Source organism: Panthera uncia, chromosome C2 (genome assembly GCF_023721935.1).
Source record: "Panthera uncia isolate 11264 chromosome C2, Puncia_PCG_1.0, whole genome shotgun sequence".
Lineage (NCBI taxonomy): Eukaryota > Metazoa > Chordata > Mammalia > Carnivora > Felidae > Panthera > Panthera uncia.
The window spans coordinates 41,108,958-41,181,046 of record NC_064810.1 but is presented as its reverse complement, the minus strand read 5'-3'; positions in this window follow the sequence as shown (position 1 = coordinate 41,181,046).

The window sequence follows — 72,089 nt, the reverse complement described above, 5'->3', positions numbered from 1 at the left end:
CGTTTCATACTTTACACATTGATATTTCCATACAAATATATGGAAGATAATTGTGGACAAGAATAAGTATAATTAAATAGTAGTCTGATGAGGAGGAACAATATGCTGAGTATCACAAACCTAATAGATATGAGTTCTACGGCCAAAGGGAATGAATTAACAGATAAGAGGCTAAAGTTATGGTTATCATCAACTGAACATATATAAACTATTGATAGATATTTCTTAACAATTCTGAAATGTTTACATTTTGATACAATGCTGAAATCTCTTGGGGTGCCTGGGTGACTCGGTTAAGTGGCTGACTTCGGCTCAGGTCATGATCTCGCGGTTTGTGAGTTCGAGCCCTGCGTCTGGCTCTGTGCTGACAGCTCAGAGCCTGGAGCCTGCTTCAGATTCTGTATCTCCCTCTCTCTCTGCCCCTTCCCTGCTTGTGCTCTGTCTCTCTCTGTCTCTCAAAAATAAATAACATTAAAACTGAAAAATTTTTTTGAAAAATGCATATAAAATTACTAATTTTGAAAAATGCATATAAAATTACTAATTTTTAAGTTTTAAGGTTTTTCAATATATTATACCTTAAGCAATTTTATTAGAGAAAAACTTGCTATGTCCCTTTAAGACAAATTTGGATTTTACAAGGTATATTCACAATTGTATGGAGACATAGATCTGCATAGTCAAATTCATCACTGTAAAAATTAGCATTTGAGTGGAAAAATCACATTTCTTCCTCATTAATTAATACTTACTGACTTAGTTACAGGCTTGGCTTTTACCCAAAACAACCTAGAACATAGTCATCTTTTGAGGATGATTTAAGAGCTTACAGGTTTTCTTAATTCTTTTTTTTAAATTTTATTTTATTTTATTTTGAGAGAGAGGGAGTGCACAAGTAGGGGAGAGGGGCAGAGGGAGAGTGAGAATCTCAAGCAGCCTCCATGTTCAGCACAGAGACTGATGCAGGGCTGGATCCCTCACTCCGTGAGGGCCGGGAGTGCCTGCTGACCGCTGGGGGGCACGCACACTAGTCAGACCACAGGCTGCACAGGCTCACGGTGCAGATGGGAGGGCACAGGCTGCACGGGACAGAAGGGCCCCACTCCAGCAGCCCTCACAGGACCTGACACACTGGGCTAGGGGCTCCCTCTCAGAGAAGGTCCTTCCCTCCCACCCTCTGAGGCTTGGCCCTGGGGAAAGAGGTCAGAGACCCAACTCAGGGAGATGGGGATGAGGGTAGGGCCTGGAGCACGAGGAGTCAGCAGAAGAGGACAGAAAGGGGGAAGGGGCCAGGGGGAAGGGCCACCCTCTGCCTGTAGCAGGGACACTACATGGCGGTAAGAGGAGAGCAAGGCAGGACGATGCTTAAGATCATGACCTGAGCTGAAATCAAGATCTGGATGCTTAACTGAACCACCCAGGTGCCCAGGTTTTCTGAACTGAACTATTGATATCATTGCATCTTTCATTCTACTAATGAAATTTGGTTTTCAATGTTCACAGTAGCTGTAATTGTCTGAGGGTATGAAATATTTTTACTGTTTCTGTTTACCCATCCTTTTACAATAGGTAGACATTTTTGTTATTAGTGTATGTTATTTTTATTTTATTTCAGTTCTAGAGTTAGCAATTCTATGTTAGCAATTCTATGATTTTTCAAATATAGCTTAGAGTAGCTAAATTTTTATAGTTGATTACATCTTAGTGTAGAATTTTTTCATCAGTGGTCCAGTATTTTAAAAACTTTTTTTTTTTTAGTTTATTACTTACATATCTAGTTATACCAAGGTTCTCTCACTACAAACAGTGACTAAATTCTATTTCTCCCTTGCAAATATTTCATATTGACTTCAATTTTTGCTCGTCTGGTAGAAGTAAAATTGTATCTCGGTCATTTTGCTTTCCCCTTGTTTCTATTGAATTTGAGATTTTTTGGCATGTTTATTGTATATTATTTTCTTCTTTTTTTTATGAAGGGCCTATTAAATTCATTTGCTCATTCCTTTGACTTTTTCTGCCTCTTTCTATAGATATTTAGAAGTTTTAACATATACAAATATACGATTCTGATTCCATTGTTTTATGTATTACAAATATTTTCTCATTTTTCAGATTTTTTTCATGTTTTATGGCATTCTTTGATTAACAGAAATTCATAGTTTTAATATATTCAAATTCGTAAGTCTTTCCCCTATAGTTTGTATTTTTTGTGTAGAAAATCTTCCTATACCCCAGAGTTTACAGCTGTATTGGTTAAAAAGATTAATGCTTCTGCATTTTTGTTTGTTTCATTTATTTACTTGGAGAGAGATAGAGAGACAGAGAGAGAGAGAGAGAGAGAGAGAGGGGCAGAGAGAGAATGACAAGTAGGCTCCAGGCTATCAGTGTGGAGCCCAATGCAAAGTTTGATCTCACTAACCATCAGATTGTGACCTGAGCCAAAATCAGGAGTCAGATGCTTAACCAACTGAGCCACCCAGCCACCCCAATGCTTTTGCTTTTTTATACTTGGAACCTTAATCTTTGAAGAACTTTACGGTGTGAGGTAGGAATACATTTTATTTTCTCTTCACTTTCTAATAAGTAATTACAGTGACCTTACTTCTAACAAAGACAATTTGGTATGGTATTTGTTTGGGGTAACACATCATCCTTTATATCATCCTTTTTTGGTTATGACTTATTATGTATATTGTCTCACATCTTAAGTCTTTTTGTATCTATACATTGCAAACATGTTTCAGGTAATGAACATATTTCTGATTTACCATCTACAGTCTTAAATCCTGTATTTTAATTGAAGTTGTAACTTATTTATATTTTCCATAATTACTGAACTATTCATGCCTACTATTTTATGCTATGCTTTTATTTTGCACTACATTTTGTATACCGTTTCCTTCTTTGCCTTCTTTTGGATTAATTGTGTTATTTTTTTATTTCAAGATCTTTCCTCTGATACTTTGGATATTGTATACCATATTTGTAATAATTTAGAAAGTACAGATTTTAATATGCATGATGCCTTTAGCAAAGTTTAAATGAATCTTATAATTTATCAGTTTCCTTTCTTTTCTTTAGAACAATACAGCCAAGATGACTTTCCTCCCAATGTGGAGACCCTTCTGTAATTGAGATATTGTCAAATATACCTAATATTTGCCTGCATTTGCCCAGAGCTTTACCAGTTTCTTTATCATTTTTTCTAACAACTTAGACCTTCTTTCTGGTCATTTTCCTTCTGTTTTAAGGACATTCTTTAGAATTTTGCTTATTGAGGGGTTATTGCTGCTAACTTTCTTGTTTTTTTTGTTTGTTTGTTTGTTTTTTGTCTGAAAATATGTCTATTTTATCCTCAATTTTGAAAGGAAGTTTCCATGAGAATGTATTTTAGGTGGATAGTAATTTGTTCTCAGAACACTCAAGATATAGTTTTCCCATCTTCTGTCTTCATTGCTTTTGACAAATCAGACTCATGTTGCTTCTTTTCAAATCATGTGTTCCCCCCCCCACCCGCCCCCCTGCCCCCAGCTACTTTCAAGATCTTCCTTTTGTGTTTGGTAATAAGTTATTTCATTCTCATGAATAGAGATGGAGATTTCTTTTTATTTATTCTAATCGAGATTCTTTGAACTCCCTGAATCTGAAGATTCGTGATTCATTTTGCATCAGTTCTGAAATTTTCCAGCCATTATATTTTCATTGACCTGTTGGTACCCTATTAACGTATTGTATGTAATTTAAAAATCAACCAGAAAGAAGAAAATTTTATAAAATGTGGATGGCAGAAACCATGTAGAATACAAAAGACTGGATAAAGCACAATAATTTTTAAAACAGCCAGAGTTATATTTATAAAATAGCTAAATCAAGTAGAAAGACACTAGTCTCTAATTTCAATAGATGTTCATGCAAGATGTGATGGCAGATGTTTTTTCTGTATCTGAGCTTCGTGGCACTAATTAGTTCAATATTTTATTGGATGAAACTGTATCCAAGATTTAGACTCCTTAAAAGATTGTTTCCTGAAAGCACCACTCAAACCGCACATATTCTTGTCTGTGTTTTATAGTTTTGAACATTTCTTTGCATATTTCATAAATTATAATATAAACTTTCCCAATATCACTGCACAGCCATTCCATGATATCTCAGTCTGGTCCAAAATTGGATTTAAAATGGTATGCAGACATTTGGAAAAAAAAAAAAGAGTGGAGCATATTTTCATTTTGTATGCATTATTATTGCATAGAAAACACTCACCGCCCCTCCCCCACAAACCTGGTGGTTTTTTTTTTCCCTAAATAGGTTCTTAGTACAGTTACATCTGCAAAATCTGTGAATGTACATGCATTTTGTTATTCTCTTTCAGGACTCAAGATTTATATATATTTTAACTTTTTTAAAAAAAATCATTTACTTAATTCGTTCAGGTATTTTCTTTTTTTCTTTTCTTTCAAGTTTTTATTGAAATTCCACTTAGTTAACATGTAGTGTAATATTAGTTTCAGGAGTAGACTTTAGTGATTCATCACTTATATGTAACACCCAGTGCTCATCACAACAAGTGCCCTCCTTCATGCCCATTACCCATTTAGCCCATCCCCTGCCCAGCTCTTCTCCAGCAACCTTCTGTTTGTTCTCTATCATTAACAGTCTGTTTTATGATTTACCTCTCTCTGTTTTTCCCCCATGTACTCTCAACCACAGAGATTCTTAGCCAGAGACAACAAGCTGATGTTTACCAGGGAGGAGGTGGGTGGGAAAATGGGTGAAATAGATTAAGGGGATTAAGAGGTGCATTTGTTGGTGAATCACACAGGTGATGTATGGAAGTGTTGAATCACAATATTGTGTACCTGAAATTAATATTGCACTGTATGTTAACTGGAATTTAAGTAAAAACTTAAAAAAAAGCAGCCTAGTTATTCTGGAGAAGACCCCAAATATTTAAGAATTGGTAATATTTCCAACAATGGGTGTGGATGTAAAGATAAAAACAGAAAGAACAATTGAATATCATTTGAAAGACTATTCAGACCTCCCTATGCCCTTCTTGCCTCAGCTTGGTAAATGGTTGCCATGTCTATTCTCACCCTGGCAGAAATATGGGCTTTCATTCTCTGGATAGGTCTCTAGACCAAATAACTCTTATTGCTAATTAAGAAGCGTTACCAGCGTTTCATTTGTTTAACAACTATGCATTGTGCCAAAGACAAGTTGCACCAGGAGGAGTTTATTCAAGACTTCTGCAATAGGGGTCAATATTATTAAACAATAGGGAATATAGATTGAACTCAACTCCCTGGAAATGGCAGGAAGGATAGATTTAATCACTGGAGAGTTTTAAGCACTGAGGCGAGCTAGTGGAAATATGATGGAGGACAGTCCGTGTGATTAGGCTATCAGTGTTTACTAATTGGTGGTTTGAAGAAGCTAGGCTCCTACCGTCCCACAGAGGTTTGGACACAGGGACCCTGATCATTATATTTAAAAGGGATATTTCACAGGTCCTTGTGAAAGATATTCTGGATGGTAAAACTGGCAGGAATCTGGAGGAAAAGAGGCAGAGAAGAAATTTACAATTGCAAGTTTTTTAAAGTGAACGCTCTAACGAAAGGGAGGTCAGAAGCCTATAGTCAGAGGTAATCTGTGTAAACTTGTTCAAGCTGAGGGGAATGAAGGGGTCATATTGTCAGTTGCACTGAATTAAGCCATGAACACAGTAACAGTAATGATGGAGCTGAAAATGAAGACCTGAATTCAAGTTGGCCAAGATCAGAGTTCAATAATCAATGAAGTAACTTTAATATTGAGAACTAAGTTGCCACAGGAATATGACACTTGGTTAATATATACATATTAATTGAAAAACAAAGCAAAAAGGTTTTAGAGAACCTTTCAAAGGTTCAAATTTCCTTAGAAAAGGTGAAACTAACCCCCAATTCTCATCAAATCCCTCTATTTCTAGTTCTGCTGAGATGCACCCTTGGGGTCTGTGCTCTTTCCAGTGTTTTTCACTCTCCGTGTGCAACAAAGGACATTTCCCATCACCTTCTATTCAGCAACTTTATTTCCTAGAACCCAGTTTTTATGTGCATGCAGTTAATTTTAATTAATCCCTGGAGGAATTCTGTATTTTATTGTGCATGGGCTACCAGGTAGCCACATTATTTGGTTAAAGTAACACCGAGATGTATGACTTGTATCAGTGTGATTGATCAATGTTTGCATTTTTCTGTTTTGGCATTGTCAGCATTCTCCCTGTCGGTGTGTATTAGCTGTATTTTGTTTGACTTAAATCGCTAATTTCAATCACTGGAAATAAATATTTCTGCCTTTGTTGGAAAAACATAAAATATTTAAAATAAGCCTTTCCTAAGTCATTTGCAAGGGAAAAATTGATCAAATACAAAACCATCAAGATCTTATTAAATTGCATTTACTTCAGTTATCTCTGTGTGTGTGTTTCTGGCAAAATAGAAAATTACTTGAGGAAAGTAAGTACAGACATCTAAAATGAGCTGTGCTCTGATATCCAGATGGAATAGATTTTACATTTTCTTAAGATGTACTACAAAATCTCTTGATGTTTGCTCCTCTCCAGTTATAGTTCTGACAGTATTCTATAATACTTAAAATTCTTACAAGGTTTTATTTAATATAGCAGTTGGAATTGCAGAAATTTTTTTTCTTCTACCATGTTTATGATACATTTAATTTCTTTTTTTTAAATGTTTATTTATTTTTGACAGAGACAGAGACAGAATGCGAGTGAGTTAGGGGCAGAGAGAGAGGGAGACACAGAATCCAAAGCAGGCTCCAGGCTATGAGCTGTCAGCACAGAGCCCGACGCGGGGCTCGAACTCATGAGATGTGAGATCATGACCTGAGCCACAGTCGGACGCTCAACAGACTGAGCCACCCAAGCACCCCACATTTAATTTCTAAAAATCCCTTTTTCTTGTTTTGAAAATGGGAATTCATTTAGAATCATTCCTACTATTTTCGAAACCAGTTCAAATAAGTATGGCATTACTTTTATTATGCTGGGAAAAAAGAAAATCTATACTTCCTTTTAAATTTTATTGCCTTTGTAGAAATGGACTGGGTAGGTGTGTTGTATTTTTATTCAATTTTTTAAGCCCTTGATATACACTAGTGCTGTAGGCAAAGGTATATGAAACTTCAAATGGCCAAAGAAATGGATAAAGCAATTATTTTTATTGATAAAGCAATTATTTTTATTTTTTTGAAATAATATTTCTTCCAAGTAAATAGCATGTTTTGTTTAAAATAACATAATTGGAATGAAAGATTCTTAATAGATTTAGTCTCCCTTGCTGTCGTTAAACTTGTCTTCCAAGGAAATATATTTTATTATTTTAGTCTTATATTAAATACTTGAGATTTTTTTAATAACCTCACTAAGCTCTCAAGGCAATTGATATAAATGCAGAGCTAATGTTTTAAAGGACAAAATGTGAAAAGACTACAAGGACTTGGTGTTCTTCAGGAGCCTCGGAAATTCATCACTCCTTGTGTGTCATGCATTTTATTGCCTCCAGGAAAGCAGGGACCTTGATTTGAAGGACATTCTCTGGCTCTTTAATAGGTGTTGACCATTCAAGGCATTAGATGAATTGAACAAATTTTCAATACTACTTTTCTCTTTACTTGACTCAATTATGATGAAACATTTCCTATCTTAGGGAGTCAAACTTTCTTAATGACATAATTTCAAAGATTTTTCTGGGTTATTATAATGTGATTGTTTTTCTCTAATACTATTGGTCTGCTGAAGTATGGGTGCTTGAGTTCCTGATACAAAAAATAAAATTGTAGAGCAGGTGCTCAAGGAGTAAACCAGCCTTGTTAGCATTCGGAAAGTTCATCTGCATAATGTAATAACAGAGATGATGCAGAGTCACATCTTAATTGCAGATGTTATTCTGAGGTTGAAAACTAGGTCAGTGTCATCTACCTTTACATCTTGTAGAAGTGAAGGGACTTTGCCTGAAATTTTAAGAAAGAAACTTTGTTGAGTGATTAAGAAATCAAGAAAATTGGCTCATAAAGTCTTCTTCAATCCAAATGGGATTTCTCACCATACTAATGTTGAATTACTATGACATGTTTTTTTTCTACCAATGTTGATGTGGCTTATTGCTTCAGTCACATGCAGGGTACGCAGTTTCTAAAACATGTTGATTTCATATTTTACCTAAGCTTCTGCTTATGGACTAAGATTCAGATTAGTTTTTGAACAAATATATAAGTAGTAAAACTGACATAACTGAATGAACCACGTTAACATTTTTTGAAGCTATGAAATTGTTAATTTTGATTATAATTATTAAATAGCATTCAAATAACTAAAAATAAAACCACCCACGTTTTAATTTATGTCAGTTTCAATACATGTTCCTGTCGATGTTATATTTTACGCAATTCTTTAAAAGGTCTTAATTTTAAAAAGTGTTTTAATTTTTTTATAATTTAAAGTATATGATACATTCCAGACTTCATTTGCATACCACTTCTTCACATTATTGAACATATTTGAATTTGCAGCCTTCAAAATTAGCATCTGTTTCTCATTAATCAACTTTCATTTCCTCAGGTGTTAGTGATGTAATTACAGTCAGGTGTACAAGACTTCTTTCATGTATTCTTATATGAATACCTCATATTATTATCACTTTTACTATTTGGCTCTAGTTGTATTTTCTCACATTTTCTATGTAAAATTTCTATAGGAATTCTTACTGCATTAGCATTGTTACCTACACTGCAATTTGCAACAATAAGTTGGTGTTTCATTTTTTTTAAATTTCTTTAAGTTAGCGTTGTATTATTTTGTTTTTATTTTTTAAAGATTTTTTTAAATGTTTATTTATTCTTGAGAGAGAGGGAGAGACAGACCACGAATGGGGGAGGGGCAGAGAGAGGCAGACACAGAATCTGTAGTAGGCTCCAGGCTTCAAGCTGTCAGCACAGAGCCCGATGCAGGCTCCAACCCACAAACCTGAGATCATGACCTGAGCCAAAGTTGGACACCTAAATGACTGAGCCACCCAGGAGCCCCTAAATTGGTGTTTTAAAAGAAAAAGTTATAACACACTCTTTAAGAAAAAAAATGTAATTTCCTTTATATTTTTGAGTTTGCAACACTCACCTCTGCTATATTTAACTCAGAGAAAAAATGTTTATAGTCTTTTACTTGATTTGATTTTTTTTTGTGGCTTTTAAGAGAACTGTTACACATCATTTTCTCAAAAGAAATTCATGTTGATTGATGTATTTTCTTTTTATCCATAGTATCTGTAGTTTCTTCCATCCATCCATCCATCCATCCATGTGCATGATCTTTCACAAGTGAAACTTGTTCAGAATGCCTCATTTGTGTACACTCTAATTCCTCAGCTTGTGTATTTAACAAGTTATAAATGATTCTTAGAAAGCAGATTTCCTTGGGGCGCCTGGGTGGCTCAGTCGGTTAAATGTCCGACTTCAGCTCAGGTCATGGTCTCATGGTTCGTGGGTTCTAGCCCCACGTCGGGCTCTGTGCTGACAGCTCATAGCCTGGAGCCTGCTTTGGATTCTGTGTCTCCCTCTCTCTCTGCCCCTAACTCACTCGCATTCTGTCTCTGGCTCTCTCAAAAATAAACAAATGTAAAAAAAAAAAAGAAAACAGATTTCCTTATTAACTGATTATCACTATATGTTTGTCCTGAAAAGTATTTTCAGGTGTATCCACACTCAATACACTAATCTCTTATGAGTCTAATTTTCTATAAGGATATTGCAATAGTACCAGTGTGGATTATTCCTTTTTTAGTCATCAGTATCTACTTCATCTTTTTTTTTTTTTTTTTGGAATATGACTTGGAGAATAAAAATTGGTTTACTATTTTGTGCTTTTGAAACATTTGCAGGTTTTTTTCCCCCAGAATCCGACATCATAGTTTTATGTTTTATGTGAGTGTAAAAAAGAGGCCAATGAATTTTTATAATTAGAAGAATATCTTTTTTCTTTTATTTGTTCAATTTTGTTTTTTCTTTTCTTTAATTTTTTTAAAGCAAGTGAGTTAAATAATTATTACAATATTATATGCTGTATTCATAAATATACATTATCAGATCATACTGATGATTTTCATGGTTGCTTATCTTAGTTATATGAGTATAATACATAGTTAAATTTAACAAGTTTTAGAAAAGCACAATTAAAAAAAATCTCCAACAATTCCAGTAGAAAATAATTATTGAGTAGTTGGTGTTGCCTTTCATTTTCAAATATATAGGGTTAACAGATCCTTATAACCATACTGACAGTACAATTTTCTATTTAGCTTTCTTCTTGATACTCTGATTTTCTACCTGATTATTGTATACTTATTATAATGTTTATATTATTATATACTGTGTTAGTAAAATTTTATCAAGAGGATGTATCATAAACCTTTTTTCAGCTTTACTAGAGATATTTTCTAAAGGCAAATACCAGTATTTTAAAATTGACTCACTGAGGGACACCTGGGTGGCTCAGTCAGTTAAGTGTCTGACTTTGGCTCAGGTCTTGATCTCGCGGTTTGTGGGTTCGAGCCTCACTTGAGGCTGTGTGCGGACAGCTCAGAGCCTGTAGCCTGCTTCAAGTTTTGTGCCTCCCTCTCTCTCTGCCCCTACCCTGCTCATGCTATTTCTCTCTCTCTCTCAAAAATAAATAAACATTAAACAAATAAAAAAAATAAAATTGACTCAGAGTCAAAAGTTAGACAATCTTAAGGCTTTAGTGTATTTCAAAATCTTACTTTAAAAGTAGTCAAATCAATTTATGCTGCTGCTTGCAGTCATTAGGTAATAAGTGTTTTAAAAGTCTTTTATAATCTGGGACCCTCGGGTGGTTCAGTCCGTTAAGCATCTGAATCTTGCTTTTGGCTCAGGTCATGATCTTGTGGTTTGTGGGACTGAGCCCCACATCAGGCTCTGCACAGAGAGCGTGGTTCCTGCTTGGGATTCTCTTTCTCTGTCCCTCGCTCTCTGGCTCTCCCACCCCACCCCCTGCTCCTCTCTCTCTCTCTCTCTCAGGAAAAAAAAAGAGTCTTTTGTAAACTGAAATCAGACAAGAATTTTAAAATATTTTTATACATTTATTTTTGCTCACATTTTAAATTACTTCTGTTTTTTCAGATTTGTATTTTTTATGTCTAAGTCCATATAAACTTAAGAATACTTTTCCCTAATTGCATTGTTCTTAGAACACAATATCTTTTGTATAATGCCATTTTGATAGTTATGGTTATATAAAGAAATTTTTGTATAGTTAATTTAATTCAATGCTTTTTCAATAGAGTCTTTCATATTTTTGTGTTAGAGAATAACTCAAACCTATGGGGTTCCTCTAGATTGCATGTCCAGTGACAGTGAGGGGTTTAGATGTTTTTTGTTTTGTTTTTTGTTTTTTGGTTTTTTTTTTGTTTGTTTTAGACAGTAGGCAATCGGGGGAGAGGGGCAGAGGGAGAGGCAGAGAATTTTAAGCAGGCTCCATGCTCAACGTGGAACCCTACCCAGGGCTTGATCCCACAACCCCAGGATCATGATTTAAGCCAAAATCAAGAGTCAGACGCTCAACTGACTGCGCCACCCATATGCCCCTTGATGTACTTATAAATACAATGGGAAGTGTTAAACGGGTGACATAACTGACTTAAAAATCACTAAAGCTTCAAGTTTAAAATAAAGTATATCAGCGGGGAGGTGAGTGGGGGGTGACTGAAATAGGTGAAGGGGATTAAGAGTACATTTACCATGATGAGCACTGATTAATGATGTATAGAGTTGTTGAATCACTGTGTTGTACTCCTGAAACTAACATAACACTATGTGTTAAGTATGTTAACTATAAAAAAGTTAATAAAAAAAATTCCACATTAAAAAAAAACACTAGAGCTGCTAAGTAAAGGAAGAATTTTAGGGTAGAAGTGTGTAGAGCAATTTGAAAATTATCATAATAGCCAAGTGAAAGTTAAAGAAATAATATGACTGGTAGGTCCCCAAATACTTATGCATTGGATGACGTGATAAGGGAAATGAAGGAATCAAAATTCCTCCTTGGTTTCTGGTTTGAACTGGTGACTGAATGTGGTATCGTTTTCCTAAATATGGAAGATGTAGAAAAACACTTAGAAAGTGTGCTAAGAATTACACTTTGTAGATGCTAAGTTTGAGATAACTTTTAAAAAGCCAAATCTTGGGGCGCCTGGGTGGCTCAGTCGGTTAAGTGTACGACTTCAGCTCAGGTCATGATCTCACGGTTAGTGGGTTCGAGCCCCGTGTCCGGCTCTGTGCTGACAGCTCAGAGCGTGGAGCCTGCTTCGGATTCTGTGACTCCCTCTCTCTCTGTTCCTCCTCTATTCTCACTCTGTCTCTCTCTCACTCTCTCAAAAATAAAGATTAAAAAAAAAAAATAAGCCAAATATTATCAGAATGTATTATACCTGTGAATATTGTTAACTTTTTCTCCATTCTTCCAATATTCATATTCCTTATGTACATTTGGAGCCTTAATTCATTCATCAAAATTAATACAATGATGTTAAATAATGTTAAATGCATGCATCTTGGTATATTATGGAGATAAATAATAAGAATGATGTAAGCTATTGATTTCAGAGAGATTAAAAAATATTACTTTACCCTAATGCTTAAAAAAATTCCTCTACTTCAAGTAAATCTTGTGGATTATATTTGTGACTAATTATTAGCATCCAATGAGATAATCATGTGATTTTTATTTTTTATTTAGAATGATCAGATAATTTTTCTTTTTAACTCAAAATTTAATGTTACCTATTAAATTCCTAATGAAAATCATCTTGGCATTTGGAATATAAGATCATTTATTATTACATGGATTTTTTTGGATTTTGTCATAAATTTTATAATAGATATTGATATATAGTAGTGTATTTGTATGTACAAACAGCAGGTTCCAGTAGATTCCATGAGATAATTTCAGAAACCTTCCCTGATTTTTATTATAGGAATTAATTTTTTTTCTTGAATACTTATAAAAATTAGACAAGTATAAAATTTATACTTTATACAAGTACAAAGTAACTTAAATCAGGAATGTCTTTTCTTAATACTTTGATATAATCAAAGTATTAAGTATCTCTGCCTACTGCTCATATTTTCTACTTTATTGACAAGAAAGTGAACGTTGCTAATTTTTATTTTTTCCATACAATTGCACTTTTTATTCAGGGTTTTTTAGAGCATAAAGTTTTATAGATTATGTTCTCACAATTTAAAAATGTTGAAAAAAATGTTGAGTGTATGTTTTATAAATTATTTTGAAGTTTGGTATAGTGATATCTATTTTAATTATGTTAAACAAAAGAACATGGGGCACGTGGGTGGCTCAGTCAATTAAGTGTCCGACTCTTGACTTTGGCTTGCGGTTGTGAAAGTGAGTATTTAAAATATATTATTTGCTTTTGTTCTTATGGTTTTTAATTCACTTTACTGGGTTATTTCATTTTACTTATTTTTTCAAATTCTGAAACTAAAATTAATTAATTTTAATTATTTAAGTTTATTTATTTATTTTGAGAAAGAGAGGCCATGTGCTAGCACAAGCTGGGGTGGGGCCGAGAGAGAGAGAGAGAGAGAGAGAGAGAGAGAATCCCAAGCAGGCTCTTCATTGTCAGTGCAGAGCCTGACATAGGGCTCGATTCACAGAATGGGATATCATAACCTGAGCCTAAATCAGGAGTCAGATGCTTAACTGACTGAGCCACCCAGGTGTCAAATTAATTTTAATTTTCAGTAATTATGGCGTGTTAATGCTATCATTTAACCTCTAAATATAACTTTGGCCAAAATTGATGGTGTGAGTCTTTACAGCTTATTATTTTCAGAGTACACTGATTTGAGCTTATAAATTTCATCATGATTCAATAATTTTAAGAAAAGTTATTTTGAAATTTTGAAATAATTATAAGTTTCTTGTTTGTACTTTTGTTTTTAATTTTTACTGTGAGCGTTGAATGTAGGGTTTCCAATATTTTATGATTTTTGTGTTTTTAGGACTGAAACATGACCTAATTTTATAAATATTTTTTCTAGATACTTTTCTATTTTTGCAAATAACATTTTACTAATTGCTTTTCTATCTAAGTCTTCTGTGTTCTTATTATCTTTCTGAATGTCATCTTATACCTTTATACTTAATTTTAACATTTTTCATTATTATTTTGCTCACCAATGTACCCTTAGATTTTTAATAATTTTTGCTGAATGGATCTTATTGTTTTTCTGTATTGAAAAACAAGTTTTCTTTTATTGCTTCACAGTTAATATAAGATTTACTTTACTTTCAATGTCTTCCTTCTTTTTTACCTTTTTAAATCACTCTATAAATGTTACTATGAATTTGAGAATTTTTATTTATTCAATGTTTTTAAACTATTATTTTTTTCAAGCCATTAATGTTCTTTTAACATTTTTTTTTTTTTTTGCAAATGCATCTAGTAAAAGTCACTTTGCCCTAGCTTCTGGGTCATTTAGAAATAGCCCTTGTTTTATAATGAATGCCCCCAATACAATTCTTTATGAATTTATTGACCTCAATTAGTACAGTTTTGAATTATAACATTCACAAAGGCATGGACTGTAACAATTGAAATGTCTCCATACTTTTAGTCACATAGATAGATATTTTTAGATCTTCTTAATTTTGCATTGATCATATCATTTTTATTTATTCATAGTTTTGTCTATCTTTAGGAACATACATTGATTCCCTCCCCTGTTCAAGCACTTCGATCAGTGTTGGAGTGTTTTTTTGTTTTGTTTTGTTTTGTTTTGTTTGTTTGTTTGTAACGTTTATTCATTTTTGAGAGACAGTAACCAGGGGAGGGAGACACAGAATCTGAAGCAGGCTCCAGGCTCTGAGCTGTCAGCACAGAGCCTGACGCCAGGCTTGAAGTCATGAAACGTGAGAATATGACCTGAGCTGAAGTTGGACGCTCAACCAACTCAGTCACCCAGGTGGCTCTGGAGTTTCAGTTTTTTAATAAACTTAAAATTTTATAATATTTTTAAATTTACAGAAAAATTGTGAAAATAGTACAGAGTTCTCATAGTCTATATCAGGCTTCCCCTACTATCAACATCTTACATTAGTATGGTATATTTGTTACAATTAACAAACCAGTATTGATGCATTGTCATTAGCTAAAGTCCATATTTTATTCAGATTTCCTTAGTTTTTACCTAATTTTCCTTTCTGTTTCACGATGTCACCCGGGATACTAGTGGTTTACATGTTGTCATTACGTCTTAGATGTCTCTTGGCTGTGAGAATTTCTTAGACGTTCTTTGATTTTCATGACATTGATAGTTTTGAGGAGTATTGATTAGAAATTTTATAAAATGCCCCTCTGTTGAGATTTATGTGAACTTTTCCTCAAGTTTTGATTGAAGTATAGGTTTTGGGGAGCAGGGCATTGAAGACAAAATGTCATTTTTATCATATTTTATGAAGGGTACATATTAACAGCATCACCTATAACTTATCCTTGTGAATTTGAACCTTTACCACTTAGCTAAGGTAGTGTTTGTTCGGTTGCTCTACGATAAAATTATCCATCACCCTGCACTCCAAATTTCCATACTGTATTCTTTTGAAAGATGTCCCTTTGGCAGAGTCCACATTTAAAACGTGGGGAGTTATGCTCCTCGAGCATGGAATGTCTACATAAGTTATTTGGAATGCTTCTGCATGTGTGATTTGTCTCTTCTCCCTTTATGTACTTGTTCGTCATTTACTTAAACATGTTCATATTTTTGTATTTTGTTGTTCACATCATTCCAACTTTGGCCATTGAGAGCATTTTCAGTTGGCTTCTGTGTCCATTCGACATATCCTCACCAATATGTGTGTGTTTTGAGAACTTCCTTATTTTATAGCACTATATATGTCTTGCCCTGGTCCTCAAATCAGCTGTTTCTCCAAGAAGCTCTGGTTCCTTTTATTGATCTAGACTTATTGTTGAGGGATTCAGTCCTCAGTTTTATGCATTTTCTGTGTAATGTTAATAATGTATGACCTGATTTGCTTTCCCTGATATTCTTTTGAGTTGGGACTTCTCCTGTCAATTCCAGGATACACAAATGTCTCCCAGGAACACAGAAGAAACACTCATAACTACAAGGTTATGAAAAACAGAGTGCCTGAAAATTCAAGGGGAGGCAAAAATTTGCAGCCCAAGTGATTTTTTTTCACAGATTCAATATAAAATATGTTGAGAAATGGGGTAATAAAAATATTCCTTTTACAATCAGTATAAAGAAAATAAGATTTTAGTTTAAGGGCATTGTAAAAGAGAGAAAGCCCTTGGATAAAGAAAAGAGAGTAACTAAGGGAGATTGATTTTCTAGAAGTTTGAACCCTTCCTGGTGTTCATAAAATTAGGGCTCCAAATCAGTTGATAACTTAATATTTTAATAAAGACTCCATAATGACAAATGTGAAAGAAGATACGTAAGATAAAATATATCCTAGAAAAATGAAATTAATTATGCAGAAGTATATTCTAAAGAAACAATTTAAGTATTCTTATAAGCTATCTAGAAGGAAACATGTTTCAGAAATATCCCATGGTAACATGGTTTAAAAAAAAGTTTACAAAATTTATTAGGCTGATAAATGCAAATACTATCAAAGTACAGTGAAGAGATACTATACTTAGCTTATATAGTTATACTGAAAAATGTATTTTCAGAATATTGATGTGTTTAGAGAATAATATATATACATATATATAATTTTATAGATAATGACAGTATTATTTGTATCATAATATTTCATGACAAATAAATGACATAACGGATTTAAATGCTGGGCCTACAGTAAACAATACATTTTAGCCATTATTATTATTATCATTTGTAGTATCAGAGGGAGCAAAATTAGTATTCACCAAAAAGCAGGTATTTCTGAACATTCCATCTAATAGAAAATGAAAAGTTTGGTTTTAAACCAAATATTTGTTGTTAGATTATAAGTGGTTCACTAGGGACCAACTTTGTGTGTGTGTGTGTGTGTGTGTGTGTGTGTGTGTGTTATAAGTGAAGGGATATATTGCTTCAATTTTTTACAGTGAGTTTTAATGTATTGCCTAAAATAATGGTGGAATCAATTACGCAGGGTAGATAATTGAAAGAATGCACAAGACTCCACTGAGTATACTAATGTGAAGCTTTAATAAAAATGAATAATATGGTAAAGAAGGAGAAGGAAAACCCAGGCACGCATCCGGGGCCCCAGAAACTTCCAGGTGCAGCTCCCCAGGTTCCTTCCTTGGTCACACAGGATGTACTTTGTCTCTGGATTGTGAACCATGGAGATATGTGTGAGAAATGTTGGTTTCAGGATAGCTTGGGCAAAAACTTCCAGCAGAGTCTTTTGTCCGTCTCTGGTTATGTAACCACACCAGCTGTAATAGGTTTAACTGGGTGTAAACTATCTCTCTGTAGAATCCTAAACAGTATAGATAAGTTAGACCCACCTGCTGCCAGAAGAGTTTCACAATTGAAGCAGCACACTATAAATCGGTAGCTAGCACAACTTGTCCTTTTCTTGTCCAAGGTCAGGAGTCCCTGGAGTGAAGCAAAGACAGTCCGAAATTCAACAGCATGATAACTCGATCACATGCAATGATTGTTCACAATTCCTTCTCTTCCTCTATGTGCATGCCTCTTTCTCCATCAGGAGGACTCCTTTCCCTTCAATCTGTTCTGAGCTGGGCTTTTGACTTCTTTAGGCCAATAAAATTTGGTGCCAGTCTCAATTAAGAGACCCAGTGGTTTCCACTTTTGCTTACTTGCTACTTTGAGCTTCCATGTTGAGATGTCCGGACTAACCTCTTGGAGAAAGAGGTCCTGGAGAATGAGAACATAGAGAGAGGCCCACATGGAGAAAAATGGAAGAACCCAGGCTGACAATTAACATTAAGGCTCTAAGCATGTGAATGAGGCCTGGAGCCCTCAATCTCCAATTGAGCCACAAGAGCCAATGACAGATGGGACAGAAAAAGTTGCCCCTGCTTGGCCCTGCCCTAATTCTTCACACACAAACCCGTGAGCAAGAAAATGATGATTGTTAAAGCTAATAAGTGTTGTGATGTTGAGGGAGGTTATTGAGAAGATGTAACTATTGGTTGACACTAGAGCTGGACCAGGGCTGTTGAAGGCTTCCCCTATCCTTGGAATCTGCTTACCTTCCCTACTCCCGGAAGCTGCTCCAAGGGTACAGCCTTGAGATGATGACAAGGTGATGAGACCAGCTGGGTGTGTGTGTGTGAATGAACCCAGGTAAGGCCCCTGTATAAACTTTTAAGATTTGGCAGGTGGACAAACCTATAAGCAAGTTCTTTGCCACCTATGAATCTGGAGTGGTCTGTCTCTTTCTTCTGTTTTTCTCTGCCCTCCAGGTATGATGGAGTCAGGGAGTTGGTTTCAGATGATACTCGAGAAGCTCCTGAGAGCTTGAAAATTAACAATTAGAGAGAGAGAATGAGCAGGGGTAGGGGGCAGAGGGAGAGAGAGAGAGAGAGAGAGAGAGAGAGAGAGAGAATCTTAAGGAGGCTCCATGCTGAATGTGGAGCTCAATTCCATGATCCTAAGATCATGACCTGAACCAAAATCAAGAATTGGATGCTTAACAGACTGGGCCACTGAGATGCCCTTGTCTGTCATATTTAAATATTAAATTAGTATTTCTACATGAAATTTGTTATTTAAATGAGCATTTTTGGTTTTCAGATGAAATGTTCATATTAAACATAAGGAGAATCTTGCCTTTAACGCTAGAAACATCTATAAATTCTTCAGAAAACAATCATGTGTATCATTACTCTTTTAAAAAGATTTTTTTACCTATTAATTTAGAAATTAGTTTCACTGATTTTTTCTCTAATTTTTATTTCTTTTCTTCTGCTTACTCTGTATTTACTTTGCTCCTTTTTTCTATTTTTCTAAGATGAAAACTTAGATTATTGATTTTACATCTTTCTTCTCTTCTAATATATTCATTCAATGCTATCAATTTCTAAGTACTGTTTTCACTACACCCCACAAATTTTGATTAAGTTGTATTTACATTTACACTTAGTTCAAAATATTTTTGAACTTCTCTTAAAATCTTTGACTCATGTGCCATTTAATAGTGTGTTGTTCAATCTTTATATATTTTGAGATTTTCCATCTCTTTTTCTATAGTTGATTTCTGGTTTAATTTCATTGTAGTCCAAGAGCAGACATTGTATGATTTTTATTTTTCTAAATCTGTTAAGGTATGTTTTATGGCCCAGAGTGTGGTCTAGGTCAGTGAATATTCCATGAGAGTTTGGGAAAAATGTGTATTCTGCCGTTGTTGGATGAGATAGTCTATAGATGTCAATTATATCAAGTTGACTGATGGTGGTGTTGAGTTGAACTGTGCCCTTACTGATTTTCTGTCTCCTGAATATGTCCATTTCTGATAGAAGGGTGTTGAAGTCTCCAACAATGCAGTCTCCAACTGCACCTCCTTGCAGTTCTAGTAGTTTTTGCCTCACATAGTTTGACACTGTCGTTAAGTGCTTACTTGTTAAGGATTGTTATGTCTTCTTGGGAATCAATCCTTTAATCATTATACCATACTCTACACTATCCCTGATGACGTCTGCTCTCTCTTAATTTAATACAGCCACTCCTTCTTTCTTTTAATTAGTGTCAACATGGCATCTTTTTCTCCACCCATTTACATTTAATCTGTATGTCTTTATATTTAAAGTGGGTTTCTTGTAGATAACTGATAGTTGGATCTTGTTTTTTTTTTTAATGTTTACTTATTTATTTTTAGAGAGAGAGAGAGAGAGAGAGAGAGAGAGAGAGAGCATGAGTGGGGAGGGGCAGAGAGAGAATCTTAAGCAGGCAAGGGGCTCTCAGATCATGACCCGAGCTGAAATCAAGAGTTGGACGCTTAAAAGACTGAGCCACCCAGGACCCCCTGGATCTTGTTTCTTTGACTCACTCTGACAATTTGTATCTCTCAATTGATGCATTTGGCCCATTGGTGTTTAAAGTGATTATTTTCTATAGTTGGGTTAATATCTACCATATTTGTATCTGTTTTCTATTTGTTGCCTTGTTCTTCAGTCCTATTTTTGTCTTTTCCTCTTTTTTCTGCCTTTATTTGTATTAAACATTATATGTGATTCCATTTTCTTTCTTTTCCCTTCTTTCTAGTTTTATTTTTAACTTCCAGAGTTTGTCTCATTGTTTGCAATGCATATTAACTATTAATCCAAGTCTATATTCAAATAACGCTATAGCACATTACAGGTAGGATGATTACCTTATTTTAAAAAAATCTTAGTTCCCCCATCCCTTCCTTTGTGGTTCATTTCACTTACATTTAAACATACTTAAACCTATATATATGCATACAATATGCATAAACGTATGTAATAAATATGTTGTTGGTATTATTATTTTAAACAAACTGTTCTTCGTTAGTTTAATTAAGAATATGGAATATTAGGGGCACCTGGATGGTTCAGTCGGTTGAGCGTCCAACTCAGTTTCAAGTTGGTCATGATCCCAGGGTCATGTGATCGAGCCCTGCATCAAGCTTCATGCTAAGTGTGGAGCCTGCTTAAGATTCTCTCCTTCTGCCCCCTCCCCTGCTTACACTCCCTCCTCTCTAAAAAAAAAATATATATATATATATATATATATATATGAAATACTAAAAAAAAATTTACCTTCATTTATTTCTTTTTCAATTCTCTTCCTTCCTGTTTGTAGATCTGAGTTTCTGACCTGTATCATTCTTTTCTCTAAAGAGCTTTTTTTAACATTCTTGTGAGGCAGGTCTACTGGCAGAAAATTCTTTCAATTTCTGTGTAGTTGAGAAAGTCTTTAATCCTCCTTCACTTTTCAAAGATAATTTCCCAGGACACAGAATTCTAGGTTGGTGGGGTTTTTTTCTCTAAAAACGTTAAATATTTCAGTCAACCTTCTTCTTTCTTGCATGGTTTCTGAGAAGCCAGATGCATTTATCTTTGACCCTCTATCAGTAAGTTTTCTTTTTCTTTTTGCTTCTTTCAAGATTTTTAATAAATATTTGATCTTCTGCAGTTTGCACAAGGCATGCCTACATGTAGTTTTCTTGGCACTTATCTTGCTGGAAGCTCTCTGAGCTACCTGGAACTGTGGCTGACATTAATTATGGGAGAAGAGAATTCCTCATTATTATTGTCCCGAATATTACTTCTGATTTTTTTTTCCTCCCTTACATCTCTTTCTGGAGATGTTTGACACTGTTGTTAAGTGCTTACTTGTTAAGGATTGTTATGTCTTCTTGGGAATCAATCCTTTAATCATTATACAAATTTGTCAGAGACCAAATATACAAATCATTATATATTCCATTTCATGTGTGTTCAGCCTTTTGCAGTCGTTCCACATCTTTGGACATTTTCTTCTGTTTCTTTCAGCCTGAGTTCTATTTGCATTTTCAGTTTGGGGGTTTCTATCAACATACACTAAAGCTCAGAGAGACTTTCTTTCTTTCTTTTTTTTTTTTTTTTTTCATTTCTTTTACAGGGTTTTGAGCTCCAGACTTCTTTTTTCTTTTTAATTTTTTTTAACGTTTATTTATTTTTGAGACAGAGAGAGACAGAGCATGAATGGGGGAGGGTCAGAGAGAGGGAGACACAGAATCTGAAACAGGCTCCAGGCTCTGAGCGGTCAGCACAGAGCCCGACGCGGGGCTCCAACTCACGGACCGTGAGATCATGACCTGAGCCGAAGTCGGCCGCTTAACGGACTGAGCCACCCAGGCTCCCCTCCAGACTTCTTTTTGAGTTTTCTTAGAATTTCTATTTCTCTGCCTTCATTGCATTCTGTCTCCTTTATCCATAAAGCCCTTACCATATTCATAATTATTTTAAATTGCCAGTCTTATAGTTCTCATATCCCTACCATGTCTGATTCTGATGCGTGCTCTGTCTCTTTACACTGTCTTTTTGCCTTTTAGTGTGCCTTGAAGTTTTTTCTTGGTGGCCAGACATGATATCCTGGGTAAAATGTCCTGTGGTAAACAGTCCTTAAGTAATGTGGTGGTAAGACGTGGAAGGAGGGAAAGGGGTCTCTAGTCCTACGATTAGTTTTTTAGTGATCCCATGCCTCTGAATGGTGAACTCATTATTTCCCCCTTTAAGTGGGACAGCATGGAATTTGGTGTTTTCCTTCCTCAGATCAGTTAGGCTCTGATAAAACTCCAATAGTTTTGTCTCCTTGAAGGTAGGCCTTATTAAAAACAGAATGCTCGAGGATACTTCAAAATGGTTCTTTTTCCCCCTCCCCCTAGCAGAAGCATGAGGGGATTTTTTTTTTTTTCCTCTGAAATTCACTGTGATTACCTGTTCCAAATTCTGGAGGTAAAACGTACAAAGATGTGAGGGCCCTCCTGTGATTGGATCTCCTTGGAGTTTTTAATCTCTCAAAATTCTCCTCACGAAACCTCCAGCAATTCATCAGTTATAGTTCATCTTTTGCTACCTCAGTATTGGTTCCTGTGGCGGTTTCTGTTTGGGAAGTTCTACTTTGACTGTGTTTCTCGACATCTGCCTTTCTGTCTCTCTGATTTTGGGGGAAGCGCCTTGCCCAGTCACTTCTCTCACAATTTAAGAAGAATTGTTGATTTTTTTTCAGTTGTTCAGCTTTTATTTGTTATTAGGATCGAGTGGCAACTTCCAACCTCCTTATAGACTAGAGATTGACGATTGCTGCATTAAAAAAAAACTGTTTAGATATAAAATCAATTGCATTTTGGAATTTTAAAACCATTAGTTTTATTAATTTTTTAATTATTTTTTAATCTTTACTTTTGAGAGAGAGAGAGAGAGAGAAAGTGGGGGAGGAGCAGAGAGAGAGGAAGACAGAGAATCTGAAGCAGGCTCCAGGCTCCAAGCTGTCAGCGCAGAGCCCGATGTGGGGCTGGAACTCAGGGACCGCAAGGTCATGATCTGAGCTGAAGTCGGAGGCTTAACTGACTGAGCCACCCAGTCTCCCCAAAAATATTAGTTTTAAATTGGAATTTACTTTTTACATTGCTATTTTATTTAAATCCCTCATTTCACACATTTATTCTCACTGACATATAATACTAATAAACTTTTCTTCCTTTTCAAAACTTCCAATGCATACATATCTACCTTTCACATACATTGTTTCTATACGGTACAAGGAAATCAGCACTATATTCTTAGTACATTTTCTATAGATAACTTAGGTGAGTTTTTAATGATCAACTAGCAGGCTTCTCAAATCAGAATAATTTATACTCTTCCATATATTTACTTACAAATACATAATAACATTTGTTCCTTATGAAATTGTAGCAAAGTAGAGTTCATTTAATAATGGCATCGTCATTCACAGACCCTTCCTGAGGGAAAGTTACACCTCCCGCCCTGATAGTTTGGTCTCTGACAAAAACATTGCTCAGTATAGGGCTCCAGCTGACCTATGATGGACATGTAGAAATAAATCTTTAGGTAACTTTAGCCACCTTAATGTAGTTTCCCTGCTAAGAATTGTGACTATGTACCAAAGATTAGTCTCACAAACTCGTTTAGACTATGTATGTCTATTTCATGTGTGAAGTTTATCAGACTCAAACCAGACTAAATCGCTTAAATCATTGTGTTTAGGTGTTGTTTTTTTTTTCATGAAACTACCAAAATTTCCATGGAAGAATATGAATTCCAAGTTACGAAGAACTTGCCACTTAAATGACTTCACAGTTAAAAGGGAAATGGCCAGATAAATCATTGTAGAGTAGATTAAAGAATTATTCCTTTGTTTTCATATGGGAAACATTTAAAAAGTTCTAGAAGGAAAAAAAATGTGGAAGTATTAAAAATTTCCAAGTGATATTGGCAATAAATCTGGATGAAGTGTCTTTCAAACACACACACACACACACACATACACACCACAAATAAACTCACCTGATAGTTTTAGAATTTTAATTCTATGTTTACCAATGAAAAGGTATTTCCAAAAGAGAATACAATTATATGTTATTTTAGATACTTTGAAAAAGGCATCACTTGGTTTATATCTGTTTTTTTTTGTTACCGAGACATTAAGATATGTTAAATTTTCACAAAATGTTAGCAGGCATACATGGCTTTGAAGTCTAGTTTTGGTTTGAAATGACTTAGTTTCCTGCTGCTCCTGATGTTTCCTTATGTATTGTTCCTGGATTCTTCCACTCATTCTACGATAAAAAAATGTTAAAGATACAACCATAAAAAATGTCCTTGCTTCTACAGTGTTAGTTTATGATGAGGTTATTTTGAGGCAAATAAAGTCTGATTTTAATCCAAAAAATGAAACTGCCAAGTCAATTCAAAGGCTCCATGACAACTGAAATTTTTGTCAGGCAATGATTTTTTTCCACTTTGTTCAATGCAAAAAAAAACCTAATAGCTGTTCTCCTGCAGCTGAAGAAGCAGTTATGGGGTTATTCTCATGTCCTAAAATATCTTTAAAGGTTCCACCTGTGGATGAAGTTTAAGTAGTGTGTAAAATAACACTAAAGAAGAGAAAATACATAATGTGGTTTATTTTCCTGGGCCATGAAGTGGGGAAACACACACTGTGCAAAAATAATACATACTAACATCTATTTTGTAAACAATCCAATAATCCATAGAGCCAGGGTTTTTGAATAGGAAGAGGCATATATGCCCACTGGGATGCTTAATTTGCATATCACTGGCCAAGGGCAGCACAGGTGCTAAGGGTGATTTCTGGAGGAAAGTATCACCTATGAAATGACAAAAATTCATTATGTGTGTCTACCTCCCTGCTCCCAGTAACTAAGCAATACTGTTACTTGGCTGATTTCCTAATAAACTACAGGTGGGCGGGTGTTGAGGTTGTGCCATTACAAATCATCATCTGTTAGATCAAAGTGCAGAGGGGAGAACGGCAGGTGTGCAGTATTAATAGCTACATTTATCTCCCCAGTCACTTAATAATTGCTTCTGGTGGCTTCCTTAGAGCAGAGCATTTCATGGACTCCAAAAGCATTTTGATGAAGCTTAATGTGTTCCATGCTGGCAGAGTTCTCATGTGCTAAGTGTAGGGTGTGTGTGTATTTCCTAATGAGGCACTGGTGCAGCAAACAGATATGGGGGAACCACTTGTAAATGAGTTATTCATGTTGCTCTTCCATGAGCAAATATTAGAATTTGCCTTTGCATGTTTAATGTGATTTTGAAAAAAAGAAAAAAGTGAATTCATTCATCCTATTTCAGAAATATCTTCCCAGATTTAACATTTGTTGGTATTTGTCAAGTGTTTTCTGTATGCTAGCCAGATACCGATCTAGGCTTCTATAGACATGTATTTCTGACAATAGTCCTTTTGTGTAGATTATTTTATAGTCATGATCAATATTACCACTGCTTACAATTGTAATCGAATATTGAAGAATGACATTGAAAATGTTTGCCTTTTCCTCCTTGAGAGATTTAAAAGTTCAACTTCAATTGTCTTACTAGATGAGGCAAGCCTTTCAGAGTTATAAGCAGATAGAAGATAGAGCACAGAGTTCAGTTTTGGAAGTTTGTAGTTTTCTAGTTCTATGTGCGATGATACAATCATGGCTGAATTTTCCAGTGCACACTCGGATTCTGATGTAAAACGTGGGCAATATTTGCCAGTGTGTGTTTCCATGTGTTTTTGTATTTTATACAACTAAGGAAAGGTCTGGGAGAAGAAAACAGGATGGGCGACGTTGTGAGATGTTACTCACGTGGTGTATAAAGCTGTGCACACGCTTGTACCCACGACTGCAGAAATCTCAATGAACCTGCAAAAATAATACGCTGCTCCTATATTGCTTTCCAGCCCTTTTCTTCCCACGTAGGCCAGGTGATCCATGTATTTATATTTCTGGACTTCTATGTGGTCGTTTCTCAGGTAATGGCTTTCTTGGCATAGGAAGCAGCACTGCGTCTTCTTCATTCTAGAGTCATTCTGCCTCCCAAGATGCAACTATTAAAACATGTGTGATTCAAAGTGGCAAATAACCAACATTTTACCTTTGGAGTTTCTAACATGTATTCACACAAATATGGAGACACCGTTCTTTTAGATTTGCTCCTATTGTTGCAGTAGTGAAATGTTTTATAAAAATTTATTAAAATGTATACAAATACAAAATCTTTTAGGAGTTAGAGAAACATCACTTTTTCTAGTTTTTACAAGTTTCTGAACATTTCAATGCAAATTTAGCAGTTTAATTTCAGTATAATTTTTAGAAAATAAATCATCATTGCTCTCATGTATTCAAGTGTGAAATTTTTACCCTGTAGTGCAGTGACCATTGATATATTTACTTGCATTAAAGAGTTTAATTCAACCTAAGACCTAAATGTAAGACAGGAAGCCATCAAAATCCTCGAGGAGAAAGCCAGCAAAAACCTGTTTGACCTCAGCTGCAGCAACTTCTTGTCTCTGGAGGCAAGGGAAACAAAAGCAAAGGTGAACTATTGGAGCCTCTTCAAAATAAAAAGCTTCTGCACAGTGAAGGAAACAATCAGCAAAACTAAAAGGCAACTGACGGAATGGGAGAAGATATTTCCAAATGACATATCAAATAAAGGGTTAGTATCCAAAATCTATAAAGAACTTATCAAACTCAAACCCCAAAAAACAAATAATCCAGTGAAGAAATGGACAAAAGACATGAATAGACACTTCTCCAAAGACACACCCAGATGGCCAACCGACACATGAAAAAATGCTCGACATCACTCATCATCAGGGAAATACAAATCAAAACCACAATGAGATACCACCTCACCCCTGTCAGAATGGCTAACATTAACAACTCAGGCAACAACAGATGTTGGCGAGGATGCGAAGAAAGGGGATCTCTTTTGCACTGTTGGTGGGAATACAAACTGGTGCAGCCACTCTGGAAAACATTATGGAGGTTTCTCAGAAAATTAAAAATAGAACTACCTTATGACCCAGCAATTGCACTACGAGGTATTTATCCAAGGGATACAGGTATGCTGCTTCAAAGGGGCACATGCACCACAATGTTTATAGCAGCACTATCAACAATAGCCAAAGTGTAGAAAGAGCCCAAATGTCCATCGATGGATGAATGGATAAAGAACATATGGTATATATATAAATATATACAATGGAGTATTACTCGGCAATCAAAAAGAACGAAATCTTACCATTTGCAGCTACATGGATAGAACTATAGGGTATTATAAGTGAAATTAGTCAGAGGAAGGCAAATATCATATGACTTCACTCATATAAGGACTTTAAGATACAAAATAGATAAACATAAAGGAAGGGAAGCAAAAATATTATAAAAACAGAGATGGGGACAAAACATAAGAGACTTAAATATAGAGAACAAACAGAGGGTTGCTGGAGGGGTTGTGGGAGGGGGGATGGGGTAAATGGATAAGGGACGTTAAGGAATCAACTCCTGAAATCATTGTTGCACTATATGCTAACTTGGGTGTAAATTAAAAAATAAATAATTTTTTTTAAAGTTTAATTCATCTTTATCTGTTTGCATATCTTCAAGCGTGTGCTTGTGCTTGCTTCCCAACTGTCCAAACCATTAAACCACATCTACATTCTAACGATATGTGCAAGATGATGGAGGCGGACTGCTGTCTGGTGAAATCAATGCTTGTAATTCCAGCAACTGCCATCAGAGGACGCTGATACCTGTTGCAGAGATTACTGGTCCTCACCCAACCCACACTTTCCATCCACAGTACTAGGATTGTAGCTGGAATCACTGCTAAAATACATTTTCCAAGCTCTCTTAAAGTTAAATGAGTTCCCATCACTAGACCTCATTCACTAGAGGAAGTGTTGTGAGTCATGTTTGAGACAAAGCTTTTAAGATGGACGTTTGCTTCCTCTATGTTCTTTCTTTTCTTTTGCTGGCTTAAGACATGGTGATAGCAGTTAGAAGGGAGCCATGAGGTTTGCAACCAGAAATAAACAACTTTAACTGCTACCTAGAAAGGAAAGAAATACCCACTACATTCCAGCAATATTTATTTCTAAGGTTACCTATTATTTGTATTACATTATTTAATATATGTTATATATTGTATTTATTATAGCATTTCCATTTAACTGAGTAATGCAAAGCCAACATATGAAACATGTACTAACATGATAAAGCCTTTCCCAAGGCAAACAGAGATTTAACAGATCCATTTATTAAGCCTAGTCCACAAATGGTGGGTGTTTGGAGCATTATTCTAAAAAGATTTTGAGATTCCTTAGGATTCGGGACTAAATACCGCTGTGATCACTCAGCAGAGTTGTCATGGCCAATGAATATGAAATGGTCACAAGTGTTTCATATATCTGCCATTCTGATTTAAATAAATTAGAGACTACCTTATCTATAAAATTAAAACATCATTAAATATTAATATGCAGCAATATGCAATATGGAACAGCTTTGTCTTTAGAGATTGGGAGGCATCAGATTTTTAAAAAATATTTGATGATCTCTGCAATAATGACACCCCTAGTAACTTCTCTGTCTGTACTACCATGCTTCCTTTCCTTCCCTCTTTTCCCCCAAACCAAAAGTTTGAAAATTTAGTAAGAGTTCTCCTTTCTTTCTGTATAGTTTTGGTAATTTTAAACTTAGAACTTTGTTTTTAAAGCAATCTCTCTGCCCAATGAGGGGTTCAAGCTCATAACCAAGAGTCACATGCTCTACCAACTGCCTAGAACTTTATTTTTAAACAAAACAAAACAAAAAAAAGGTGCCTTGGAACTTTTTTAAAATTTTATTTATTTATTTATTTATTTATAAAATTTTTTTTTAACGTTTATTCATTTTTGATAGAGAGAGACAGAGTATGAGCAGGGAAGGGGCAGAGAGAGAGGGAGATACAGAATCTGAAGCAGGCTCCGGGCTCTGAGCTGTCAGCACAGAGCCCGACACGGGGCTCAAACTCACAAACTGTGAGATCATGACCTGAGCCGAAGTCGGACGCTCAACCGACTGAGCCACCCAGGCACCCTAGAACTTTTTTTTTAAACAAAGTATTTACTTATGGACTCTGTGAAGGACTAATGCAACTCAATATACTTAATGTTCCTAATATTATAGTGTAGGCTTTGACGATGTGTGTACTAACGAGTATGTTATGAGAGAGAAAATGTATTGAGTCTGGCACATCATTCTCCAACCACACCCTGGAAGTCAGAGAATAACTTCATGTTTTAGTTTATAGAAGTGGACAGCTCTCAGTGGATCTTTAAGATGGCAGAGGTTTTGTGAAAAGAAGATCAAAGGGATAAGGGGGAAGGGGAAGAGAGAGTGGCTGGACCTGATGGAAGGGGAGATCTCTTCATGTGGTAAGGACACAGGAGTTTAGCAGCTTGTGTCGTGATTAGTACTGCACCTCCTCATGGCACCCAGATGAGAGGTGATGGGAGTTTGCAGAGCAGTAGCTACAGGTGCCCGTAGGATGTCTGGACGTGCAGTGCTGATTGATGGCTCTAGCCTCCAACACCCACCCACCGGTAGTTTATTAGGAAATCAGCCAAGTAACAGTATTGCTTAGTTACTGGGAGCAGGGAGGCAGACACATCTACATCTCTGTGCCCAAGCTATGCAGTTGCAAAGCTTGAGCTTCGTCCTCAATGGATCTTTCAGGCATGGGCAATGGGAATTGCAGGGCCGCTCATGCTGCACTGACTGATAAAGTTCCCTCCCTCATTTCTTTTAATACCACAAATCTTTATTTAAATTTCTGGGCTGCTCTAATAATAGAAAGGAGGAGGGGGAATAGGGTTCAAACATGCCTGATACAATAATTCTCACACCTTAAAGATTATTATTCTTATTATCTTTATAATAATTGAGAAAAATCAGTGTGGAGTGAATTTTTTTCCTGGAATATGTAAAAATGAAGGGCCTTTGAATGATCATTCAGTTTTATCCAGTCACTTTTGATGTATCGAAAGAGATCAGTGTGCAATACAAGAGCTCTGTATTGACCTCGCTTTGTTTTTAAATTATAGATAATTACTATATTCAATGATTTGGTTGTATAAGATATTACCATTAGGGGAAGTGGTGTGAAGGACATGAGAATTTTTATCATTGTGCAACTTTCTGGTAGGTCTAAAATTAGTTCAAAGTAAAATGTTGAAAATTAAAAGACGTGAGTACTCAGAAATCAGTCTTAGCCTGGAACCATTTGGTTTACAGCATCTTAAAAATCTCAAGGTCCTTATAGTCTTTATAGTAAGACATAGGAATATAATAAACTACTAAAATATAGGTTTGTTAAGATGAAACTGAGCTATCAAAAGCTCTTTTAGTTAAACTTCCATATTAGCACAAGCATTGTCATGAAAATTGTTTTAAAAGATAGTCTTTAGTAAAAAATTAACAAAGCGCTGTCAACAAAGATTCCAGGCAAATCCGGTGTTTTTGTACATGTCTGTTGGCAGAGTTGTTGGTAGAGGTTTATTAAAGAGGTAGAAACACAAGGAGTTAGCAAGGAAAGGTTTCAGAGGCAGGTGAGTGTTGGTCTAGAACAGGACAGAGGGCATGTCTCTAGGGTGTGAATCTCTGGTTGAAACACAAGAGGGAGGCTGACATTGCCTCCAGGCATATACAAGTAAGAAGTTGATAGCTTTTTGTGATGGGAAATCAATTGACCTTAATATGAAAATAATTAAAAGTCACCAAGGCATCACAACAATTGCCAAAAAGCTGCAATTGAAGAAATTATACACATAATTTTATTTATTTTATTTATTATTTATATATATAAGAATATATATAATTTTGTCTATATGACATATAGACATATAGATGTGATGAGGAGAATGCTTGGATCAAATAATCACTCTAGACCATCTTAGCAGGAAAATATGACTCTTGCTTGGTAGACTATAGTTGAAAATGCACTTGGCACTCAGGGTTAGAAGAAAGCAAATATTGAAGACTGGATAGTAGTTCATTAACCTGGAAATCTTGGAAGCCTAACTCTTAGAGATATACACTGCAAGGATTTTGACGTGGCTCCTCCCACGTCCAAAATCTCTTACAGCATTAGTTGGCAAAGTATGGCCAACTCCATGACCCGCACCTGGGAACTTGTAAGAAATGCACCACCCAAGACCTACTGGGTTAGAAAGTGGAGTGGAACTCAGCAATATGTGCTTTAAACAAGCCTTCCCGGACTTTCTGATGGAGTTAAGGGTGAGAACTTCCGTCTCAGACTGTAAGTCGCCTGCACTTACAACCAGTGAACTTGATTCCGTTGACACTGTCTCACGACTCACTAGTTTTTATATTTACTTGTGTACCTATTAGGTCCACCTCAAAATGTAAATCTTTAGCTTTTTAAAAACCTAATCTGCTCATATTTTTTTCCCCTGCAAATGCTACCGGAATGACAGAGAGCATTTTGACCCTGTCAGTTGTTGACATTAGAAAAACGGATGGTAGAAAAATAATAAAATTGTCAGAGTTGCTGGCGGAGGCAAGGAACTGGGGTTCTTTTCATCTGTTAAGTAACTGAATTGAGAGCACAGCAAAAATTTTGCAACAAGTGGTATTGTACGTTGGATGGAGTGAATTAATTTAGGAAAGATTTCAGTACATTGTCATGCGTACGCATTCCGAGCAGGGCTTGACTTGCACCTGTTAGACTATTTCAAAGAGTAAAAATGCCTGCACACTCAAGCCAGAAAATGCTACTCACTGCCAGCTCCACTGTGAGGTAACATGCAATTGGCGACGTACAGCTAGGTCAGCAACCAATCCTTTTCCCAGAGTGTCACTTAAAATAACTAACTTTTTTTTTTTTTTTTTTCTGGCAGGGGAAAAAAAAAATCTACCAAAGACTCAGTCCCTCTTTTTATTTGTGTTTGCCAAGCAGCTGTATTTACAGAAAGCAATGGCCCGCTTTCTTAAATCTCGATTCCTAATTGAGCAGTTTGGTGGTCTAATGATTTCAGTTGGTGAAACTCGCAAAATGCATAGGCCAAAGCAGCTTGAACCTTTTCCCTCTTCCTTCTCTTCCATGGTCTCATTATTTATAATGAGTCTTCCCAGAAACCTTTCTCTGCGTTCCTTATCGAGTGCACCGACACTGGCGAAACAGGGAGATAATCAAGTCCAGGCTGGGACCGAGCAGCAGCACCAACAAGCTACTCATGACTCCAGCAGATGTTTCTGCTTTGGGGGCCCAAGGAAATTTTATAGGGCTTTTCCTCCCTTTTGGGGAACATTGCCAGAACAGTCAAGAAATGGGAAATATATAGGCCTGCTCGCATTTCCAAGTTGGGAGGGATATTATGTCCAGTAAAAGGAATCTCGAAGAGAGGAATTCCTGGAGACACCATCTCACAATAGCTATGTAAAATGTTCACCAGAGAAAAGGGAGGGGGGAGCTCACTTGGCTTCAGATTTCCCTGTATATTGAAAACTGTGTGTATGTTAGAGGAGTTAGAATTGATATCCATTTTTGGTAAAAACGCACCTGGGAGGCAATAAGGACTATCCTCCCCACCCCCACCCCCAAAGACACAGATGTAGTACTCTTAATTTCTGCCCTGCCTTTTTCATTTTTCCCCCATCTCTCTTAAAATAATTTAAACTGTGAGTCTAGTGAGGGAGAGAATGTTTGCCGAAGGACTGTGAGTCTTTTTTCTTTTAAATTGACCATGTACTACATAGTATAATTTTGTTCCTGAAAAGGACAAAAGTAAACATTTTCCTTGAGTGGGAAGATCAGAATTTCAGCTATCTTAGGTGAGTTTATTTGATTTGGATGGTATTTTTGGATCTTGAGACAAGTCTATGTCTAAAATCATGTGATAAACATCAGAGAACTGGTCACGGGCAACTCATGCGAAGTAGACCCATGGATCTGTGCAGAGCTCTAGTTCTGGGGGTTAAAAGTTTTCCTTTTGGAATCAAGTCCTGAATCAAGGGAGAGAGAAGCCCACTAATCCACTTGCTAGACTTGTTTATGTAACTGAAGGTAAAGAGAATCAGCTTGGAGAACAAGGCTGCTGTAATTCTCCGTGCTTTTTTCTGTGTAACAGAGCTGTCTGCTAGAACCAGAAATAGCTATTACAAAGCCATTCTGATAATGCTTAACTGGATTACTGTTTTCTGATATTATATGCTCAAAGCCATGTATAAACAATTAGCAGAGGGAGCATGATTAGCTAGAAATAGTATTACAGTCCATCTGTTTAGTCACTCAGATTTTCTTACAATTAGTCCCAGCTTATGTTTTATTTGCTTGAAAGAACAAAAGGCGTTTGAGAGGATGCTGTTGAGGAATTGTTCTACAAAGGAAATGATCATCCACCTATTAAAGTTCTGACAGGGCAGTGTCAATTTTAAAATCCATTAGCCAGCTTATTGTTAAAAATGAGGTCTCAGTCAAGCTTCATGAACGTCCCCGTGATCTCCAGGGGGAGGCAACCTCCCCCTGTTGTGTGCTCCACAACAATCTGTACTTTTGAGGAGTCTGAGTATTCACTTTATTTCAATTTAATCTAAGTTAGCACTTGCAGGATGAGTAATACTTAGCTAAACTGCAAAGGGATAGCCCGCCAAACTGGGGAAACATGGAGAAGGACTAAGAGTGGAAACGAAAGTACACTACCTCTGAAAACTAAAAGTCATATGTTTAAATAGCACATACGTGGTAAGGGAATGGAAGGAGATGGAACTAGTTAGTTATGCAGAGACAAGATAAAGAATGGATTTCCATGACTTGGTTAAGCCTCCTGACACTTGGTTTCAGCTCAGGTCATGACCTCACAGTTGGTGAGTTCCAGCCCTGAAGAGTGCTGGACAGTGCAGAGCGAACTTGGGATTCTCTCTCCCTCTCTCTCTGCCTTTTCCCTGCTCGTGTGTGCACACACATGTGCACACACACACACACACCCTCTCTCTCAAAATAAATAAATAAACTTAAAAAAAAATGTGCCTCCAAACCTTGACAAATGGATTAGAAGAAAAGCAGAGCAGTTTCAAGGTAGCTAGTTGCAAGGTTGTTCTTGGGACGTGATGTTCCCTGAGTGGGGCAAGTGGCAGTAAGAATTAGAGGGAAGCTAATAGGGAAAAAGATTATTTAAGATTTTTAATTGATCAGACTTGATCATTAACTAATGTGAGAACAATGGAGAAGGAAAAGGAATAATGGAGTATTGGGAATAATGGAGAAGTAGAAGATTATTCCTAGTTCCTGGCTTGAGCAATAGGTTGGATAAGAGTACCATCCACTAAAACATGTGCAGGTGTGAGGGGAAAGATGGATCACTCTTAGATCTTGACTATAGGGCAATTATTTCTAGGCAGCCTCAGTGTGTATATGGGTTTCCAAAGCAGTCTGTGAATTCTCATCTGTTCAAGTAGCATCTGTAAAATAATTAAAGGCAATCTGAGGGAGGCTCATTGCCAGTAAGTGCCATGCTCCCTAACCATGATGACTCCCTGAGTAGTCTTCTGGGCACAGCAGTTACTTCTGCTGGTCTACAATGCCCAGGGATGCTGCTCCTGGCTTCTACTGAAGAAATTGGGAAGGGTGCTTCTGCTCTGAATTGTTGCCAAAGGCCAAATCATCATGAATTATAATGATGCCACTCAACTTTTGGCTATCTGCCTTCTTTGTTAGAATTTCTAAACTAATTCATGAAGACAGATGGAGAAAAAATATCATCTCACTCCCTCCATTGTCTTTGACTTCCTCTGGTCACTTTGACTTTACTTCTTCCTGGCCTAAGTCACAAAACCACCACACACATATGCTCATGTGAAAAAACAAATGTCCATGGTGGTTACCTGTTTTCCAGTTCTGCAAAGAGCAAGGGCATGAATCTTCCTTTGAGCTAAATTGGGACACTTTGCTGAAGTATCAACACTTTATACGGTTTTTATTCCATGCAGTCATGGATTGTGGAAGAAGGGATCCTTGAAGTTAATTTACACATGGTGTTTCTCAAACTCTCATACGTGTATGAATCACAGGGAGACCTGTTAAAATGCAGATTCTGAATCAGTGATTCTGGTACCAGGGTTCTGAGCTTGCATTTCTAAGAGCTCTGGAGTGGTTTGGAGGTTGCTGGTCTGCACCCCATTCTTGGAGAAGCAAAGTTCTCTCAGAGTACAAATGAAGAAAAGAAGTCACAGGCGTTAAGTTAGTGCAAGGCAATGCATTCATTCCATGTTGCTTATATGTTAAATTCATGACAGATAAGAAGAATCAACTTCCCTAACTCCCACCCCACTATTGTTTTTGCCACAATGAGCAACATTTCACTCCAGTACATCTTCTAACACCAGTAATGTCTATATCTCATTTTGGAATCTAGAGAAATTCTCTGATACTTACCAAAGGGAAAAAAATATCCTCAAAAAAGGTGATGAGATCCATATTTGCTAAAATTGTGGAGCTTCATTGCTAATTAAAAGTTAATTACCTAGTATTTTTCTAATGATACTGTATGTGGTGATTTATTAAACCTTTGGACATGTATGTATAACAAATTTCTATAAGTAAAGTAAGTGTTTCATATAATATGGTTTCATACTATTAGAAAATAGAAAATAGAAATTAGAAAAATAACTATAAAGTAAAATCTTGTGGGTTTTTTCCCCTTTAAAGATAATTGAATTCAAAGTTTTAGTTTAAATTTGCTTTATGCATAGATGGAATTTTCCTGGAAGAAAAGTACTCTGATCAGACAGGAAACCTCTTGCTTCACCTGTTGCCCTACAAATACGTTTCTAAAGTGGGAAGGTTAATGCACCCTAAATCTGAGAGAGCACCAAAATTGGGGTGCTGAAAAGTGATGTAGTTCAGCAACACAAACTAGATTGTGGGATTGCCCCCTCCAACTGAAACATCTGGTCCCCAATGCATACCTGGATTTCTTTAAGTTTTATCCTTCTGCTGACCCCTCCCTTCTTAAAGCTGCTGCTCAGGTTTAAACACGTGCTGGCAGGAGAGCAGAAGGACTCCACTTGGCTGCTGGGAAAAAGCCAAGGAGACTAGTGCAAGGTGCTCCTTGCTGACCTTGAAGTAACTGCAAACTTGATCAAAAGAGATCTTTCTCCCTCGGGGCAAGAGATAATGCGGTCGTATTGCTGACTGGAAACATGTCTTTTCCAAAGGCGGCCACTTCAGCTGTGGTTTGCATCAGGAGTTCTTTGGAGGATGTGCTGAACCCATCAAACCCATATCCCCTGGAATGTCTCTTAGGATTCAAGCACTGGCCAGAGAACAGAAATCAAGTAGCTGTTTCCAGCGATTTACAGTTCTTCTAAATATGAGAAGGAAAACGAGTGGAGACGGGTTAGCTCAGCGGGGTCCTCAACTGAGCGTTTTAGAGAAGTTTCCATTGCTTCTGGTTGCTCCTTGTAATTTTGCATCTCACAGAATACTCTATGGATACCTTTCAGGAATACTAAACTCATTCAGAGAGGGAAAATCCCCCCTGTGTTGAACACCAACATGTTATATTTATTGAAAATCTTAAAATGCCTTCCCAAATTAGTATCTGATTCAAAAAGAGCCCGCAGTTGAACCAGCAAGGCAAGCTCTGTAAGCACATATTCTATTCATAAATCAAAGAGAAGGGATTAAACAGCCCTTCACCTCTATCTGAGGAGTTTGAGAGGGCTGTAAAAATGGAAACATATTCGCTGTGTCTATGAAAATTTATATGTATATATAGCCCTAGGTTAAATCAAGTGCTGAGCTTAATGTAGAATATAAAATACTCATCATTTACTTTCTCTTTTATGAGAGAATATGTTTTGGTAGAGGAATTCATTCAACATTTGATAAATATACCCCTTTATTTGAGACATATGAATAGCACAACAGGGAGGGACTGATAGCGGCCCTGATAAAACCAAAGAAATAACATTGGTTCATGGGAATGGACCCAAAGTGATTTGAATCCCTGTAGAATCTCTGTAAATAATCTATAAGCCACTGCATAACAACAGAAACACATTTAAAAAATCATCTTGGTAAAATCTAAACACAGTTAGCTTATCATATATATTCAGGGAAAATGGGTTATTATAACTGGGGGGGAAAAGTAGGTTTACTATTAGTAGTTAGTATACACTATAAATTGGTAAAGATTTCTACATGGAATTACTTATGGATTTTAAACCAGCGAAGACATTTAGAGATTGTCCAGGTCATGTTGTTGTCTAGCAATGGTTTAATGTATAAAATTGAGCTGTCAGGCCTACAGTGTTTTCTCGAATTTGAGAGTGCCGACCATACGTATTGCAAAGTTTGTGCTTTTCATTGGCTGTTTAATTTTAATTGTCTTTGCATAAGTCTATAAAATAATGCCACTGTGTATCATAAACAAGAATCAAGAACTGATATCCTGTGTCTCAAAATAAACTCTCAAACGTTGTTTGGGAGCACAGTATCACTGTGGCTGTTTTAAGAAAATATACTTTTATTAGGTTTAGCATTGATTTTCTAGTTTTTAGAAGGCCCTGTCTCTCATTGCTTATTTTCTTATTTGTAGTTGCTTCACACATTTAAATTACTTCCCTAACCCTTGAGGGCATTTGAGTTTGCAATATGGCTTTTTTATCAGACTTCAAATGTTAAAATCCTTTCCTTGATATTACACACTCTTTGAAAGCAACACAGTACTTCCTTGATTCTCCCTAACACCAATTATCAGAGTTTCTTAAGTAAATGGATATTTCTTTCATTTATTCATCTAATCCACAAATCTTTACTATGTACCTGTTCTATTTTAGATAACATACTAGTCAATGAGAATAAAGATGAACAATGCAGACCCAGTACCAGCTCTCATGAATCTTAATGATTAAATGAGGAAGGATTTGCTTATTGATTGACATAGTGATCCTTATCTTAAATCCTTTGCCATCCTGCCTTAGAAAAGTAAAAGGATTACTATGCTTCTCCCCCCAAAAAAGATATAAAAATATGTAAATATTATGGGCTGAATTGTACTTCCTCACAATGTATATATTGAAGTTCTGACCCTCACTATCTCAGAATGTCATCATTTTTGGAGACAGAGTCTTCAGAAAGGTATTTAAAGTTAAATGAGAACATTAGAGTGGAGTCTAATCCAATAGGACTGAAGAAAAGGGAATTTGGAAATAGACACCAAGGGAAGACCATGTGAAGACGTGGAAGGAGACAGCCTTCTACAAGGCAAAGAGAGAGGCTCCCAGAAGAAACCAACTCTACTGACACCTCCACCATGGACTTCTAGCCTCCAGAACCGCAGGGAAATTAATTACCAGTCTATGATACTCTGCTGGTGTTAGCAAATTAATAGAGTACTTTTGTTTGTTTGGTTGGTTTTGCTGTTGTTTTAAATCCTGATTTGGTCCAAATTCTGGTAGATAAGAAAGAGAGATCACACTGGTGATTATTTACGCAGTGTCTTTTAGTATCGTAGGTAAGTGACCTGATGGCATAATTTGCAGAGGCCATTTTTTTGGTTTTCTTCTTTGCCTTAACCAGTATGGCACCAAAGACTTCCAGTTCTGTCATGAACCAGACCTGGAGATTCAGGAAAGAAACTTAGATAGACACAACTAAATCCTCAAGTGTGAAAACATAGAAAGATAGGGGCATTTGACCAAGATTTCATTTGGAAGATCTTATACTGAGAACAATAAAAGCAAATAATCAAACATTCATAAAAAGATTTAGCCCTAAAATTGTCTACAGAAGTAAAATATCAAAATAAACCAAATGCATTCTGCCATCAAATCTATTGCAGAAGCATATTTATTTGTATTGAAAGATATTCCAATATAAATTTTAGTCAAAAAGATGGTATAAGATTAGTGCCTAATTGGGGCACCTGGGTGGCCCAGTAGGCTAAGCGTCCAATTTCGGCTCATGTCATGATCTCACAGTTCGTGAGTCTGAGCCCCGCGTCCGGCTCTGTGCTGACAGCTCAGAGCCTACTGATATTTGATAATGGGGCAAAGGCAAGACAATGAAGCTAATATAGTCTTTTCAACAAATGATGCTGGAAAAACCGGGCGTGTACATGCAAAAAAAAAAAAAAATGAACCTAGACATAAACTTTACAACTGCTACAAATATCAACTCAAAATTCACATAGAACTAGGTGTAAGATGCAAAAGTATAAAACTCCTAGAAGAAAACAAAAGGCAAAATTTAGATGACCTTGGATGTAACAATGACTTTTTAAATAGTATGCTTTTAAGATGCCGTGATCCAAAACAGAAAGTTGATAAGCTAGACTTCATTAAAATTAAAATTTTGTGCTCTACAAGAAAGAATGTCAAGAGAATAAAGAGACAAACCACAGATGAGGAAAAAAAAATATTTGCAAAAGATATATTCAATAATTGTTATCCAAAAAAAAAAAAAAAAGGATTCAAGAAAACAATAAAAACACAAACAACCTGGGGCACCTGGGTGACTCAGTCGGTTAGGTGTGCAACTTCGGCTCAGGTCATGATCTCACGGTTTGTGAGTTCAAGCCTCACGTTGGGCTCTGTGCTGACAGCTCGGAGCCTGGAGCCTGCTTCGGATTCTATGTCTCCCTGTCTGTTCCTCTCTCTCTCTCTCTCTCTCTCTCATCATATGAACCAGCAGTAGTGTTCTTTGGTATCTCCCCAAGAGAGTCGAAAACTTATATCCACACAAAAACCTACCCATGCATCTTTATGTTAGCTTTATTCACAATTGCTAAAACTTGGAAGCAACAAAGATGCCCGTTAGTAGATGAGTGGACAAATAAGCTATATGGTACATCCAAACACAGAAATATTAATAAAAACTAAAAAGAAAGGGGGTATCAATCCATGAAGAAAAGATGGAAGGGCCTTAAATGCATATTACTAATTGTAAGACGCCAATCTGAAAAGGCCACATACTGTATGATCGCAGCTATGTAACCTTTTAGAAAAGGCAAAACTATGGAAACATTAAAAAATAAATAAATAAATGATTCCCAGGAGATGAAACTGTGGAGGGATGAATAGAGCACAGGGAATTTTTAGGGCAGTGAAAAGAAACGACTATGTGATACTATATGGTGTATCCATATCATTATACAGTTGGCTGAACTCATAAAATGTACAACCCCAATAGTGAACAGTGATGTATACTCTGGGCTTCAGGAGACTGTGATATGTCAATGTAGGTTTATTGATTATAACAAATATACCTCTCTGGTGGACGATGTTGATAATGATGGAGGCTATGTATATGTGGGATCTGGGAGTATATGAGAAATCTCTGAACCTTCCACTTCTTTAGGTTGCTATGAACCTAAAACCGCTCTTAAAAAAAACCCAAAATCTTCTAATGAAAAAAAAAAAGGCAATTTAGTTCTCAAAATAATATAGGTTATATGTCTTTGGACATTTAAAATCATAACTTCTAAATTCTCATTAAAAGCCAATGAATTCTTAGTATATTTCTTTGAGGGAGCTCAAGGTGAGTACACCGATGAGTATAAATAGTGATTTGGTAATGCTAGAAAATGAATCAAAGATGCGTAAAAAACATTTCCCTTCCCTGTCCAATAGAATTTATACTTGTGAAGTAGAAAGCTAAGAACATATCGAAAATTGGATGTGATTTTCCTGGCTTACACAATGGCGTCATCCTCTGTAGTCCAATTGTATGTTCTTCCCCATTTCACTCAGTGATATTTAGGCTGTACTCATTTATATCTGTCATTCTTTCCTTTACACTATCCATTTAATGTACCCTTGCCCCTCAATTCAACAAATATTTATTGAGCTAAGTACTCTGCTAGTCCTGCAGGTTATGGAAAAATTAAAGGGCTATTACAACCATCTATATAACCAAAGCAAATTTTGGTATGTGCCAGTGACATAGGAAAGTAATCAAGGAAATTCATAGGGAGAAAAATAGAATCAAGTTTAAAAGCATGTGGAAAGACTTTGAACTTTTGAAAGATGGAAAATATGTCAGTAACGAGAGTGGGGAAAATTATGATGTAAGAATAGAAGGAATGTTATTGGAGTGCCTGGGTGGCTGAATCAGTTAAGTGTCTGACTTTGTTCAGGTCATGGTCTCACGATTCATGAGTTTGAACCCCGCATCGGGCTCTCTGCTATCAGAGCAGAGCCTGATTCGGATCTTCTGTTTCTATCTCTCTCCGTACCTCCTCTGTGCTCTCTCTCACTCTCTCCCAAAAATAAAAAAATAAAAAAATAAAAAAATAAAAAAAAGAATAGAAAGTATAGTATAGGCAAAACAATAAAGGTGGGGGAATTTGGGATATGTTCTAGGCAAAATGAGTAGCCTATTTTGGTGGGAGAAAAAAAAAACAAAAATAAAGAAGCCTTGGGACAGAAGACTAGAAAGGTTAAGTAGGAGGAGTGTGGTTGAACATGATAAATTCTCCAGGAATATTCTTGGTACAGAATGTAACATTAATGGAAAACCAGTAAAGCAACTTAAGGTGTAAAGTGATTATTTAGAGCTATGCTTTAGGAAGATTAGTTTGGTCACATTTAAAGAAGAATGAATTTGTAACAGAGGCACTTGAGTAGTGCAATTTATATACTCAATTTGATACACAACTGAGAAAATTCACACAAATATTTTTTTAAATTAAATCATATTTAATTTTCATATTTGTAAATGTGCTAAGGTATTTAATGCAATTGTAATGAGAATTCTTTTATCAAGAAAATCTGCTTAAAGAACTGTGTTTTCTTATTTATAGCATGGATTTTTATACACAAATTTAAAGCAAATTAAATATACAATTAAGTAAAATCAATGCCACAGATTTGTACAACCTTATGTTTTGCAACATTGTAAGGTACATAAATTATGAAGACATTATTTCCATTGTTAAGTTTTAAATTCCTGGACAGCAAGTAATTTCTTTGTGGAATTAAAATATATACATATACATATTTTACCCAAGTACAGTAAAACCTTGGATTGTAACTTGTTCTGCAAGTGTTCCACAAGATGAGCAAACATTTCTAATAAATTTTGATTTGGTAAATGAGTGACATCTTGCAAGGGGAGTAATACGTGATGCCGAACTTCACATGATCACAACTGAGCCAATGGTTCTTCTCTTTCTCTCTCTCTCTCTCTCTTTCTCCCTGTGGGATTGAGTGTGATCGTCTCCCATGCTTGGATGCTCGGTCTCAGGCCAAGGTGTTTGGTAGAAATCAGTGATTTTTTGGAACATTGGAAGGTGCCCACAACTGGCATTAGTGTTTTTTGTCACTTCAAAGCACCTGTGGACAGTCCTTTGCTTTTCCAAACAAGAGTAAGCTTAGGAATGCCTTGCTTCATTCTAGGTCAGGCTGCCTGCAGACATAGACCCTTTCCTCTGCTGCCTTATTGCCAGTTACATTAAATACAGTATATGACAAGAGTTTATTAATTCTGAACTGTAGTCAACATCCATGCGAGTGTATACAATGGCCCCCGTGCAGAAAAAGATTCCACTGAGCCAATAGATAGCACTGATTCGGTCAGTGATAGTGAAAGTTGTCCTACACAATAACCCTCCTCTCTCTTGTCTCCCTCACACCAGCTGTGAAGGTTTTCAAAGGTAAGTGCAGATTCATTTGTTTATTTTTCTTTATATTTTGTATTTTCTTTATTATTTTTATATTATATTACAGTATTGTAATCATTTTTATTTGAATATTTTGGGTTGTGGAATGGATCATCTGAGTTTTCATTATTTCTTGTGGGGAAATTCGCTTTGATTTACAAGTGTTTTGGATTATAAGCATGTTTCCGGAATGAATTATGCTCACAAACCAAGATTTCATTGAATTTACATTGATCAAATTTTGGACTGTTGATATCAGATAATATAAAATCCAAAAATCACTGTGTTTACTTCTTTGAATGTTTACTCAAATTATACATAAGGGACTATGGAAAAATTTAAGTAAAGTATAAATGGCTAAAGTAATAGCTGTTGCATTTTTTTCAATAGAAAAACAATGAACTTGACAGTGCTCACAGGGAGGAAAAGGCAAACTTAGTTCTGTTCAGAAGGTGATTGTGCATAAAAAATAAATAAACAAAATAAAATAAAAATAAAAAATAAAAATAAAAAATAAAACAAGTAGACAGGAACATATTAAATGCTTTAAATGTAACCATTTATCGAAAGTTAATGAGACATACAAGCATTTTATTTATTCCACAGATATTTATTGAACACCTAGTATGTGCCAAGAACCATGCTAAGTGCTAGTTACTCAAGAATGACAAAAAACTGTTCCTTCCCTGAAGGAATTTGACCTAAACATCCATTAGAAAGTGACAGCCTATTTTTCTAAGTCATGTAAGATTGGATAGATATCAAGAAAAAAGAAAATATTGGGGTGCCTTGGTGGCTCGGTCGGTTGAGCCCCTGACCTTTGGCTCAGGTCATGATCTCACGGTCTGTGAGTTCCAGCCCCGCGTTGGGCTCTGTGCTGACGGCTTGGAGCCTAGAGCCTGTTTCGGATTCTGTGTCTCCCTCTCTCTCTGCCCCTCCCCTGTTCACGCTCTGTCTCTCTCTGTCTCAAAAATAAATGTTAAAAAAAGATTAAAAAAAACAAAGAAAGAAAATATTGACACTCAATACTTTATGAATTTTATGGTCCAGTTCATTGTGCTTGAAGATGGGATTCTAAAATCAGAATTAAGGTAAAATTTGAATGAAATTTTTAAAAGTTACCCTTTAAGCGTTAGAATCTGATCAAGTACTGTCACATACTCAGTCTGTAAGGTATGAGGTCACTCAAACAGAGGGAGGAGCAAATGAAAAATTCCCTTCTCATGGAGCTGCACCCACTGAGTGGCAGACAAAATGTTCTCTCCTACTCAAGTTGCTATTTCCCTTTTTATTTTCTGAACAAAAAAGTACTTAAGTTAAATTGGATTATCTTTCAACTTCACGATAAAAACTCCTGGAAAAAAAAAAAAAGAAAAGAAAAACAAGTGAATATGCATAAGAATCCCCTAAACTTGTCCTAAGTGTCTTAATTCTGTATCTGCTGCATCACTCAGTGGGCATGTGGTTAATATAAAGCCAAGAGCAATTATACAGACTATGATGACTTTATAGGGGAAAAAAAATATATATATAATGATCAAAATCTAATTTTTATCCTTCACCCAATCTGAGAAGCCTGAATCTTTGAGAAAAAGAAAAATTGGCAATTATAAACCTAGAGATTTGTAAATGAGATTTTTCACAAATTCTATATCATTCCTCAGGTTTTCCATGTAGAAAATAAAACAGTATGACTTATTCATGACTAGTGTTTTGAAGGTGTTGAGATTTTTCATAGTAATCTTTTTATCAAAAAAATTAAATTAAAAATTGAGCTGGCAATAATGGATTATATCAAGAGCTGATAGCATTGAGTTTTTTTCCTGTTGCTGAAAATGGGAAATTTCATAGGACAACATGGCGTTTGTTTATTTTCTCTGTTCTTTGAGGCCTAATTTTTTTTAAACCTTTATTATATATTTTTTTGGTATAATAGAATAAGTTTATTATAGGAGGATAGAAAATTGAGAAAAGTATGAAGAAATACAATATTCTTACCATCTTTAAATTTAACTATCATCCACAATTTGGTTTATCTTTGTGTTGTCTTTTGTGCATGTGTGAATTATTTTGCAATATATGGGTTTATAACTTTGCGCTGTTCTGTAACATGTTCTTTACAATTAAAAAATTATTATTAGCTATTAGTGTACATTGTTATTGGCTATTATTAAAGGTATGCTATTTTGTGACTATACAGAATGCAAAAATTAGAAAAATTGGTGTATTAAAAATTTCCAAAAGTCTTACTTGGATTTCGCTATTATAAATTTTCCTTATTGCAAATAATAATGTTGTCTCTATAAACCTAAGGTTCTTCTATTTTCAAGGTAAAAATATTCTAAGCACAATTGCTGAGTCAAATATTATAAACATATTTAAGCCGCTTGATAATTTTGTCAAAGGAAATTCTAGAAAGTTGTATCAATTTATACCACTAGGGCAGAGAGGGAAATTATCCTAAATTTAGCCACCTTAAGACACCATTAGTTTTAGACGCAAACATTTTTTTCACATTATTCCACTTTTTTTTTATTGCTAATAAGGCTAAAAACTTTCAAATGTTCATGGGTCATTTCCATTTATTTTTTGTAATTTTCTTTTAATTCCTTTTGCACATTTTTCCATAGGGGCATATGTTTTCATCTTAAAGATCTGTATGTTCTCATAAAAGATTAATAGTATTATTTGTCTGCCACATGCATTAAATCTTTTTCCAGTTAATATTGCTTTTTAATGTAACCTGACATTAATTTTCATATGGTAAAGTTTCCTTTGTAACTACTCAATTATCTTTTTTTTTTTTTCTACATTTTTGGTTAATATCTTTGCATATATACTTAAAATACTTTTCAGGTAAATATTAAACTAGATATAGTACCTTCAACTCAACACATATGTATAGCATGAATCCTAAGTGCCTATCAGTAATATAATCAAAATAGATATTCTAGGAGAATTAAATATGCTGTCTCTGCCCTTAATCCTCATGTATTTTATTATTCCTGTTGTACTCATTACATTATATTAGCATAATAAGTTATAGTCCTCTCCTCCAAAATGTAAATCTAGCCTAAAGAAACAAGGAATGTTAAGTGAGTCCAGGGCTATTTTAGGCCTCTGTTTTACAGACCCTGCTTTGACAGTTTCAGATAATCCTGACCAACATTGGCAGTTTATATGTAGATTCAAGTACTCTGCCCTATGAAGCTTGAAATTTGTCATACTGTTGTCAGTTCAACATTTTATATGCCAGGGTTGAACCTTGAACTTCTAGGTTTATTCAGATTCACAGTCTTAACCCAATTTTTGCAATATTTTTACAATCTGTGTCTTATTTGCATCATGATTAGACTAGCATTTTAGTACCTTCCTGAAAATGGGAGGTGCTATACTGAATGATAAGCTTGTTGGCTGGGCTCCTTGGCTAGGTTATGGCAGTGTTGCTCTTAGAAGGACCAGCTAATGTAACACCAGCGTCCTTGGACCCTGGCCACTCATTTGAACTTCCACATCACTGGGATCACCCATAACTACCATTGGCTGCCTACCTGTCTCTGGGCTTTGATCACTGACTATTGTCAGACTCAAATTCCTGAACCAGAAGCCTAATCACAGACAATCTGTGTCTGATTCAAAGTCAAGTTTAGGTTAGCCCCTTGGACCACAGTGCTAGTTACCTCCTCTCTTAGGAAAAAACTGAGTGTAACACTTGATAAGAAAACTTGAGTACAGTACATTTAAATAAATTTCAGAAGAGAAGTATCCGAGTAGGGGTTGCTAATGGATTTTTAGGGAAGGATTTTCCAGAAAAATGACCTTTAATCAGAGACCTGCAGGAAGTTTGGGGTAAGAATGTGAATATCACAAGGAAGAGCATCCTAGGCAAAGAGAACAAGTGCAGAGGTCTTAGGTGGAATCATACTTGAGGTGTTTGAGGAACAAGAAGGTTGCTATGATTGGTCCTGAGTAAGTGAGGATTACAGTTGGAGACGAGATGATGAGGTCTGGGAGACGGCAGGGCCAAGCCATGTAGATAGAGCCTTGTAGGTCCTGGTAAGGACTTCTATTCTCATTCTAAGTGAGAAGGGAAGCTAACAAAATCTTTTCAACAAAGCAGTGATATGATCTGATTTATATTGTAAAAGGATTAACTGACTCTCACAACAGACTCTAGAGAAGTAAGGGCAAAATCAGGAAGAATATTCAGAAGGCCCTAGCAATAATCCTGGTAAGTGATTGTGGAGGGTTGGGAACATTTTCTGTCTTAGTCCATTTGGGCCACTATAATAAAATACCACCGAGTGGGTAGGTTAAAAGCAACAGAAATTTATTTCTCACAGTTCTAGGGGGTGGAAGTTTGAAATCAATGTGTCAATATGGTTAGGTAAGAACCTCTTCCAGATTGCAGACTTCTTGTACGTATCCTTACAGGCAGTAAGGTCTAGGAAGTTCTCTGGTGACTATGAAAGCATTAATCTCAGTCATGAGGCTCTACCCTCATGACTTAATTACCTCCAAAGGTCCCATGTACCGGGGTGCCTGGGTGGCTCAGTTGGTTGAGCGACCAACTTTAGCTCAGATCATGATCCTGTAGTTCACAAGTTGTAGCCCCCCATTGGGCTCCGTGCTGACAGTTGGGAGCCTGAAACCTGCTTCAGATTCTGTCTCTCCCCCTGTCTCTGTCCCTGCCCTGCTCACACTCTGTCTCTCTCTCTCTCTGTCTCTGTCTCTCAAAAATAAATAAATATTAAAAAGTTAAAAAAACAAAAAAACAAAAACAAAATGAAAACCCACAAAGAACCTATGTACCAATTCCATCACCTTGGGGCTTAGGATTTCCACATATGAATTTCGGCAGGACAGAAACAGGTGTTATGTTGGATTTGGATGAAGTAACTGGATTTTGATTGTATTTTGATGATGGAGCAAACAGAAAATACTGATAAATTAAAGTGGCATGGTGGACACTCCGGGATGTTTAGAGTGAATACCTGGGATAGTGAAGGTGTCATTAACAAAAATAAGCAATTCTGAGAGGAGAAATAAAAAATGTGGTGTTTGGATATGTTAAGGTTGAATAATTTATTCGCTATCTAATTGAAAATATTGAATAATATGTTAGATACATGAATTTGGAGTTCATAGGAAGAGGTCTGGGTCAGAGAAGGAAATTATATTATAAATCTTCATAATATAAATTATATTTAAAACCACAAGAATGGATGAGTCACCCAAAAAGTGAGTACAAATAAAGAAGAGAATAAGTACTGAGTAAGCCCTCAAGCAAAGGAGCACTATGAGAAAACAGTGGTCAGCAAAGTAGGAGGGGGATCAAGAAGCCATGAGAAGGAAGCATTTCACGAATGATGAGTAATCAACTACATTAAATGCTTGGGATGATTCAACATATTCCCCTAGAATTGGTCACTGCATTAGCAAAGTGGAAGTCATTTTGACCTTGACAAAAGCTCTGTTTAATTTAAATTAAAATTTTAACAAGATTTTTGTGTCGGAGGGACAATTTTTTATTTATGTTTACCCAATGATGCATATTTTAAGAAGTTATCTTTTGACTATGTTGTTGTTAAAAGCAAAGTAACAAAGTCTTAACACGAAGCAATCATAGAACAGCTATTATTCCACTAATGAAAGATATAAATGAAAAGATATAAAGTCAGAGAAAGACAGGTAAATGATCAAGACAGTTTATGGTAGGTTAAGATTGGAATACCTTGGTCTAAAAACCAAAATTCTAACATATTTGAAAATTTGCAATACATAAGAATAAGATTTGTGGGTTTTTCCTAAATTCCTGAATTACGTCACTTAGCCCGCACCTTCTGATGTTTGGAAAATAATGCATCTAATTATGATAAAAATACACACATACACATGCACACACACACAATCTGATTATTTAAAAACATTTAAAAGATTTAACCATACATTAATTCAACCATCATCTTACTTTGCCTCACTTACATAACATCCTCACTTTCCTTTACCCAACTTAGGCCAATGGTCTGTCATGATAATCTCATGGTTCGTGAGTTCAAGCCCCACAGCTGTCAGTGCAGAGTCTGCTTTGGATCCTCTGTCCCTTTCTCTCTTTCCCTCTCTCTCTGCTCCTCCCAGACCCTGCCGCACTCGTGCTTTCTTTCTCCAAAATAAATAAACATTAAATTTTTAAAAAATTTGTAGTGATTTTGATTTCCAAGTTGTTTCATTTTGTCCTGCAGTGATTGGTTATCTAGGTACAATGATAGAGAGAACCAAATATAATAATTTATCCAGGTTAAAGAAGTTGCGGACAATTAGGCAGAAGATTTAGCCAGTGGAACAGCTGGAACAATGGAACAATGATCCAACAAAAGGTATTTAAATGTCCCTGGAAAACAGGTGTAATCGGAGAAAGAGAAAAAATGAGAGGGCTTTTTGGTCAGAAAACAGCATATTAGAGTGTAAGATGATGGTAGGTTGACAGCCATCTATACAGAAATGAAAAGCACTAGAAATGGAGTGTAAAATCTCTGCCTTTCATTAGTTTAAATATCTTGAAAAAGTCACATTACTCTTCTAATGCAGTTTCATCAGCCAGAGAGAACATCAACCGACTCCGTATTACTGACAACGTTGAGGTAATTTATACAAAAGCATTTGGTGATTTGTTAAAACTCATGCAAATATGAGAGATTATCAGGATGCATTTTTTACCATCAAAAGTCTAACATTAACTTTAATTATTATTTATGAAATGAATCAGGTCATTTATTGTAACCATTTCTTAAAAACCAGTTTTTATGTGCACTTAAACATGTCCATCAAAATACATGATTCATCTTTGTCAGAAAGTCATTCATTTTATTGAGCTAATCAAAGAAAGGATTTAGATTTTAGGGAATATACCTTTTCCTTTAAGAGATTTGCATGAAACTACTGAAATCCAGTAGCTTTAATTTTAATCAGCAATTCTTTGAAAAAATTCTTTAACAAAAGCCTCACAGCAGATGCTCACATAATACAAAATGTATCCATTAGCTAAACATTAACACAACACAATACATTAACTTGATGTTTTCTTTGATTAACAAACACATTTTCATAATATAACAAACTGCTGTGATTTTATTGTTACAGATGCATAATTCTGTGTGTGTGTGGGAGGAGAAAATATTCAATTAAAGGTCCTGATTAAAAATCTGGCATCTCATAAACAATAAATGATTTCCGTTTTTTAAAAATTATTTGTCCCATGATTTGTATTGTGTTAGACAAAATGTGAACCCAGCTAAAAAAAACTATCATAAAAGTTATGGTTTTATGAATGCCACAGCTTCTATTTTGCCTTTTTCCTTACACGAAAAAGGCATGTGTTAATTATGCTTCAAATTTTTCTTACACCATGTTTGGAAGGATTTGCTTTACACAGGTCTTAAGAATCAAATACTGTGGATTTATGCCTTTTTCATTTTCTCTATAATGAATATTCTTTTTCTAAACAGTAATATGGTACTCTGGCACAAATTTATGGACCTCCTGGCATGCATTAGTTTCCTAGGGCCGCCGTAACTAACTACCATGATCTAGTAGGTTCACAACAACAGGCATTTATTGACTCAGTTCTGGAGGCTGGATGTCTAAAATTAAGGTGTAGACATGGTCATGCTTCTCTGCTAGCTCTGGAGAGTAGTAGTACTTCCTTACCTTTCCCTAGCTTTGGGAGGTGACTGTCAGTCCTTAGAGTTTCTTGGCTTATAGGTGCATCATTGCAAAATTGGTCTCTGTTGTCACATGGTGTTTTCCCTCTTTGTCTTTGTGTCTTTTCTCCTCTTCTGATAAAGACACCAATCATATTGGATTAGGGCTCACCTTAACTGAATACCTTAATCAAATATCTTAACTTGATTAAATCTGTAATCATTCTATTTCCAAATTAGTTCTCATTCAGAGGTACAAGGAATTAGGATATCAACGTATCATTTTGGGGGACACAATTCATCCCATAGTAATGTACCATAATGAATATATGGGAGGTCAATTGCAGGGTTAATATTCCCTCGGCAGTTAAAATCAGAATGTACAAAGATTCCAGTTTAAATAGAAAGGGAAGCATAAATTGCAATCCTAAAATATATGCCTTTTTTGGCGTAAGGATTATCTTGACCTGGTTATTTTTAAGAAATGGCAGACACCGGAGAAGCTCTGAAAACCTAGTAGAAGTTAGTTACCCTTTTGTAAGACATGCATACATTTATAAGATAAATTTCCATTTCTAAATGCTTCTTCCTCTCTGTACCAGGAAGAGAAGGATGACTAAATCTCTAGAAATTTTTATCAATGGAGAAGGCAAAGACTTCAATCTGCCTAACAACTTTATCTTTTGTTACTGTGCTTTTCCTGGTAATCTCCCACAACTGGCTTCCCCCTCCCTCCCAACATCTTTTGTTTTTGGTTGAAGATGGTGTCTAATATAGTGGCTTGGGCTATTTAAGGCAGTTGCTCCGTCTTTCTGGGTGTTGTCCTGAATATATGCTATTAAGCATATATGTTATTAAGCTTTTTTTTCCTCCCCTGTTAATCTGTCTTTTTATTACAGAAGGGTCTCCACCAAGAACCTGGAAGGGTGAAGGAAAAATTTTTTTTTCCTTCCCTACAGATTCAACGTTTAGGTTTGTTACCTGAAAGTGTGTTGAGCCAAAAGACAAGGAAGCCAGAGAACAAGGAAAGGAAGGGTTTTACTTGCAACAAGTAAAAAAGAAAACACTGGAGATATTTCTCAAAGCAGCATCTTCTTAAGCAACAAAATTGGGGAAGCTTCAAACTAAGAGTGCATACATATTCATGAAAGGACTAGTGCAATGGGGAATTAAGCATGGAATTGGGGCAAAAGTCATATTAAGGTCCAGACTGAAGTCATGAGGGCTGGCAAGGGTTAACATCATCAAGTCTCTGGCTTTAGTTGGTCCAATATTTGAGTGCTCACAGAGGTTTAAACCCTGCAAAGACAGCTCAACAAGGTGTGTCAAGTAAATCTTTACTTTTGCACCAGTATTGGGAATTTTACCACTGATCTTTTGTCCCAGATGAGTAGGTTATCTGTGCTGGCCTGAAACGGGCTGTTTGCTCATACATTCTTTTGTTCCCTTAAAATCATTATCTCCTGGTTCTATTCTTTTGTGTACCCTAGGAAGTCCTGCAAGAAATATGCTTTGGGCAAGTAGTTCTGGTCAGACATAGATCACAAGATGGCGAGGGGCCTAAAATGACTTATGTCAAGAAGGTTTTCCATGGGTTCCTAACACTTTCTGCTTACAGGTAGATGTTGAAAATTCCCCAGGAATGTCTGTAAGATAAGGGTCAGAATAAGCTGTGTCTGGCATGAGGCTTGGAAAGTCACCTGTCATCTCAATTGCTAGGACTATGAGATAGGGTAACTTGTTAAACATTTTATTTGGAAACAATCAGGGCTTCACAGGAAGTTATAAAAATAGTGCAGAGAGGTCTGGTGTAGTTTGCCCAATGGTTATACTGTAGCTAATTATAGTAGTATGTCAAAACTAGAAAACTGATATTGGTGAAGCATAAAGCTCTATGCTATTTTATGTCCTGTGGAATCCTATGACCACCAATGCAATCAAGTTGCAGAACCACAGCATCACCACAAAGATCTCTTCCTACATGCCAAGTCATACTCCCCACCGTCCCCCCCCCCCCAGCCCCGGTAGTCAGGGACTCGCCTATTTGTAGGATTCTAAATCCTGTAAGAATTGAAAACAAATTAGATTTTCCTGAGGCTGACAAGTGAAAAAAATCGTAAGACATTGGTTAGAAAATATGATTAAAGAGCTTGACTTCTTGTATGGGAAGGCCAGGAATGAAGTTTTATAAGGCTTCTGTCAGGCTGTGCAATTATCAGAATTTACCTAAATACTTTGAACCATGGTTTGTTCATTTTTAATCTAGCTTACAGAGTTATTGTGCAGATGTGAAGATGAATGGAAAACTGTGACTTAAAATCTAAAACAGAATTTCTTACCGTATCATTGGCTGGCAGTTAGTTAATTGAGCAGGCCAAGGTAGTCACTACCACCCACCTGGACTAATCCGGCCCAAACTTGGAACCTAGGCGAATCTCTTTTTTGTTCCAGGGTCCCAACTCTGTCCCCTTCTCACCTTTGCTACAATGTCCAAAAGCACCCAAACCATCCTGTGGAGACAAACAAAGCTCATGGTATTAAATTGAACCAAAAATGTCAACGAAAAAGAGTAATGACACATGGAACATTACTGATCTACTACTTTGTCTCATCATCACTTTTTATCTTTGTAAATAATCAAGTAATTAAGTCAAGTTTACATTATAATGAAACATCTACACGGGTTGGGACCGAGAATATGAGTAGAAATCATTATGTTGGCATTACTTCAACCTCATAATTAATCTATTTCATGCTCTCTATGAAGCTCCCAACAAAGTCGACGAAAGACTGTAACCTCCTTGCCTAAAAGGCAAGAATTGAAGTTTACTCAACAGATGATTGATTTAAAACCTGTTGCATTAACCTAACCAGGCATGTATTATGTGGTAAGAGTACGTAATTTTAAATTGAAAGACCATGACTTTTTTTTTAATGGCCACATCATTGTCTTACAATTACTTTTTCTGTAGGTATTTATTTTAATAGAAAATAGCTGTATTGCCTGTTGACCTGTTCTTTTTTCCCCCCTCAGAATTCTTAAGAGGTATCTGGAAAATGGCATAAAGATATTCTTATTCCATAGTTAAATTTAAGAAAAAATTTTAAAAGTTTGTAAATATTGTCATAGATAATTTTTTAGTTACTGGAGCTTTAATGGGGGGGCTGCAGGAGAGAGGGGAAAATAGGTGATGGGCACCGAGGAGGGCATTTGTTGGGATGAGCACTGGATCTTGTATGTAAGCGATGAATCATAGGAATCTACCCCCCAAATCAAGAACACACTGTATATACTGTATGTTAGCCAACTCACCAATAAATTATATTTAAAAAAAAGAAAAAAAGAAGTAAATAAATATTCTTTTGTAACCACTCAATCATTGAGGACATCGTCTTTCCCAGGGAGCTTTTAGAGACACTGGTGTCTGTTTTTGTGCTTAGACCCAACTACATTCCTGCTCTCCAGGAAATGCCCTGAAAGCAGGGTTCCCAGATTTACCAAATGAAAATATAGTAAACCCAGTTACATTTTGATTTCAGAAAAAAAGCAAATGAGTTTTTTAGTGTATGTTCCAAATATTGCATGAGATACATTGCTACTAAAAGAAGAACAGTTGCTTATCTGAAATTAAAATGTAACTATGTGTTTTATATCTTCTCTGTCAATCCTAATTGAATGGGTTGATTTTTGGCCCCTAGGGAAGTATTGTTATGAATGTATCTTCTTGCAGATAAATAGAACCTGCATCTCCTGAGCTAACCTTCACACAAAGGGTTCAACTTCCCAGGATAGATAGATACTGTTATAGTGAAACCTCATTTTCTCCTAGGTTGGTACCATTGTTGTCTCTTTCCCTCCCTTTTTATTCCCTGCCCTTGAAGTAGACAGAAGTATCTCAGAACTAACCCAAGTGTTTCTTACCATGTACTGTATGATATTAGATATCAAGCACAACTAGTTATTTCCTGGAACCATAATATGAATATAGTTGGAGGTTAGATTTCACAATGTGTAATGTTCCCTCCTGACCAAACATTCTGAGGGTCTAAGTCCAGCATGGCAAATTGTGCAAATTACATGATTAAAATAAATATATGTGGAAAATACCCTAAGTATAGTTGCCGTTGCTATTTAGCCCCTGTTTTGAAAAATCTCAAAATCTTATTTAACATGTGTTCACTTTTTATAACTCATGTGTATGTATTTATTCATTTAAAGAAAACTATTGTGTTCAGTGTACTTGCAAGAGGCCAGAATTCAATTGAAAAAGTATCTGCAATTTAAATGTTTATTTTTATTATTTTTGAGACAGAGTGAGCACAAGTGGGAGAGGGGCAGAGAGAGAGGGGTACAGAGGATCCCAAGCAGGCTCTGCGCTGACAGCAGCCTGATGCGGGGCTTGAACTCTCACGAAGGGTGAGATCACGACCTGAGCTGAAGTCGGACACTCAACCGACTGAGCCAACCAGGTGACCCAAAGTATCTGCAATTTAAAAGAAAAGTATCTGTAATATAAAAGAAAAAAGTATCTATAACATCATATTTCTGCCATAGAGGAATTTAGATGAAACTATTCTTATTTGAAGCAATAAAAACTTTTACATATTAGAAACGCACTCATCACTCCGTCTGTTGTGTTAGAATATTTTTTTTCTACCTAATATTGAAAAACATGCATCCAACATTTCTTCCCTTAGGTTTTGTAAGCATAGGACTAAATAAAATTAAGATTTCACCAGCTTCTGTCCTTCTGTCGTCTGCAAGGTTGACCATTATGGATTATTTCCCAAACCATGATTGGCTGTTACAGACCCCACTACCTTCCTCTTGCTTCAATTACAGCATTAGAATTCCAAATAAAGAATTCTGGGAAAAATAATTTGCTTTGACTGATGTGGTTCTTCAGTGTGATTTCTTGTCTCTCTGAGGATTTCAGGGTTCATTTGCTTTATACTCTTAAAAAGGCACTATTTTTCTTTTTATTCACCATTTATTAGTAAATTGACTATCAGTAAAACACTAATTATATTTCTCCCTTTTCTCCTCCCCCATCCCCTCTTCCCTGTTTGCTCTTTGCTTTTATATAGTGAAATGCAACAAGGCAAAATAAAATACCAGTTTTTAGCTATCTCATTGAAAAAAAGTAAATCTGTTATTTAAAATGACACATATATAATTAAAATTTATAAATACAAACATATACACACACACACACACACACACACACACACACACATATACATTCTTTGAATACTATCTCTCTGATTTGTGTAATGTGAGCATGAAACTGCTTTAGATTTTCCAGCGGGAGTTACCATTGCAGCAGGCTCCCACCTGCTGGGAGCCCACATTTCACTCTCTGGGAGACCCTGTTGAAACTCCTCTCTTTAGGCTAAAGGGAAGAAAAAGCACACCTTACTCCTTCCCTCTGGAGGAAGAGGTAACACTCCCAGAACACAAATAGCACCCTTCTAAATGCTTCCTTAAATCTCCAGCCCTTAGGTTCTAGCTGTGGGCAGAGGGATTAAATATCACCAAACTGGTTTTAGATACTTAATTTTTATAATTTGATGTGTGAGTCAGTAATTGGAATGCTGTAATTATCTCCATCGGGTCTCAATCTAAATTTTTCATTTAACGTGCCACTAAAATCTTACTCACAGCATAACATAATTGGAATTCAGGAAATATGTATTGATTGACCCATTTTTTTAAATTCAAAGTAAATCTATTAGTATCCATCGTAAACCTAAGTTAACAGCTACTGAATAACTTTTGAGGCTTTTAAAATGGTTTTATGCAAGTGAAGGAAAGTCCTCTAAGAATTTGAAGCCAATATTTTAATAAAAACACAATGTGAAATTTTAACTGATACATAATGATCACTTTTTCATTTTTATATGTATACTAGATTATTTTCTTCAGCTGTGAGTAAGCATTTTATCTTTCATTTGTAAGTAGAAACTTTGAGAACATAATCATTTTCTAACTGTGCAAGCATTAGATATTGTGCAGTATTTTTAATGCAGTTTGAGGTTAGACTCTGTAACTTGTTCCCTTAGTTTATTTTATGACTCTATTCATAAATTTAGAATATAATACATTTGACTATTTGACACTTTCTTAGAGAATGCAGTATATTAAAGCAAATTAAAAATTCATTTTTCCTAGATATTAGCTTGTTATATATAAAACTACTTTATAATAATAAAGTTTATCAACTTTAAAGCGTTTCATACGCACTGTCTTCAGAGTTCCTCACAATAATTTTGTAAAGACAGTGTTAGCATCTGTGCCCTGTGAGAACAGGACTTTACAGGGCCACCTGGGTAGCTAAGTTGGTTGAGCATCCAACTCTTGGTTTCAACCCAGGTCATGATCTCACAGTTGATGGGATTGAGCCCTGCATCGGGCTTTGCACTGGCAGTACAGAGCTAGCTTATCTCAAGCAAGCTTTCTCTCCTCTCTTTGCTCCTCCCCTGCTCTCTCAAAATAAATAACTAAATGAAAAAAAAAAAAAGACGTTATGTAGAAATGTTATACTTAAAATTTTATCTGATTTTTTAAGTTTAATTTATTTACTTATTCATTTAGTTAAGAGAGAGAGAGAGAGTGAGCAGGGGAGGGGCAGAGGGGGAGAGAGAGAGAGAGTCCCAAGCAGGCATGAAGCTCAGTGCAGAGCCTGATGCGGGGCTTGATCTCATGACTGTGAGATCATGACCTAAGCCAAAATCAAGAGTTGGAAGCTTAACTGACTGAGCCACCCAGGAGTCCCTCATATGATTTCTTTTAATAAAAAAAGTTCATATTACATTATATTCATTCAAAAGTTCATTGTTATATTATATTCTGTCATATGACTATACCAAGGAAGAATAAAGGATATTGAAAGAAAGGATAAACATGTTGATAAATATTCACATGAAAAGTGACTGAACATGACTGATCTAAAACACATCACAAGAATTTTTAAAAAGCAGGAAGGATGTAGAGAAGAAGGTAAAAAGTTTTAAAGTTCTAGCACTACTGAGGAAATGGATATCATAACATAGAGGTTGGCTTGATTGTCAATACTTTCTGAGGTAATTTGTAGATTAGCATGCCCATGTTTTAACTAGCTAAATATATTCATCTTTCAAGGCCTTTTTCTCTGGGTTGGTAACTGCATGTATTTTATTGCCTTTGACTGCTCACTTTATTTACTTATATTCTTTTTTTTTCTAAAGTTTACTTATTTATTTTTGAGAGGAAGACAGCAAGAGCAGATGAGAGGCAGAGACAGGATCCCAAGCAGGCTCTGCACTGTCAGTGTGGAGCCCCATGCAGGGCTCAAACTCACCAATGGTGAGATTATGACTTCAGGTGAAATCAAGAGTCTGGAAGCTTAACCAACTGAGCCACCCAGGCTCCACTACATCCATTGTTGTGACAATTGTTATCTACTACACTGTATGACAGATATTTGTTAATTTCCTGAGTGGGTGTGGCATTGAGGAGACATGTCTACTTTGAAACAACTCAAATAATTTTTTTTCATTAGGTCTCCTTACTTTCCTTCCTTCCTTTTTTCCTTCCTTCCTTCCCATCTTTCTCAATTCCTACAAAATTCCTACTGAATCTGCAAAAGTGCATTTTACTGAAGAGACTCAAATAATTTTTATTTAACATAACAAAGGGGTTCTTAAAAATAAAAGTGTAGAAAAATAATCTCTACAATATAGCCTTTGAAGTTAGGAGCTCCCGGACATAATGTAACAAAGGAAAATCCTAAATTCCTCGAAAAGCTTCTAAACTGCTTAACATATACTTTGATGTAGCATCTATGTTTTCAAACATTACACAAAATATTTCTTTTACTCACATTAATGATGTACATATAGTCAATCACTTAGCTGTAAAACTTGAGCCATTTAGCTATATAACCTTGAATAAGATGCTTAATCTTTTTCTCCTGCATTTCCTTCACTTTAAGACTGTCATAAATCTAGTAATTATCATATAGATTTTTCTTAGAATTAAGTGATATGTTTCCATATAGAAACAGAACAGATCCAGAATATTATAAGCACTGAATATTAACAAGTATTATTATCATATGATATAATAACTTTTTTTTTCATTATCACTTTAGAATGCTGGCTTTGGCAATTTGTTCCAGAGAGCTGGCTCCTTATTAATTAATTACTTAAACATTCAATATAGTGACATCCTTTATTTACATTATATCTATGTTATCTGGAACTAACTAGCTCCTAAGTCTGTGACAGTAAGTAACTATTAGATTTATTCTCTGCAGTAGAGTTGCTACTTCAAATGGATTTAGTTAATTTAAACTATAAAAATGTAATGGAATTTGGGGGAATATTGTAAAATGAAAGACAAGGTCACTAGTAATAGTCCAAGAGTTTATTATCTTCAAAATAATGTTTCCTCCAGATGGCCCAAGAAAGAAATGAAGTTACCACCTACTGCTCTAAAAAGTCCCAACTAAAATCTTTGGAAAAAGGTTATGAATAAATGGTTAATCATGACTAACCCGGTCCATAAGAACTCATGACTTCATGTTGTTCATATGCTAAGCTTGTACCACATATGTTATTATAAGGCATCTTGTGGCTGGTGTACAAGATTTAAATTCATACTAACAGATGTTTGGGAAGGAAATTATTTGTTTAATTTGTTTATGAGTCACAGGATTTTTGTCTGAATGTAATTATAGGAGGAGACCACAATTTATGAATGGATTGTATTCCAAAAGTACAGTTATGAGTCAGTTGTTTGGGACTAAGAACATATTTTTATGTATAAACTAGGCTAAACGTTAGTGTTTCCCAAGCAAGCCCACAAATAGCTGCTTTAACCCATTATTTGGCTGACAGTTTGTGCCTATTACTCCCCAGTCTCTGGAGAAAGGCTATAAGGAGAAAATGGCCTCTTCCTTTTCTGGCCAGTTTTGTTTTGATTCCATTGGTGATAGCCTTTTCCCCTTTCCAGCTCTGCTTTTCCTCTGTTTTCTCATGAGACCCCATAAGCTCTAAACCACCCTGAAGAACTACCCTAGTCTGACCCATTCTTGGCAAAATTTACACTATTCCAAAATTATCTGCCTCTCCTTTCCCACCAACATGTTCCATTTTGTGATATTGCTAATGTCAAGTTACAGCAAGAAATCAGTGTGGTTTTGTTCTTTTTTACCCTAATGGGATTAATAATTATCCCAGGAGTATTTCTGATTTAAAAACACATATTTGTTCATCCAAATTACTATATTTAGTGGATTTTATGACTAACAAAATAAAGGGAAAAAACCCAGACATTTTGGAGCAATGTCATATTGGAATCAAGACCAATATGTGAATTTTTTACTGCCAAGAAGTCTGTCCTAGGAGTCATTGCCTTCAATTAAATATTTCTTACAATTTTTTCCTCTTTGTCCTTCATGAACTAACATGTACTCTAAAACTTTCCCTCAGTACTTTTCATTCTTACAAACATTGGTAAATACTGAGCTAAAAAACAAAACAAAACAAGAAAGATTTTACATGTGTATACATTGCAGTTTTTCTGAGTGTACTTTTTTCTTTTCACAAATTAATAGATGCCTACATAGTCTTATTTGTTCATTTTCCAAACTAAGTAGTATATTCCCTCTAGAAGTACAGGGAGTGTTTATTATTTGGGACTTGTATGTCTAGAGCTTAACCCAGTGCCTAATACTTAATAAATTTCCAAGAAATACTTAAGGAATAAAGAAAAAAATTTAAATCATTTTTTACTTTAAACATGCAACCATAGACACATAAAAGTACTTGCATAGATTTATTGAGGTATGTTCTATAGACTAACAGGTATCTGTTTAGGGAAATGAACAATGTGATAATTTGGCCTTTTAACTCTAGCTATTTCTTTTAGTTTTCTGGTAAGGATAAGAGTTAACTTTTTTTTATTATAAACAATAAATGTCACTGTTTCCACCCAGAGAAGCATTTTGATTTACTTATGCTGTAGAGAAAAAAAAGAAATTAAAAATTACGAAAGAAAATGCTTTTGTAGTTGTTCTCAGGCAAACTCCATGATACATGACAGTCAATTGGCCTTTTGTTAAGAAGAGAAATTTATTTTTATTTAAAAAAAAAAAAATTTTTTTTTAACGTTTATTTATTTTTGAGACAGAGAGAGACAGAGCATGAACAGGGGAGCATGACAGAGCATGAACAGAGAGAGAGGGAGACACAGAATCTGAAACAGGCTCCAGGCTCTGAGCTGTTAGCACAGAGCCCGACGCGGGGCTCGAACTCACAGGACCGTGAGATCATGACCTGAGCTGAAGTCGGACGCTTAACTGACTGAGCCACCCAGGCGCCCCAAGAAGAGAAATTTAAATAATGAGGTGTACATAAAATAGAATTTTTAAGTGACTTAGCACATGTGAAAATAAAATTGAAATACATGAAGTGTGTCAGGGCGGGGGGAGGGAGCGGGACACCTGAATTTAAATAGGCAACCTGAAATGAGAACAATGGAAAGTTTTATCTGGTGAGGTAATGCCACACAATGCAATAAACTTAGAAATAATCCACACAGACTGTCAGGTTGGACGCACTCTTATTTAGTTTAAACAAAGCTTCGGTTTCCAAAGTGATTGGGTGGCCCTCTCTGATTTACACCTGAACACTGACACGTAAAACATGAGCCTGTGAGGTCTGCAGAGAACTCCACCACACAACAGATGGAGCTGCTTGTTTATTATCAGGTATGAATTAGCAACATGCAGTCATGTCAAGACTCACCCTTGATTTAGCTATTTTTAAGACTGTGCGGTGCTATTAAGTTCAGACTTAAAGTGATATGGCACACATTGATATCTTGGTGGATTCTTTTCAAAGGAATCATCTGCTTTTTATTTCAACCATTCTTAAATTCATCCTTTAAGTGAAATTTTAACACAGCATACTTCCCAAAGAACCCGTGAAGATTCAATTCATTACAATAATAGTTTCTTAGCTTCAAACACTTGCATACAGTTGTGACTTTACAAAATACTATTTTTGTGCTGATACCACAAATTTAAAAATGGTGTTAGTCCACATATTTTCATAACACATACATTAGTGTTTGATGTAATCTCTAAAGTTAGCCTAAAATGGTCACTCTTACAAATCACCATAACATAAAGAGAGATTTCTCATTGGAAAGATTTTCACCTGATTTGTAATTTAATTTTCAATTTGAGACTCTTTTGAGTCTCAATACTGTTAGCACATTAACTTCATGTGCCAAGAATATTCAAGTGTTTACCCGGAGTTATTGATAAGATCACATTATATCTATTCATCTACTTATACACATGTACATGTCACAGGAAGTAACTGATAGTATTATAAATACATACTAGTATTCATTAATCACCTATTAATAGCTGATGATTTATGCAAGATGTTTTAAGATGCTTTTGCTAATTGCATTGTCAACAATTCTGGGCAATAGGTGAGAAAATTGTTCCCATTTATAAATGATGATAGAGAGGAGTTAAGCAGCTTACTCAAAGTCGATGTGAGTAAATAAGACAGTGAGTCTGTTATTGGAACAAAATTAAGAGGTTTTTTTTTTTTTTTTTTTTTTTTGTCCCCCACAGTCATCTTTCCATAGGCACCTTTGTTTGATTTGTAGAAACAGCAGTATGAAGAGGTGAGCTTTCTGATCTTGAACTCAGACTTATCAAACCGGGTCTATATGCCTCCAATTCTCCACTATCCTCAAACCAGATTCCATGCACTTATCTCATCCCTGTTTCCATATATCTGTTCTTTCTGTTTTCACCACTACTACTGTTTTACTTCTCTAGTAAATAGTTCCTCTATTTGAAGTCCACCTAAACTTCACTATTGGATTCAGTGTCTGCATCTGAAAAGTCTTCCACTATAGTCTGAGCCCTCATTAATTTCTCTTTCTTGGTAATGCCATCACTACATTATTTTTCCTTGTTTATACTGCCTGTGTTTTATTCACCTAAAAAAGAAAACCCCCATTTTAACACTCCATTCTTTATCTTATTGCCATGTTTCTAATTATTTTCTATATTTGCTCATATATATATGCATATATATATATTTAATTTTTATTTATTTCTATATATGCTCATACATACATGACATCATTATATCACATAACAGATATCACTAACAGAATAACACTCAAAGGGGGCAATTAATTGCCTTTATGATATTAGCAGAACCAATACATTTCCATTTGTATTTTGATAATACACATTATGCAAAAACATAAGAAAATGCCTTAGAGATTTTAGCTTCACAAGGTATTGGTAGTCATTCTCAAAAGCCATCCTGACATCCATTTCCCTTATTTCCGTCTAAAAAACAGATCTAATTCACATACTGACATTGATTTGACCAGTGAACAAATACAGTGTAAGCCACTCAGAAAGGATCCATTTCCCCTGACATTGATTGACTCAGGTGTGAGCATGTGATGTAGACCCGGTGAATACAAAGTAAAGAGACATCTGTTGAGGCATTTCCTGGAAAGTTTTCTCAATCTTAAAAAACGAATAAGCTTTGTGTCTTTGTATGTTGCTGAGTAACATCACGATGCCTAGAATTTCTGTAGCCAACTTATGACTTTGAAGGAAAAAACAAGTTTCTAAATTAGCCAATCTGAAGCCACACTTTCTCCAGAAATCCTGTGATAGGAGCTGACAAATCTCATATATGAAAGAAAAAGTCTTACTTTCTAAGTTATATTTGGTTAGGTCTTTTGTTACTTGTAGCAGAATGCAGCCCAGTTGCTATAAATGGCCTAACAAATATTGTATAATCTCACTTATGTGTGGAATTCCAACAACAACAACAAGGAAAAATCAAACTCATAGATACAAAAAACAGGTTGGTGGATACCAGAGATAATGGGTAGGTGATGGGTGAAATGGGTAAAGTGGATCAAAGGTAGAAACTTCCAGTTATCAAATAAGTAAGTTATGATAATGTAATGTACGGCATGGTGACTATAGTTAATAATACCATGCTGCAGACTTGAAAGTTGCCAAGAAAGTAGATAGAAACATTTTTTTTTGTAACTGTGGTAATGGATATTAAGTAAATTTATTGTGTTAATGATTTTGCAATATATACAAATATTGAATCACTACGCTGTACACCTGAAACTAATATAATGCTATATGTCAATTTAACCTTAATAAAACAAATTTTTAAAGAGAAAAAGTAGTTTAACAGATAATCTTGGCAGATACTCAAAGTGATTAAAATAACATTTTGGTGTTATTCCTTTTGGGTATCTAATAAAATAGTGTCATTTGGGGGGTTTGTGCCATTCTTTCATTAGTTGAAAGTACTAATCCTTGAAGAAGTAAAATGAATTGTTAATATGAAAGGAATTAACTTGAAGGAATTTAACTGTAGATAGAATTATCAAATGAGAGAAACTATATCTTCCTAACCAAAGAGGAGTTTACATCAGTTGTTTATTCTACAATACTGTAAGTCATTATAAGATTTACATAATACAAGATGTACATTTCCTCCTATTTTGGTTAAAATAGTAACACATGTTTCCAAAGAGAATGCTGAAAATTTCTCATTGAATAAAGCATTTACCATGATCACCAAACACTTCTTAACCAATAGAAAAAAAAATCATAAAGACTATCAAAATAAGATGATCTTGATTTAGTCTCTGCTTTTATTTCTTTCCAAATACCAATATGAGTTCACTTGTCCTATTAAAATGTGTGGGCTTTGAGGGAAAGATGAGCAAAGCATTCCAGATTTGCTAATGTAGCACATTTTGACAGGTCGCAGTGCATAACATGATTGATCATCAGGATGAGAATAGAAATGAAAGGCAGAGATGAAATCATGCCAACCTGAGGGAAATAAATGTTCTGTTAATCTTTTAATTATTTTTTGAATAAATTGAGCTGACTATTACTTTCTAAAGTTTATTTCACCACTTTGGTATGTTTTAGCCACTCAGCAAAAATAAATAAATAACAGTTTAAAAATTTTAGTATATTATCATCAAGGCTACATGGCATAGAATATGGAATGAACACATTATTTGGAACATTTAAATAATTTATGTATGTTTCTTCCTTGAGGTCTTGATTTTCTTGTCCTGTGCTTTCATTTATTTTTTAATTTTCACATATAAAGAGGGGCTTGAAATGTTAGTTAACTTCTCTTAAAGTCACTATTTTCTCTTATGTAAAATTGGATATTATCATCTACTTCACATAATTATTACAAAATTCATGTTAAATAACATACAGAAAAGGATTTAATACTTGACTTAATTTAGGTGTAGGAAAACTGAGGGGTTAACAACTTTTGTTTGCTGAGAATATTGTTTGCAATTTAATTAACACATTATTTAAAAATAATATTTTGTAAGAGTACCGTAAGTAAGATGGCCGAATGAGACATCCCCTCTCAATAACAACAATTCGGTGTTCATCCCTAAACAAAAATGCCTTTGTAGGAGCTATGGGATTCAGCGCTGACCGCCAAGTTGCCTAGGAGGAGTTTCACTCAACTGGGCATCAGGTAATAAACATAGAGACCTTAGTACTGGCAGTGGACCCTCCATTGCCCTGTGGACCAGCTCCAGCTTCTCTTGGTCACATGATGACAGCACCTGAGGAACACTATCTTAGACAATCACAGACAAGAGAGCGAGCTGCTGTGGAACCTCAGGAGTCCAGTAGAGAAGTTCCAGTAGTAAGAGACAACTGTGAACAATTATACATAAACAAGCTGCATTACCTAGAAGGGACGGATAAATTCTTAGACGCATACAATATACCAGGATTGAATCATGAAGAAATAGAAAATCTGAATAGACTAATGAGGAGACTGGATCACTAATCGAAAAACATCTAAGGAGAAAAGAAAAGAAAAGAAAAGAAAAGAAAAGCAGATGGTTTCCCTCCTCAATTCTACCAAACATTTAAAGAATGAATACCAATGTTTCTCAAACTCTTACAAAAAATTGAAGAGGAAGGGACACTCTCAAACTCACTGATAAAGGCAGCATAACACTGATACCAAAGCCAGATAAAGACCATACAAAGAAAGAAAACTACAGGCCAATATTCCAGATGACTATAGGTATATAGATGCAAAACTTCTCAACAAAATATTAGAAAGGCAAATTTAACAGCATATTAAAAGGATTATACAAGATAATCAAATGGGATTTATGGTGATGTGATGCATGGATGGTTCAACATACACAAATCATTTGTGATACACTACACTGATAAATAAAACAAAAAAATCACATGATAATCCCAATGATTGGAGAAAAAGTGTTTGACAAAATACACCTTTTCTTGATAAAATTTCTCAACAAATTAGGTATAGAAAGAATTTACCTCAGCATAATAAAATTCATAAGTGATAAGCCCCCAGCTGATACCATATGAAAAATTGATGACTTTCCTTCTAAAATCAGAAACATGACAAGGGTTCCACTTTCACTGCTTCTATTTAACATAGTACTGGAAGTCCTAGCTAGAGCAAGCAAGCAAGAAAAAGAAAAAAAAATTAATAAAGAAGAAGTAAAATTATCTGTTTGCAGATGATATGATCATGTATAGAGAAAATCCTAAAGCCACTACAAAAAAACTATTAGAATTAATAAACAAATTTAGTAAAGCTGCAAAATATAAAATCAACATGCAGAAATCAGTGTTATACACTAACATCGAAATATCTGAAAAAGAAATAAGACAATCTTATTCACAATGGCATCAGAAGTAATGAAATATTTTGGAATAAATTTAAACAATGAGGGGAAAGATCCGTACACTGAAAAGTATAAGACTGTTGGGAGAAATTGAAGAAAGCACAAATAAATAGAAAGATATCCTGTATTTATTGATCAGAAGAATTAACGTTATTAAAATGTCTACACTATCCAAACCCACCTATAGATTCAATCCTTATCAAAAAAATTCCAAGGTTTTTTTTTTCACAGAAATAGAACAAACAACCCTAAAATTTGTATGGAACCACAAAAACTCCAAGAAGCCAAAGTAATCTTGAGAAAGAAGAACAAAGCTGGAGGAATTACATTACCTGATTTCAAAGCATATTACAAAGCTATAGTAATAAAAATAGTATAGTGCTGGCATAAAAACAGACCCATAGACCAATGGAACAGAATTGGGAACCCAGAAATAAACACTTGCATATGACATCAACTAACATTTGACAAGAAAGCCAAGAATATTCCACGGGGAAAGGATAGTCTCTTTAATAAACAGTGTTGGGAAAACTGGATAATCACATGCAGAAGAATGTAATTGGAATTTTATTCCACACCACTCACAAAAATTAACTAGAATGTACTAAGACTTAAACAAAAGACCTGAAACTATAAAACTTTTGGAAGGTAAAAAGCTTCTTGACATTACCCTTGGCAACGATTTTGGGGGTATAACACCAAAAGCACAAGTCACAAAAGTAAAAATCAAACTACTCAAACTAAAAAGTTTCTGCAGATCAAAAGAAACAACAAAATGAAGAAGGCATCTTATGGAATGGGAGATAGTAATTGCAAACCAACTGACAATTTGGTTAGTATCCAAAATACATAACGAACTTATACAAATCAATAAAAAAAAATCTGATTAAACAATGGCGGAGGAAGTGAATAGATGTTTCTTCAAAGAACACATGAAAAAAAAAAAAGAGAGAGAAGAAGAAGTGACATGCAAATGACCAATAGGTATGGGAAAAGATGTTTAACTTCACTAGTCATCAGGGAAGTGCAAAGCCACAATGAGAAATCATCTCACACTTGCCACAATGGCCATTACCAAAAGATAAGAGATAACAAGTGTTTTCAAGAATGTGGAGAAAAGAAAACCTTGTGCACTCTTGGTGGGGATATAAATTGGCACAGTTGTTATGAAAACAGTATAGAGGTTCCTAGAAAAATTAAAGACAGAACTTACCATATAATCCAGCCATCCCGTTCTGGGTATATATCCAAAGGAAATGAAATCAAGTTCTCCAATGGCTATCGTAACTTCCAAATTCATTGCAACATTATTCACTATAGCCAAAATAAGGAAACAACCGAAGTGTCCATCCACATATGAATCAATAAAGAAGATGTGGTAAATATATCCAATGGAACATTATTCAACCACGAAAAAGAAGGAAATCTTGCCATTTGTGACAACCTGAATGGACCTTGAAGGCATCATGCTAAATAATGAAGTTAGAGGCAGACAAATACTGTTTGATGTCACTTATACATGGAATCTAAAATGATGAACTCATGAAACAAAGAGTAGAGTGATGGTTGCCAGGGACTGTGTGTGGGGGGAATGGGGAGATGTTGGTCAAGGGATACAAACTTCCCATTATAAGATGAATAAGTTCTAGGGATCTAATGTACAGGATGGTGACTACAGATAAAAATACCGTATTGTATATAGTAGTATATATGTTCTATATTATTAAATTACACAGAAATATATAATTATATTTATATTATGATATAATTGAAAGTTGCTAAGAGAGTAGATCTTAAGTGTCCTCTTTACAAGAAAAGAAATTGCAATTATGGGATATGATGGAGGTGTTAACTAACTTCAACCATTTTGCAGTATTTCAGTGTATCAAGCCTTCACACTGTACCGCATAAACTGACACAATGTTATGTGTCAATTAGATCTCAGTAGAGCTGGAAAAAGGTAAAATATTATTTTGTCTTGAGTAATGTTTAAATAATTCTGAAAAGAGTTGTACTCCTGAATTTTTTTTTAACCTGATACATTTAGAAAATTGATTATGTGATCCATCACAGAAATGTTATTGCTTGCAGTAGTCCATGAGAAATACACCTGAAACGAACTGTTAAGAGGATGGCCAGGGCGCCTGGGTGGCTCATTCGGTTAAGCGCCGACTTCCGCTCAGGTCACGATCTCGCGGTCCGTGAGTTCGAGCCCCGCGTCGGGCTCTGTGCTGACAGCTCAGAGCCTGGAGCCTGTTTCAGATTCTGTGTCTCCCTCTCTCTGACCCTCCCCTGTTCATGCTCTGTCTCTCTCTGTCTCAAAAATAAATAAACGTTAAAAAAAAATTTAAAAAAAAAAGAAGATGGCTTCCATAAGTAAAATGTTATCATGTGTATAAATCCCACACTAAAAATGGAAAATGACACATATTAAGTAAAATAACAAATGTATATACAAGTAGATGAAAGTCATATTTAAATTACTTGGGACACAGTCCTAAGTTATTTAGTAACTCAGGATGTAATCTCTTCTGCTTTTTATAAAAATAACTATTAACATGTTTTAATTCCTGCTTGCTTAAAAACTTCAGAGGAATTAAAATATTAATTTAAAGCCACCATGATTAATGAAAAATAAAAGAATGCCACCAGAACAGACATCTGTTCTACTCCAATAATGAATAAAATCTGCTAAATTACAATAGAAATGTAATTTTATTAGGCAAAGACAGCCAAATGAGCTCAGAAAGTGTGAACATTATCTATTTATTCATTTCTTTGAGAAATAATTAGTAATTATTTTCTGGTTGTCAGATTCAATGCCAATTTCCATGGCAAGTTACAGAATTAAGTAAAGCAAAACCTCTGCTCACAAGAATGTTCTATCCAGTAACTGTAAAGAAATATAGAAGAAATTGGTTGAAGAAAATTACACTTCAAATAATGTCAGTTGAGACAATGAATGCAAACATAAGTTTAAGAGCAAACTTGGAGCTGAAAACCTAACAGGAAATCAGGAAGTAGTAAAGACATGCTATTAGGATAAGTTGTCATTCAAAATGGCATTGATGACAATATTATGACTTTCTCCCACAGATGATTATGATGAATTATCATGAGAAATAGGGGGAAGAAGCAAAAAGAGGGCAGCATTAAATATATCATTTCCGGATTCAGCGAATAAAATAAAAAATGAAAATCATCTCTAGAAACAATAACTATTTCACCTTCCCTTTCATTTATATTATTTCAACAGATAACCTAATAACACTTAATGTTACTAAATATTGTTTAACAACTAAATGTTGTTTCTTCTAAGCACAATTTAAGCTACTATGAAATTATATTTGTTTAGATTTTTTAAAATTTGACTTGTTACATATGAGAAGTTTGCATGGGATTTGATTTTTGATTCCCATCCTGGAGAAAGAAAATGGCAAATGCATTTTTCATATTGAGAAAGATAGTGGATAAGCTGTGCACAAAGAGAGTTGTTCCTTGGATGTTAAGTAAAGGAAATCAGTTATTAAGTGTATATGTCTTTGTTACTCTTGTCTCTTAACCAAAAACAAAAATATATTGACCAATAAAGTGCTGATCCATTTCTTATTTTGCAAGAGGAGTAACAAGTAACAAGTCCGATAACAACTATTTGGACTGCAGGCACAGTAGTAAGAAAAAAATAATAATAACATGCCAGCTTGATGGAAAAAGATTGGAGAGCATCTGACTCAAGATGAAATGGGTGAGAAAAATGCTGAAAGAATATTTGTTGAATGAATGAATAATGAATGTAGAAAGTACTAGTTCATTGATTTTAAATGCTTGCTTTCCATTTATACTGAAATTTCCAAATATACTGAAATTTATCCACTTTCTTATTGATCCATGCTAATTGGTTCTGTTTTTATTATCAATAAATATTACTGTAAATCATCTTATATATGCTTTTTGTAGACACCTGTGAGAAGTTTTCTCAAGTAGGATAACAAGAGATAGAATTGCTACATCATATGGGATGCATGTGTTATATCTCAATGTTGTAAGCAGAAATGTAGAGAAATTCCTTCACATTTAGATACAAATTGCATTATTATATGTTGTAAGAGTGTAGAATTCTTATAACCATTTCAGACCCATTAATCAGCAGGACTTAGACATTAGAGAATGGCTTTAGAATGTTGCTCAAAAAAAGCATGATCTCAATTATGAAGATCATATTTATATACTCCAATGTCAATAGTTTCTTAGAGTGTATTAAGAAGAATTTTGAGGCCATGATTAAGCTTTGAAGAGAGTTTTGTCTGAGGGTGCTGGGAATTTTGATGAATGTAATAAGTATTTGCCATTCCATGAAATGGTTCTGTAATAGACTCAGAGAGAATGGTGTATAATTCCTAGAATTTGGCATTAACTAGGATGTAGTTTTTTTCTTATACAGACAATGCTTATGCTAGATACACTCATTATCTCTTATGTTACTAACAAGAAAAAGTGAAATCTGTTCAACAATTACACACAAAAGAGAAGAGATATTATGTAGTAAGTCTATTTCTAGACTTACTAAATATTTACTTACTTAAATACTTACTAAATATTTTCCTTTTGGGTTATTTTTCTTTGAGATTAAGGAAGATTACGGATGCACTCATTTTTTAAATGTTCTTCTGGAGGTTAATTTTAACACAATATTGATGGTTCACTGAATAGTAATACTTTATCATATATTTCAGATGCATGCATACACACACATATAAGCAATGTATATTTTGCTCAAAAATATAGCATGGTTACATGTTTATAAATTCTTTTTCATTTCATTTTTGAAGTTCTTTTTACTCATCTTGTTTATTTTTCTCACAAGAACATACCTATTCATTAATACCTATTAGGTATCTACTATATTCCAGCTATGTTCTCTATGAAGATTAAAATAGCTTAGGTCAGGGCACCTGGGTGGTTCAGTCAGGGCACCTGACTCTTGATTTAGCATCATCTCATGGTAGCGAGATTGAGCCTTGCATCAGGCTCCTCACTGGGCATGGAGATTATTTAATATTCTCTCTCTGGCCCTCCCCTGTGTGCCCTCTCTCTCACAAATTAAAAAAAAAAATAGGTCAATATGTGTAGAATTGCATCATTCCAATAAAACTAAAAGTTTTCTATTCATAGATTTTCTTAGTAAATATCACTAACTCTTCAGATCAAAATATCAAATTGTGTTTTATAACATACTTACAAATATTTCCCAAGTTAATATATGTGATATATCTGTCATATAAAAATAATTTGAGAGAAAACTTTATAAAAATGGACAAGAAAGCTACAAAATTTTCAAGTAACAATGACTATTGACAAAATCTTGTAAAAAACAGCTGATTCTGAAAACTTGGCAAGATTTTGACATTCTATTATATAAAATCAATTAGATAGCCATGTAAACACTAAAAAATAATCATGATATTAGCTCGTGTTTTTATTTCCTCTTTTCATGTTCAAGACCACCAGAATCACCTACTTAGTCTCACTTGAGAAGCCAAAATTGTCTTTAAAGAGTTTTAAGTATATTTTAAAGATTTATTCCAGTATTGCAGGGTTCTTTACATTTTTAAAAGAGAGCATGTGAAAGGTTCACCTCCCAAATTAGCCCTCTTTGATGATTCATGTGAGTCATTAGATGTAATGGCATGTCAATAAGAACCTGGAAATTGTTCAACGTATTCCTTTTGAGATGTGTAACACCCATTGAAGGAAGCAATGCATCAAACGCCACAGATTTTATAAATGTCACTTTACCAAGTAGTTTTGTTGAAAAGATCATAGAATAAGAATTGATCTTGATTTTTCAA